The sequence below is a fragment of the Spinacia oleracea genome, chromosome 5 (assembly GCF_020520425.1).
Source record: "Spinacia oleracea cultivar Varoflay chromosome 5, BTI_SOV_V1, whole genome shotgun sequence".
NCBI classification, from domain to species: Eukaryota; Viridiplantae; Streptophyta; class Magnoliopsida; order Caryophyllales; family Amaranthaceae; genus Spinacia; species Spinacia oleracea.
This window is the reverse complement of record NC_079491.1, coordinates 87,581,774-87,643,090: the sequence shown is the minus strand read 5'-3', so window position 1 is coordinate 87,643,090 and position 61,317 is coordinate 87,581,774. Positions and strand designations below refer to the sequence as shown.

The 61,317-nt window shown below is 36.5% G+C and overlaps 2 protein-coding genes, 1 long non-coding RNA gene and 1 other non-coding gene across 10 annotated transcripts; 2 read left to right on the top strand and 2 right to left on the bottom strand.

Moving 5' to 3' along the window:
- Window positions 1–3,348: 3,348 nt before the first annotated feature.
- LOC130462246 (small nucleolar RNA R71) lies at window positions 3,349–3,451 on the bottom strand. Its single transcript, XR_008922350.1, has one exon. It is a non-coding gene; the product is annotated as a small nucleolar RNA R71 (small nucleolar RNA).
- Window positions 3,452–13,846: 10,395 nt separating this feature from the next.
- On the bottom strand, window positions 13,847–37,935 carry LOC130461248 (F-box protein CPR1-like). 2 transcript variants are annotated; one of them, XM_056829252.1, is made up of 4 exons: window positions 37,796–37,935; window positions 37,660–37,702; window positions 15,252–15,330; window positions 13,847–15,164 (listed from the first exon to the last, which is right to left on the bottom strand). In XM_056829252.1, exons 3-4 carry the CDS (start codon window positions 15,326–15,328, stop codon window positions 14,078–14,080), a joined length of 1,164 nt encoding a protein of 387 aa, XP_056685230.1. In that variant the 5' UTR covers window positions 15,329–15,330; window positions 37,660–37,702; window positions 37,796–37,935; the 3' UTR covers window positions 13,847–14,077. The 2 variants fall into 2 exon arrangements, 1 of the variants encoding a protein (XP_056685230.1); XR_008921664.1 differs by lacking the exons at window positions 13,847–15,164; window positions 15,252–15,330 and adding an exon at window positions 36,416–36,849.
- A 3,185-nt stretch (window positions 37,936–41,120) lies between these two features.
- Window positions 41,121–45,007, top strand: LOC130460956 (uncharacterized). Of its 6 annotated transcripts, none has more exons than XR_008921199.1 (4): window positions 41,121–41,446; window positions 42,017–42,123; window positions 42,849–44,374; window positions 44,545–45,007. It is a non-coding gene; the product is annotated as an uncharacterized lncRNA (long non-coding RNA). The 6 variants fall into 6 exon arrangements; XR_008921198.1 differs by having other exon boundaries at window positions 42,017–42,150; XR_008921200.1 differs by having other exon boundaries at window positions 42,017–42,941; window positions 43,611–44,374.
- A 10,323-nt stretch (window positions 45,008–55,330) lies between these two features.
- Window positions 55,331–56,254, top strand: LOC110800326 (uncharacterized). The gene has a single exon (XM_022005635.2). The coding sequence runs from the start codon at window positions 55,331–55,333 to the stop codon at window positions 56,252–56,254; it is 924 nt and encodes a 307-aa protein (XP_021861327.2).
- Window positions 56,255–61,317: the final 5,063 nt, after the last annotated feature.

The following is a 61,317-nucleotide window of genomic DNA, read 5'->3' as shown; positions in this document are numbered from 1 at the left end:
GTTTTGATATTGCCAAATAATAAACATTGTAATTAACATATTCGTTTAAGAGTTTTTTTTCATACTCCGTACTTTTTATAGGTACATGTGCAATAGCACGGACACATACTAGTATAAGGGATTATATTAATATGTGCATTGACTATTTTTATAGTCTATTACACCCCCGCAGTTGAAGCGGGAAGTTGTCGTACGCTTAGGTTGTCCCTGAAATCATCAAAAAGTACGCGCGGAAGACCTTAATTAAGTGAAAATGTCTGCAATTTTGTAACGGGATGGGACGTGAAGAACACAAACTTCCCCACGGGCCACCTTTTCACGTACGAAGTGAATGTCCATTTCAATATGTTTAGTGCGTTGATGCTGAACTGGATTCCCGAAAAGATATTTCGCACAAACATTGTCGCAAAAGACTAATGTAGCTTTCTTGATAGGACAACGCAATTCCACTAGAAGATTTCGGAGCCAACATGATTTAGAAACTGCATTAATTAGCAACCCCCATGTATTCTGCCTCTGGATTTAGATAGAGTAGGTTGGCGTTTTAAAGTAAGTTATCACCAAGAAAGACACAGTACCCGAAGGTAGATCTTCTAGTATCTGGGCAACCACCCCAATCCGCATCCGTGTAGCAGACAAGAGACGAAATAGTGGATTTATACAGATGAAGACCATAATCAATAGTGTCTTAAATATAGCGCACAATGCGCTTGAGAGCACTCTGATGAGCGACATTTATGTCGCTCCTAGGATAGGATTTCATGTTAGTTTGTTATGCTTTTTTATACTCCCTCCGTCCCAGATTAGTTGTTACACTTTCCTTTTTCGTCCATCCTAGATTAGTTGTTACACTTCTAAATTAGAAATGACCCCACAATTATTATATTGTCTCTCTCTTCCCACTCAAACATTTTTGGTCCCCACACCCTCTCTCATTCAATTAAAAAAATACCCCACTAACTCCTATCACATCTACTTTTTCAATAAAATAATAATTGATAACCAAACAACCACATATCACCTAAAACTTTGTGCAAAGGTAAGTGTAACAACTAATCTGGGACGGAGGGAGTAGTTTTTATAGCTTTTTGTGTGATTTTTATAAGTTTCTTTCCATCTTGTGCTTTATAGGTGATTATATTGAAAAGTGATGGAAAACAAGTATAATTGAGCCAAAACAGGGCTTGTGCGATCGAGTTGTTACTTGTGCGCCCGAACAGAGGAGGGCTGATGGCATCAAGGAATCTGCAGTTTTGTGCGACCGAACGTTCATTCTTGTTCGGTCGCACAAAATGGATTTTTGGAGACAGAATGCCCCAAAATTGGTAAACGACCGCACAGGTTATTGTGTTCGACCGCACAAGAGTTGTGCGGCCACACAGGTTTTTCTGTTCGACCAAATCAAAGCTCAAAGGAGACAAGGCCAAGAAAACACCATTCGACCGAACAGGATTTCTCGTTCGGTCGCACATGACGAAGGAATTGTTCTTCTCTGCGTTTTCTCGCACAGGGCTTAATGTTTGCTCGAATGGGTTTCTTATGTTCGGTCGCACAGAGGGTATGTGCGACCGAATGGCTGTGCGGGATGCTTATTTTTGAATTTCGGCTTCTATTTGGGGAAACTTATAAATAAAATTTTCGTTTTTTATTTTATTGTAGAATTATAGTTTAACATTTTAGAATCCCAAAATAGATTTTCAGCAATTTCTAGAGAGAGAAACTCTCCTCCATTGAAGCATCAAGTTGTAATTTCTTAAACTCTTCTTCTAATTTCTTGCAATTCAATTCAATTTCTTACTTCTTGCTCTTGTTATGATTGTTGATTGTTCTTGAATTCCTTTAATTCTTGAATTCTTCTTTGCCTTGACTTTAGTTACTTTGATTCTTAATTTTCTAGTTGATTGTTCAATTGGTTGTTCTACTCTTTGATTCTCTCTTTCTAATCTTTCAATTTCATGCTTGCTAGCCTAGAATTAATGGATTTCTTAATTTCTAGAATGATTAGTGAGTAGAATTAGGTTAGGGAAAGGGGAGAATCTAGGGGCTTAATTAGGGGAAATTGATGATTGATTGTTGATTGATTAATGTGATTAAATATGATTTGGTAATAGGATATCCATGCCTAATTGAGTGGTAGTTGCAAATGCTATTCGATTAGATTCAATTGGAAGCCTAGGTTAGGTTATGCAAGAGATTGTGAGCCTATCTTGTGTAAGAAAATAGTTGTGCCTATTATATGCAAGTTTGTTTAGTCTAGGATTAGGCGAAAGCTCTTCCGTAGATTGGACGCTTAGCGTACCCCATCCGAGAGGTGGCGGGTTCGTCATTTGATGCTATTTTCCTATTTGCCAAGTCGTTTCATGATCACCATTGCTAGATATTTTAGTTCATTTCCCCCGATTTCCGTAGCCTATCCCCGACTCCCTAACATTTCCCTATCTTTATTCAATTTCGCATAATTGTTAGTTTTAGTTTCTTAGTGATAATTCAAACCAATTCTTGTTTGAACTAGCTTAATATATCTCAACTCGATAACCATCGTTTCTATGGGACGATCCCTATACTTGCCGCTATAGTCCATATATATAGCCGGTTAGTTTAGTGATTTTATAAATTTTGTTTGGTGAGGCAATTTTCTTTCAACGACGGAAAAAAGCCCTATCAAAATGGCGCCATTGCCGGGGAACGGTCGTTGTTATTGAGTTTAGTTGAGACTAGTTTATCATTAGAAAATACAAAAACATTGCAATTTTGCTTAGCTTTCTTTTCCTTGGCATTACTCACGGTTTTCTTGAGTTTGTATGCTTGATAGGGGGCGTGATCGTCAAAGGACCCTCCATTCTCTTGACCTTGAATTGGAGTGAACACTAAGGAGACTAAGGCGTGTTCGGTCTAGCTCATCAACCCACAACAGATTCGAATCGTTGAGTGTAGGCCTATAGCAAGAAGAGAGTGAGCAAGCTTTTGAGACTATGGCGCTCCCGATTAAGAACTTGGGAATACCGGGGGCATTTGAAGCAACATGCGGTATTCAAGCTCCCAAAACGAGTGCCAACAACTTTGAGATCAAGCCTGCCTTGATCAACTTGGTCCAAAGCCACCCCTTTTGTGGGAAGAGTAACGAGTCACCTCACGAACACCTCAAACAATTCGAGCACTATTGTGACACAATCAAGCACAATGGTGTCACATCGGACTACATGAGGTTGACATTGTTTCGTTTCTCTCTACTTGGGCGAGCTAGTGATTGGCTTGACAAGGAGGTCAATCCCAAGTCACTTCGCACTTGGAACGAGGTGACTAGTGCGTTCTTGAGCAAGTTTTACTCGCATGGGAAGACGGCGGAATATCACCACAAAATCCAATCCTTTGAGCAAAGGCGAGACGAGTCACTTTTCGAAGCTTGGGACCGTTTTAAAGAGTACCAAAGGGAATGCCCTCATCATGGGATCCCTAAGTGGTTGTTACTTCAAACCTCCTACTTGGGGTTGAGCCCATGTTCAAAGATAAGCCTTGATGCGGGCGCGGGAGGTCCCATCATGAACAAAACCGATGATCAAATTGAGGAGATAATTGAGGACGTGGTCCAAAATTATCAAGCTTGGCACGTTGGTGAAAGGGACTATGATGGCAAGGGAAGGAATGATGATGGCAAAGGATCGGTTTATGCTATGGAGCAAGCTAGGATAATTGAGAAGCTTAGCTCGAGGTTGGAGAAACTTGAAAGCACGCCAAGCCAACTACCATCTCCATTTGCGGGAAGAGCAACAAGCCAACCACCATCACCATGTACAATTCCACCACCTTCGGCTACTCTTCTCACTAAGGGGAAGAGCAAGGTTAGTTCCTATGACACTATGCCTCCGGACACTTCTTTTTGTGATAATTGCCAAGATTATGGTCACTTCCCCAATGCATGCCCCTTGGTTCATAGTGTGTCTTTTGTGGATTATGGCCCTTCGTATGAAGGTGATTTTGATATGGAATATGCTCATGCCTTGAATGAGAGGTCTAGAAATGATAACCCCAATAATCAAAATTTTTCTAGGCAACCTAGAGGGCCCCCCATGTATGGTTCCCACCAAGGCTATGGCCAAGGAAGTGGGTATGATAGCCAAGGCCGAGGTGGCTATAGAGCGCAAGGCTATCAAGGCCAATCACCCTATGGTCAACCTCAAGGTTTTGGCAATCAAGGGCAATACAACCAAGGTAGTTATAATCCCAACCATCAAGGTGGAGGGGGTTAAAACTACTCTTATGGGCAATTTAGGGGTGCCTCTAGTGGGGGTTATCCTTTGAACTCGGGAGGTCCATATGGTGTGTCTCAATTTACACCTCCCGGATTCAATGGACCAAGGACCTTTGGTAACCAATATCAACCAAACCTTAGTGGTTATTGCAATGCACCTCCACCACTCCCGCCTCTCAAGTCTAATCTTGAGGCTCTCATGGAGTCGTTTGTGGGGGCGCAAGCCAAGAAGAATGTCGAGTTTGAGGATGGATTCAAGCAATCCAACACTCACTTGAAGATGATTGAGACCCAACTAGCACAACTAGCTAGCACCATCAAAGAGCAACAAGTGCACACTAGTCTCCCACCCCAAGGTTAAGCACCTAAACAAATGTATTCGGTTGTGACTCGGAGTGGGATGACTCTAGATGATGGTGCTAGGCTAGTTGATGCATCTTGCTCTAGGGGTGAGGATTCTACGGGGAATGAGTCTCCGGACTGTGATAAGGCGGAAGAGGAGTCTCATGTCGACAACGTGAGAGATGGTGTTAAGTCGAAGGAGAATACTCTTCCTCCTCTCCCAATTCCTCCTCCCCCCTACCCTCAAAGATTTTCCGGAAAAAGGCTTGATGATCAATTTCACAAGTTTTGGGAAACCATTAGCAAGCTTTATGTGTCATTGTCTTTCACCAAGGCACTCAAACAAATGCCTCACTATTCTAGATTCATGAGAGATATTCTTAGTGGCAAGAGAAGTTGTGAAGCGAAGGAGACCGTGCAACTCACGGAGAGTTGTAGCGCTCTAATTCAACACTCCTTTCCCCCAAAACTCAATGATCCCGGAAGTTTTTCTATCCCTTGTAGCATTCAAACGCTCAAATTTGATAATGCTCTTGGTGATTTGGGGGCAAGTGTGAGCATCGTGCCATATAAGACTTATGAGAAGCTCAATCTAGGTGATCTCTCTCCTATCACTATGTCATTGCAACTAGCCGATCGATCGGTTATGTTTCCATGAGGTAGGATCGAGGATGTTCCCCTAGTTGTTGGCAAGCTTACTTTTCTTGTGGACTTCGTCGTCTTGGACATTAATGAGGATGCCCATACCCCCATTATCTTGGGGAGGCCATTTTTGGCAACCGCGGGTGCTCTTATCGATGTGCAAGGGGGCCTAATCACCTTGAAAGCGGGGGATTCAAAAGCTAGCTTCAAGCTTCCCCTTGGTGAAGGATGTTTTGCAACAATGAAAAGTTGTATGAAGGTAGAAACTATTGCTTGTATTGAGAGCTTTAGCTCACATGCTAATCCTTCTAACTATTTTCGTGTTTTTAAGTGTGATAATGAGCTTGCTAGGTCTTCTCTTGATGACAAGATTGTCCATGGAATCCCAAAGGTGTCTGGGGATGAGTTTGATGATGTCGTGACCATCTCTGTGATATTTGAAATGCGTGATGATGGTGATAGTGGAGCTAACACCTCCGAAGTGATTCATGAATCGGCAAAGAAAGCCAAGCGACCCACGAAAGCCAACAGTCCAAAGTTTGCCAAGGAGGAGCTTGGTGGTGAATTATTTGGTTTTCGCCTCTTGAATGGTGATTTTGGTAAGGTGTTCGTGCCCAAAGGGGCAAAGCAATGCATGTTGACTAGCGATGACCCAAGGTTGGTTGTGTTCGAACCCCCTTGACTTTTGGGGGGGTCCGTCAAGCTAATGACGTTAAACGAGCGCTAACGGGAGGCAACCCGTGTATTCATTTCCTCTCTTGTCCCTCGATGAGCTTTGGGGGGATTCGTCAAGCTAATGACGTTAAACGAGCGCTACCCGGGAGGCAACCCGGTTGTCTAACTCCTAGTTTTAGATTTTTTTTGTTTGATTTTATGCATTAATTTCCATTAATTAGCTTAATTTTCGATTTAAAGGGGGAGTTTGTAAAAAAATTGCAAAATCATGTTTTGTGTGACCGAACTGCTTTGGACGTTCGATCGCACAAAACTGATTTTTGAGGCAGAATGTCCATTTTTTGGTAAACGATCGCACAGAATTTTATGTTCGATCGCACAGGTCTGTGCGAACGAACATCTTATTCTGTTCGGTCGCACACCCAGGCGGGGCTGATTCTGACTTCTTTTATTCAAAAAAATCGCAGACCTCCCCTTTTCTTCATTCATTCGACATTTTTTCTACCTCCTCAACTCCATTGCTCTCTTCTCTCATTTCATACTACTACTCCTCATCAATTTCATTCACTTCCTTTCACAAATTTCACTCCCAATACATCAAACTCACTAAATCTCATTCATCCCAACCCCTTAAATCCCCAAAATTTCAGATTTTTGCAAAACCCCCAATTTCTAGGGTTTTTGTGAATTTTGTCAAAGTTGTGTGCTTGGTGAATTGGTTCTCTAGAGGCTTCTTGGGATTGATTCTTGAAAACTTCATTTGCTTGTGGTGATGATTTCTTTCCCTTAATCTTATATTTCATTCCAATTTCACCATGTTCATGCTATTTTTGGATTTTCTGAAATTTTTGGTTTTTGAGTGTTTGTTGATGCTTGTTTGTTATGAGATTGATCTTTAATTGTCTAGAAGAGCTATGCATGTTTGATTCCTTGTTTCGTTTAAGCTCTAGACCTTTTGAGACGATTATGTGAAGTTTTCGGCTACTTTGATTATGCTTGTTTGTGGAAGTGATGGTTGATTGATTGTGGTTATTAGTGTGGAGTAATGTGGTTAGTTTATACTTGTTGAGGAGTTGGTGTAATGTTTGGAACTTGTTGAAGAGTTGATGGAGATAATTTAACCTTAGCTTTTGTAGTTGCTTGTTTGTCCTAGATTGTGAACTAACTTAGTTTTTCCTTCTTTGTGTGTCTTGGTTTGTTTTTCTTTTGCTTTTGTAGATTTTTCTTTTCTTAACCTCATCATTCCATGGCACCCAAACGCTCCAAGAAGAACCCCACCGCCTCCACATCTAACCCTACCGCCTCTACATCAAAGAGGAAGGCACCGGCTCTGCCAGGCATAGAAACCTACGGCATTGAGTTCACCGAACAAAGATCTTGGAATTTCTTTGAGCTACTTTCCAAGAGAACCATTAAGCCCACCAAGTTCTTTCATCGGTAGAGCGCTCGTAGCTTGGGGGTCGAAGCCGAGGTTGACAAGTTGATCAAGGGGCTAGGGTGGGAAATGTTCGCCGAAGTTGAGTGCCCCAACCTACAAAAGGTTGAAATTGGAGTTCCTCTCCTCGGCCCGGAAGAATATTATAGAGGATGAGGACGGTGATCGTGTGATAGAATTGAGCTTCCAAGTCTTCGGCCGCCAACACAAATTGACTAACAATCAAATCAATGCCATTTTCTCCATCGACTCGGAGTATGGGCTCATCATGAACCCAAGGTTCGAATGTGCGAACGACTATGATGAAAATAGTTGGTGGAGGGCGCTCACCGGAGACGACGGGGATTTCTTCTCCGCCTCGGCCAAATATTCTTCATTCCATCATCCGGCCATCCGCATCATGAGCCGCCTCCTCATCTACGCCCTTTTCTCTAAGGGTTCTACCGGTGCCTTGCCGGGCACGAAACTTGGTGGTTTGTGGTTGGCCACACAAGAGAAGCAAGGGGTCCTTGATTTTGGGCAATTGCTCATCTCCCGGATCATCGAAGTTCGGGATTGCCACTTGAAAAAATCCGACATCCTCCTTGGTGGTATGCTCACTCTTCTCGTTCGGTTTCTACCAAAAAAACCCTCATGCCAAGGAGATGGATGCTTTGACTCCCGTTCCCGGTGGTGAATTCTTGAACATCCGAGCGATGTACCATGCCACTTGGCTCCATTACACGGTCCATGAGGCGCAATTTATTTGGCAAGTGAAGAAAGACGATTGGTGCTATCTTCCGCACCCGTTCATTACTTTGTGGTCCTCTAGTGTCCGTTTCTTGCTTCCGCGGCATCAGAAATTTGTCACCTCCGCCACCACCACCGCCACTACCGAGACTACCGGTACCTCCACTCAAGATCCTCCTCGACCTCCTAGTCCACCTCCCCCGAATGCGGGTAATATACCTCCCTCATCTCCTTTTGACTTGACGGGTTTGCAATCCACCCTTGCGGCTATCTTGCAAGGGCAAGAGGACCAAGCTCGTACCTTGGCTTCTCTTACTCCTCAAGGGAGCCGCACGGGAGATTCTTTTCCCGATTTTGACTCGTCCTACTACGGTGTGCGGGTGTACGATTACCACGTTGACAAAGGGGACTTTGCCCCCTATGTCAACTATCCTTATCACCCTCCCCAACAAGGGCCCGTCCCTAGTTGGAATGAGGAGAGTACACCCACTTACCCGTATTGGACGCCCCCCTCCCAACCCGTTGTCACTCCCCCCTCCTTTCCTCCCTATGACTATACTATGATGGGAGGGAGTGACTACCGTGGTGATCGAATGTATCCCACTCCCCCACCGGTTGATCGGCCCGATGGTTGGCCCGAGGATTTCACCGGGTGGCCTAAGGATTATGTTGGAGGTTGGGATGGGCCCCGAGGAGAGCCTCCCCAAGGAAACTACCCCCTTAAACCCGAGTATGCTTGGCCCCCCTATACCCACGCTTCGGGTCCCGATGTGGACCCCACCTACAATTTCACCCCTTTTACGGACGAAGAGGCGCAAGCTCATCGTCTTAAAATGGATGAATATTGGAGGCTTTATGATCTTGAGCATCGTGGGGAGGGCTCAAGCACCTCTTAGGGTTCCCTCCACTTCTCCTCCATCTTATTGTGATGGTATGCTTTTATTTAGCTTGGGGGGAGAAGTGTGACGTGGGGGTTTGCTATGAGGAGTTTTTGATGCTTGTTGGTGTTGATCTTCTTGCCACTTCATGTAGTTGTATATATGATGATGAGTTTATGATGGTTTTGGTTTGTTTTGGCCATTTGGCCTTGTCTACTAACATTTTTCTTGATTGTTTTTTAGTGTTCCTTTTGGTATGGTTTCATTGCGGTGGGTTCATGCTTTCCACCGATTCCTTGTTCGTCGATATTTTGGTGAGTTTGCTCGGTTTTTACCGGTTCTTTGCGGTACTTTCTCCCACGGCATTTCCGGTAATATCCTTCTATCTCAAATGAATTCTTTGGGACGGGCATCTTGCATATGGGGCATTTGGTTGGATGGATAGTTGTGCCCCTCCTTGTTTAGTTTTAGGCCTTGAGGACATGGCCTAATTCTAGCTTGGGGGGAGTTTTGTTGTGTAGTTGCCTATTTGTGATGCTCATGTCTTGGAAACTATACCATTATGTGCACTTGTATATGTTAGTTTCTTTGTTTTTAGTTTGATTTAGTTTGATTTTACTTCCTTTTCTTTTCATTTGTTTCGTGTGTTTCTTTTTGTTTTCCTTTTGGTGAGATTTCTTATTTTATTCCTTTTTCTTTCTTTTTCTTTCTTTTTCCTTTCCTTTTGTCAAGGCAAGTTTTTCTAGGTTTTCTTAGGCAATATTCTTGATTTGGGAAAATAAAATTGGAACTTGTAGACTAGAGTGCTCTTATTCCTAATTGGTAGATGTTTACACGGTGTTTAATGTCTTGGGTCGAATTTAGGATTTAGGTGTTAAGAAAGTTGGTTGAACTTTGGGTAGCATGCGTCTTGAACCCTTGGCTTGTGGTAAGATGGTGTCAATATCTCTAGTGACTTGAAACCGGAGAGAGTGGTATTTGCTCCCATGTGAGGTTCATGTTCAAATTAGCCCAAACACATTTACATATATTGAGTGGCATGGATCCTTGGCATTGACTTTCTTATCTCCCGAGTTTGACTATTTCCTTCCCGAGACCGCGACCGAACTACTTTAGGGGACGATAGAGGCATTTTCTTTCGGTGACTATTTTTCGTTTTAGTTTAGGACTTTATTTTCTATTTCTCATATATTTTTGTTTGCATTTGCCCCCTTGCTAGCCATTTGAGCCTTTCCCCTTCATTTCTTATAAGCACATTACAAGCCTAATAGCCCTTGTTTTATTTTCACCCTTAGAAGTGATAGTGAAGCTTTGTGTTATGATGCTTGTTGGTTTTGAATGAATATGAAAAGTTGAGGAATGATTGTTATTGGTATGAATGGCAAAGTTTGGGAAAAATGTTGTATATAGTGAATAAGTGATGCATAAGCAAAAAAAATGAGAAATAAAAGTTTTGAAAAAGCCAAAAATAGAGAAAAACAAGGCAATGAGAAAAGTTTCAATTGAAACAAAAAACAAAGAGAAAATCAAATCAAGAAAAGTGCAAAAAGAGTTGTAGTTTAGAATTGTTGTTGAATAAGCTTGGGGGTACCCCAAATATGTGGTATGAGTTTGTTTTTGGTTCGATTTGCTTGAGTTGAGTTCTATCATTGCGCTTCACTTTAGGTATGAGCACCAAATCCCAAATTTGTTCCACACCTTACCCCTAGCCTACGTTACACCCTAAAAAAGTCCTCTTGACCCTTTTGAGTTGAGTCATTGTCGGTGGAGGGAGGATTTGGTCAAGTTTATGGAATGGGATTGTCATGCTAAGATGTCGGGTAGCCTATCTTGTTTTCTCCGGCGCCTTCGCGGTGTCTCGAGACGCTATTCTCAAGGGTGGAAAGGATCTAGAGATTTGACGTGGTATGCTCGGTTGAAGGGGAATTGATTAGTGCTTGCCCTTAGTTGGCTTTGCTTGATGCTTGAATCTTTCACTCGATTTAGGACATTAGTTAGCGTGTATTCATTTATTTGATTGGTAATATTAGTGTTCTTTTATACTCGTTCCATAATAAAGGCCCCTATCTTGGATTTTGTAGTTTAATTTTACTTTCTCTTCTTTTCCTTTTTCTTTCTTTTCTTTTTCTTTTCTTTCTTTCTTTTCTTGGTTTATTTCCCTTTAGGTCTTGCCTTGATTAGATTTGCTATATTTTGTTTTTTGTAGATTTTTGGAATTTGAGTAGTTGCTCATTCTTCCCTAATTGAGTTTAGTTTGCTAGAGACTAGCAAACGCTTAGCTTGGGGGAGTTTGATGAGCGACATTTATGTCGCTCCTAGGGTAGGATTTCATGTTAGTTTGTTATGCTTTTTTATAGTTTTTATAGCTTTTTGTGTGATTTTTATAAGTTTCTTTCCATCTTTTGCTTTATAGGTGATTATATTGAAAAGTGATGGAAAACAAGTAGAATTGAGCCAAAACAGGGCTTGTGCGATCGAGTTGTTACTTGTGCGCCCAAACAGAGGAGGGCTTATGGCATCAAGGAATCTGCAGTTTTGTGCGACCGAACGTTCCTTCTTGTTCGGTCGCACAAAATGGATTTTTGGAGACAGAATGCCCCAAAATTGGTAAACGACCGCACAGGTTATTATGTTCGACCGCACAAGAGTTGTGCGCCCACACAGGTTTTTCTGTTCGACCAAATCAAAGCTCAAAGGAGACAAGGCCAAGAAAACACCATTCGACCGAACAGGATTTCTCGTTCGGTCGCACATGACGAAGGAATTGTTCTTCGCTGCGTTTGCTCGCACAGGGCTTGATGTTTGCTCGAATGGGTTTCTTATGTTCGGTCGCACAGAGGGTATGTGCGACCGAATGGCTGCGCGGGCTGCTTATTTTCGAATTTCGGCTTCTATTTGGGGAAACTTATAAATAGATTTTTCATTTTTTATTTTATTGTAGAAGTTTAGTTTAACATTTTAGAATCCCAAAATAGATTTTCAGCAATTTCTAGAGAGAGAAACTCTCCTCCATTGAAGCATCAAGTTGTAATTTCCTAAACTCTTCTTCTAATTTCATGCAATTCAATTCAATTTCTTACTTCTTGCTCTTGTTATGATTGTTGATTGTTCTTGAATTCCTTTAATTCTTGAATTCTTCTTTGCCTTGACTTTAGTTACTTTGATTCTTAATTTTCTAGTTGATTGTTCAATTGGCTGTTCTACTCTTTGATTCTCTCTTTCTAATCTTTCAATTTCATGCTTGCTAGCCTAGAATTAATGGATTTCTTAATTTCTAGAATGAATAGTGAGTAGAATTAGGTTAGGGAAAGGGGAGAATCTAGGGGCTTAATTAGGGGAAATTGATGATTGATTGTTGATTGATTAATGTGATTAAATATGATTTGGTGATAGGATATCCATGCCTAATTGAGTGGTAGTTGCAAATGTTATTCGATTAGATTCAATTGGAAGCATAGGTTAGGTTTGGCTAGCCTATCCCCGACTCCCTAACGTTTCCCTATCTTGATTCAATTTCCCTTAATTGTTAGTTTGAGTTTCTTAGTGATAATTCAAACCAATTCTTGTTCGAACTAGCTTAATATCTCAACTCGATAACCACCGTTTCTATGGGACGATCCCTATACTTGCCGCTATAGTCCATATAGCCGGTTAGTTTAGTGGTTTTATAAATTTTGTTTGGTGAGGCAATTTTCTTTCAATGACGGAAAAAATCCCTATCACACTCATATGTTCAAGTTTTGGGTCGTGCATGTGTAGGAAAACTTGTTGAACATCATATGGAATGTCCGGTCTGGTGAAGGTGAGATATTGTAGGGCACTTGTAAGAGCACGATAAAGAGAAGGATCATCACAAGGTGGACCAGCGGAGGAACCAAATTTGGCTTTTTTGTTAACTGGGGTGTGGCTAGGTTTGCAGGTAGTCATGCTGGCACGCTCAATGATGTTTGCTGCATAATTTTTTTGAGACAAAAACATACCACCTTGAGTACTGGTAACGACAACACCCAAAAAGTAGCTCAAAGGACCCAGATTCTTCATAGCAAATTTTGCACTTAGCATGGACATGAAAGATAATCTGAGAGCATCTGAAGAAGCTGTTAGAATTATATCATCAACATATAACAGAATATAAGCAATATCAATGCCGTGACAATAAATGAATAGAGAATGATCGGAGCGGCTGTGACAAAAACCAATAGTGAAGACAAAATCTGCAAATCGTTGGTACCAAACCCGCGGGGCTTGCTTAAGACCAAACAAATAATTTTTCAAGAGACATACATAATCTGGATGATCTAGATCTAGAAATCTCATTGGCTGATGCATATAAACTTTTTCAAGAAGGGTGCCATGAAGAAAAGCATTTTTCACATCCAACCAATGAATGGGCCAATAATGTGATAATGCAATGCTCAAAACACTCCGGGTAGTAGTTGGTTTGACAACCGGACTAATTGTCTCACCAAAATCAATGCCAACCTGTTGGGACCTGCCATCACCTACAAAATGGGCTTTGTGCAGCTCAAAAGAACCATCAGATTCCTTTTTTTATGTCAAAAAATCCACATAAAACGAATAAGATTAACATTTTCATGACGGGGCACCAATTCCCACGTCTAATTTATTTATTCATCAACCATGGCAGCTTTCCAATTTGGATCATTTAGAGCACTTCCGTGATTTCGGAGAATGGGCGAAATTGAGGTGGTATCATCTGTATAATGTGTTGGTAAATGCGAATTTCCTCTAAGAATAACCAACCTCTTGTACAAAAAATGGACCTCTTCTTTCGCTAGGGAGAGGAATATCTCATGCTCATAACATTTTGCGTTAAAAAGATCAAAACATCTAATCACTTCATCGTTTCTACGATCCATCCAGAGCAAGGTGTTATTAGCAACAACAGTACATTACACTGATTACATCTTACAAGTCATAATAGCAAGCAGAATACACTGATTACAGATTGAAAAATCTAATTATTGGGCAGGTTATAAGCTAATAGTAGTACAGCAACAACAATAATAGTTCCAAGTTTCATAAGATACAAGACACAATACATGTACCAGCATGTCTTTTCCTTTAACATCATGCAGCTTTTCCTGTTATTTCCTTTGGTTCGTCTCACACGGGAACAAGAGACTCCACCCATGGCAGTATGACAGACAATTTATGCGAGAAACTTGAGATTTTAATCTTCCTAGCTTCTTTTGATTCTAAATTACAGCAAATAAAGTTTGGCATACCTCCAGCAAGTCCTACAAGGATTTTGCTCCCATCCTTTGAGCAAGTAAGACCGACCCCCAAATGCCAAGTAGTGAGTGTATCGAATAAATTGTTCCATTCAACAGAAGGGCAACGAAACAGTCGTGTCCAAGACTCTTGCACACCATACTCCTTCAATATCCATATATCAAGATAATATGTTACTACAGCTAATTGTCCTCTTAAAATTCCCAATGTTGGTGAATAGCCAGGACTAATTTTCCCAGGAAGGGTAATCTCATAATACCTTTTGGTGGAAAGGTTAAAACATTTTATCTCTTTATTCTCACAACCCATCCAGTGCAAGGAGTTGTTAACCAAAATACTTGGGAATAATTTAACAGTGTCCCAATTCCAAGGAGGGTTCTGAATAATCTCCCATGCATTAGTTCTCCAACTGTAGAGGAGAGTTTCATACTCAATTTTTCCAGAACTAGGCTTCATTGCAAACTGTAAAACTTTATAATCATCGGAAATGCAATCATAACCAAACCCAATTGGAGCAAATACTTCGCAATACTTTTTCGTCAAGGGGAGGTTTGGTAAGGTTTTGTAGGCTCGAGTGGCAGGATTGTGAATAATAAGATGATCGGCTTGAAATGAGAAGCATACTAGGCCGTTACACGATCCAATTAAACGTCGAGGATAACCGATGTTTTCTGGATAGTAAAAATTGCTAGCATGATAAGGGGAACCATTGAAGTCAAATGCGTGGATAGAAAAATATCCAAAACAGATGAGGTTCCCGTCAGAGTCTGCTTGGAGGGATCGATTTAAATGAAGTTTGACAAATTTTTGGCTGTTGATTAGTTCGTACAATGCCTTGGAAACACACTTGAAACGCATAAGAGGTTTAACGGGCAGACATGAGATGATCAAAATAAGTAGATCAAAAGGAAGGGATGGAAGTTGATCACCTTTCGGCATATCCATTCTAGTATCTAATCTGCAATAAAAGGATAAGAGATGAATATATGAAATCCATAGAAAAATTTAAAAAAACTCATATGTAATACTTTCGTATAAAGTGAACCTTGAGAGGATCTCAGTGAGTTGCTTTAAAGGAAGCAAAAGAGAATCATCAGCCTTCTCTGCCTCTTGGGAATCCATTCCTGGTTCAAGATGGCAATCCAAATATATGGTTATGGAAATCCAAAATGAAAATAAAAAAACAATAACTCCATCAGTCGATCAACTCTCAAACTTCACCATTCCTCTAGTAGTATTTAACACAATGTAATGATATAAAAGCATTCTTGAATTTTCACTCTCATGTTATATTGTCATTTCATAAGCTTTGAATAATGTTCGGGTAAGTCATTACTCACTCTGTTCTTAATAAATTTTCCCGTATTCTTTTTTTGGTTGTCCCTATTTGTTTGCCCTATACCATTAATTTAGCAAAAGACAATGCTACTAACCTACTTGCCTTCTCCCATAATAAATAATTAAAATGTGGTTTGGGGCAATTTTGTTAGGGACGGACAGTCGGACGGAGTATTACCTTTCATATTCCCCATGTGCTTTCAGAATCAGAATAAACACCATGTGAAATAGTGAATAGCCAGATCTATAATTTGAACAATGCAAAAGAAATTCAACACCCTTTCTCATATAAATAGCAAACTCTAGCTCCTGCTAGGGAATTAGTGATTTCCATTATACACCTGAGTGTAACTTAAAGCTAGAAACACCTTCTAGAGCTCAAAAGTGAGCAGAAAACAGAACTTAGTGTTGTCCAAAGGGTGTGTAATTGACACTATCCATTCCACTCAAAGGTAATTGAGGAATAAATAGAATTCACATTTCGTCCTGATCCACATTATTTTAGAAGGGCTTGAAGAAAGTTGACAGTTTCTATGAAATTCATAAACCTAAATCTCAGTTGTTTTTTCTCCAAACAAAGGACTTGGAATAGGTTGTTATGGACAACAATGCAGGTTCCCAAATCAAGTTCAACAGCAAGCAAACAAACAAGATCAAAATCAAACAAACAAGATCAAAATCAAGCAAACACAGAAGCATTGACAACCTAAACCTATATCTAAACCAAAATGACTTACCCAAAATTAACGAGTAAATGGAAAATCTGCGATCTTGAAACTCCAGATGAAAAACCCAGAATCTTTACATACTTTTAAATCTGAAATTTTAGATGGTCAGTTCCAGAGTGAAAGTAAGCAAATGTCTGATCTTTTAATTTTAACCATGAGCTCGTGAGCTCGTGTAGGACCCAGATGTAAAATTATTCACCCGTGTCTTTTTGACGGAGTTTCCTACTTTCCTATGGCATTCACCCATTGCAATTTTCATGTCAAACTTTATAAATTTTGATTTAGACCTTTGGCTAACTTTTCCCGCAATAAGTTTATTATGGACCGGTACTTTTTTATTTATTTTTGACAACTTTTAATCTATTTTGATTATTTTTAAATTATAAGGTTAATTTTTTTTTTCTAGATAAATATTTGATCGAATAATTTTGAAGGATTTAAGATATTTTGCTCTACAGAAGTTTCGAAGAGGTGACCTTCTTCCTCCTTCGATGTCATGGCCAGACCTCGGAAGAAGCAGAATCAATCTGTTGGAAAGCCACAATTGAAGCAGACAAGTAAGGCGGTTACTCGGGCAACCTCCAAGAACATAACCCCCGAAGAAATGGCGGCAGTCTCCGACGTCTCTGTGGTGGAGTCGCCATCATACCCAGAAGAAGAATTTGTCCTAGGAGAGCAGATTCTCACCCCAAAAATTGGCGCTTCGTGATTTGCAACATCAATCACAGGTGCTTATACCTTCAATGCGTGTATCAATGGATTAAGTCAAGGAAAACATGGACGTACCCATTTTCAATCGAACCAGAGCATTGGCGGGAATGGGTCAGCTTTTGTGCAACATCTGATTTCTGGTAATTCCACTCTTCATTCTTATACAATAGTGGATAATAATGATAATAATGCACCCACTTCCAACATTAATGCTGGCATGGTTCAAATTGATTTTGAGGATGAAATTGCGTATTGGCGGTTTGCTATATGCTATGTTTTAGGTGCGAATCCCCCATAGAATGTTATGGAAGGTTTTGTGAGGAGGGTACGGGGGGTAAACATGGTGTTGATAAGATCTCATTGGTTGGGAAAGGAATGTACATGTTTCGGTTCAAAACTATGGAAAATTGCACTAATGTCATTAAGGGCGATGCTCAATTTTTTGATTCTAAATCTGTCATCATTATACCTTGCACACCTCACATTAACATTGCTAAAGAACCAATCAAGAAACTCCCTATTTGGATCAAGCTACCTAAACTTGATGTCAGATACTGGGGTGAGGAAAGCCTATTTAAGATTGTTGGGTAGGTCGGAAAGGCCTTGAAGGTGGACCAAGCAACTCGGTATAGAGACAAACTTATGTTTGCCAAAGTCTTGGTGGGCGTTGACATTGTTCAACAATTCCCAACATGAATCCAATTCATGAATGAGAAAGGACATATTATGGATCAGTAGGTTGAGTATGAATGGCTCCTTCTTCATCATGATCGATCTGTAAGGGGTATGGTCACACTCAAGCTTCTTGTCACAACAGGAAACAAGTTAGAACAAAGAATGTATGGGTGCAAAAAAGGGTCTACAAATCCAAGGAGTAGTTCCTACCCATACTCAGGTTGTGGCTAGCCCCACTCATAGTGTAGTGAGTACAAATGGTTTCATTCAAGCTCATGGGTTCAGTAGGCAGAAATGCCGACAGCTGCAGCCTATTGTTAACAGGAATCAGTTTCAGGATATCCCTAGTGATGATAAAATGGAGAATTAGACACATATTGAGGGTGCATTAGCATTGGACAAAGGGTTGACGCTTGTGTCCAACTGATAGTGTTCTGTGTTGGAATGTTAGAGTGCTAAATAGACAAGCTAAACAACATGAGGTGAGAAGAATGATTCTTACTCACAATATTAAACTATTTATCCTTCTAGAAACAAGGGTTAAGGCTTCTAAGATGGGTTCCTTATACCTTATTGTATGTCCAAACGGGTGCTTTACTACTAACCTAAGTAGTCACATGCATGAAACAATTGTTGTTGCTTTGGATTCTGACTGATTTGAACTTGATATTCTCACCATGTGTAGTCAGATGATCCATTATTTAGTTACACATAAGGCTACTGGTCTCCAGCTTTTTTCCTCCTCCATTTATGGTCACAATGACAAGTAGGATAAGATTGCTTTGTGGAACCAGCTGCGGATCATTGCTGATACTATGAACACTCCTTGGATAATTATGGGTGATTTTAATGCTCTAATGGCCATTGACGATATAGTGGGAGCTCCTGTCAGAATTTATGATATTCAGGATATGGGGAACTGTATGTCCTATTGCAATCTCACAGAGGTTAAAACTATAGGAAGACAGTACACCTCGACAAACAAGCAGGATGGTGAAGCCAGAGTATTCTCTATAATTGATAGAGTGCTTGCAAAATCTATCTGGGAAGACATGTTTCCAACTATTGAAGCTACCTTTCTTCCATAGGGAACCTTTGATCATTGCCCTATGGTCTTTAGTGGTTACTCTTCTACCAATAAAAAAAGACCTTTTAGGTTTTATAATACGTGGATTAAATCTGCAAAGTTCGTTCCCATAGTTGAATCAAACTAGGGGAAGAGCTATTTCTAGATGCCCAATGTTCAAAGTTACTCGGAAGTTGAAACTAATTAAACAGGACCTCAAACAGTTGAATAAAGAAGGTTTTTGTTCTATTGAGGATGAGAGAAAAAGACTTCATCAAGATTTTCTTCAGGCACAAAATGGCATGCACAAGCACCCTGGTGATGAGGCACTGGCTGCTATAGAAAATGAAGCTAGTGCTTCTTATAAGTTAGCTCATGAATGCTATCTCTCTTTCCTTCAGCAAACAGCAAAAATTCGGTGGTTGGAACTAGGATATTAAAATAGTAGAGTGTTTCATCAAAGCAGCAAACAGAGAACAAAGAATAATCAAATTCACTCTATCCAAACTAGTGATGGGATTTGGTCAAGACTACAGAGGAGGTACAAAAGGCTTTTATTCAGTTCTATGACTCTATTTGGTTCCAAAATGACTAGCATGTGCTCTATAATGCATGTTGTCTTTGATCAGGGGAACATACTAACTGATAGACACAGGCAACAACTTCTTTGCTCCTTTAGTGAAGACGATTTAAAGAAAGTTATGAACTCCATTCCCAATAATAAAGACCCTGGATTGGATGGGTCCAATAGTCAATTCTTCAAGGCCACTTGATCAATTGTTCACAAGGATATATATGCAACAGTTATTGACTTTCTCAGAACTGGTAAAATTCTAAAGACGGTGAATGTTACATCAATCACTCTTGTTCTAAAAGTGAATGTCTCTTGCTTCTATAGGGAACTTCGGACCCATATCATGTTGTACAATTATTTACAAATGCATCTCAAAGCTCTTGCATAGCAAGTTGAGCTTGGTCCTTCCTGACATCATCACTCACACACAAGGTGATTTTATGTATGGCAGGGCTATTCTCCATAATGTGCTGATATGCGAGGATATCATTAAGCAATATAGTAGAGGACACACTAGCCTTGTTGTATGATGAAATTGGATCTTAAAAGAGGTTATGACACAGATGAATAGTCCTTCATTGAAGAGGCAATGAGTGAATTAGGGATTCCTGTTCACTTTACCGGGTTGATTATTACTTGTTTATCAACTACTAAATACTATCTTATTATTAATGAAGTTCCCTCTCCTCTCATTCATCCCAACAGAGGGTTGAGGATGGGTGATCCACTACCCCCCCTTGACTTTATAATCTGCATGGAATACTTTTCCAGGTCAATGAAACTAGTTGTAAAGCATCCTAATTTTCATTTCCACACTAGATGCATAACTATAGGAATTAATCAGTTGTGATTTGGTGATGATTTTCTCTTGTTATGTAGAGGAGATGCTACTTTTGTTCAGTTAATGCTGGAAGGCTTTGGCATTTTATCCAAAGCTACTAGCCTGCAGGTTAACCATTAAATCATCCATATACTGTTGTAGAATGGATTCTGCAAAAATCATCCATTTACTATTATGGAATGGATTCTGCAACAAAGGCCAACATTCAAAGTCTTTCTGGTTTCAAACTAGAGGAACTCCCTTTTAGGTACTTAGGTGTACCCATCAGTTCTAAAAAGCTGCATGCTAGTGATTGTGGTATTCTGATTGAAAAAATGGTAGCAAAGATTAAAATTTGAAGTACAAGGCACATGTCCTTTGCGGAGAGAATGCAACTTGTTAACTCTGTACTCATGAGCATATGTGTAGACTAGGGGCAAATCTTTATCCTCCCTAAAGTGGTCACTCAAAAAATCACAACCATTTGTAGATCTTATTTATGGTTTGGAGTGTATGATGATTGTAGACCTGATAGTGTAGTGTGGGATCACCTATGAAACACAAAATATCAAAGTGGTTTGGGCCTTAGGAACCTCTCCTCGTGGAACCAAGTTGTTGTGGGGAAATTAGCCAAAAGCAGGACAATCTTTCGGTGAAACGGGTCCACACTCTATATGTGAAGGATAAATGATGGCAAAAGTTTTCCCCATCCCTTTCTGCTAGCTGGCCAATTAAATATATATGCAAGGTTAAGACTACTATCTCTAGTGCCTTCCAGTCTTCCCTGTGGCTTAGGGCCACTAAAATCTCTGTTAGGGATACTTATAAAGTACTATGTGAACAACATGTAAGAGTTCCTTGGTCCAGGTTTGTTTGGAATAGGCTTACTGTTCCTAAACACAGGTTCACAGTGTGGCTAGATGTAGACACCAAAATTGTGTCTCCCCTAGAGTCCAATGACGATATCGCCAATAGGTTTAGGCGATTGATTTCCATGTACAAGCGACCAGTTGCAAAGGAAATATTTCAATTCAATTCTAAACCTTCGTTGAAAATTCAAGTACAAATCTCAAAGCAAACACAATTCCAATCCAATCAAATTCTAATTCCAAAAATCCAACTCCAATTCATAATTTCAATCCATTCAAGTTCAATTCCTAAGTTTAATTTCTATTCCAAACTTCCAATTCAAAGATACAAACCTTGGGCCCAAATCCTAACCTCGGGTTCCAATTCAAGCCCAAACACATCTCCAAAATATAATTTCAAAATCCAAGTTCAATCTCAAGAAACGGATGCCACCATATTCTTTGTGGCACTTTTCCACTCAAAATCATATAAGGAAATTCAAATTCGTGCGCCGGCCCCAAAACCGAGCATTCCGGGCGCCGACCCGTGAAACCGAACGAAACTCGTACAAATCAGCAATCTCAAGAAGCTTCCTAAAAAATATATCTTTCAAATAAATAAATATCCATTCCTTAACCTCCAAGTAAAAGGACGGAGAAGGCACAAAGAGCATATTTTGCAAACCGCCAAAATGCCCAAAAGGACAAAAGCGGCGCACTACTTGTGCCAGCTCTCCTGTGCCACGTCAGCGGCACCTGACGCAGGGCCAGCGCCTGGAGCAGCTTTTCCCTAATCCCATCAAGCTTTCCTATAAATACCCCCCTTTTTCTACGAACAAATGGGCCAAGAATCACTTAATTCCGAGTAGCGAAGCTCTGCCAACTTCAAAACTCTTCAAAATTCAATATTCAAATCCTTCAATGTTCAAGCTTAAAATCCTTCAATATTCAACATAAAATATCTTCAAAACACACTCATTCAATCATTTCAAAATACAAGTTCAATGTTCTAATGTCCTAAGAAATTTGGGAGTCCAAGCTTGGAAATCAATCAACACCTAAATCTAGGTATGTTTTCGAGGACTCTCAAATCAAAGTTTCTACCTTTCTAATTTCAAGTTTACTAATCCTATGATGTTCTTGTGTTGATTAATACACACTTGAACTAGGATATGTCAAAAAGGAGTAATCTTTGAGGGGATTTCATGCTTGAAACCCCCCTCAAATAATCATCCAAACTCCTTCTATAAGTTTCAAGTTTCAATCTTTATGCTTTGTTTTCAAAAAAAATGATTAGTAAGGTTGATACTTTTACTCTTAAAAGTGTCACTTACAACAATCATATACTTTTTCAAAATCCACACTTTATGTGATACAAATACAAAATTTCAAGATTCAATGATGTTTAAGGTTGTTTGTAATCACTTCTTTAAACTAGAATCATCTTCAAAATATGGAGTAATCAAAGGTAAGGCCTTTCTAATGTTTAAAGGTCCAAGCTTTGAGATTCAAGACTCCATTTTTCAATATACAAGTTCAAGTTTCCAAATTTTAAGATTCAATGATGTTTAGGTTTGTTTGTAATCACTTCCCTAAACTAAAATCATTTCAAAATATGGAGTAATTAAAGATGAAGCCTTTTCAATATTAAAAGGTCCAATCTTTGAGATTCAAGACTCCATTTTTCAATATACAAGTTCAACATTTCAAGTTCAAACATTTCAAGTTCAACATTTCAAGTTCTATATTTCAAGTTCAATATTTCTATATTCAAAATCCAAGACACTTTAGGTCGAGCAACTTGACCTAAAGTAGAGATTTTTGCTTTGAATCCATGCCGGACGCACTTATTCTTAAGGAGTCGTTTGGCGTTCGGATCTCATGTTCTAATGTTCAAGTTCAATATCGTACTTCAATATCGCAATTTCAATAATGCCTTTCAATTACGCACTTTCAATTATGCAATTTCAATAAAGCCTTTCAACTATGCAATTTCAATTCCGCACTTTCAATAACGCAACTTTACTTGCCTAGTCCTTCTAGGCAATGTGGTTTCACCGCCTAGTCCATTTCTAGGTGGTCTTGTACTTTACTAATTTTGCACCCATTTACTATTGTGATGTTGCTCTACTTGTTTTTTGCTTTCATCACCTCACATTCTAAATACAAAATACAAGGTTACATCACGCTTAACGAAGATAATTTCTTGGACAAACCGATCTTAGGTTCCCTGAAATTATCTTTAAAGCGAAGTGACCACGATACAGAGTAGAAATTTTATTTGTTCTAAATTCAAACCCACATAGTCTAAACTAGGGTATTTTTGAAAATGTTGTGCCACGCATTTGAATTATTTCTAAAGCTCGCGGAATAAGCATCTCCTTCCCTTGCCCGGATCTCACCCATCTGTTTCTAAGATTCAATGCCTTATCCTAATCGAGTCACTTTTTGGTCTTTCCAAACGGGACCCTTAAAAATGTTTGGTGGCAACTCCTTCAAAATCCAAAAATACAAAGGTTCTAAAACCGCCCTCGTAGGGGAATACACTACGAAACGTACGAAAAAACCCCCTACACTAGCTCTGCTTGACAGACTAAAGACTAGAGCTAGGTTATAAAAATTTGGTGTTAGAGATAGTGACTCTTGTGCTATGTGTGGAAGTGTTGTTGAAGCCAGTACTCACCTCTCTTTTTTGAACGCAAATACATCTCTGAATGTCCGCATTTTTTCCTTCACTGGTTGGGGTTCCACCAGTCCATAGTTACTCTACCCCACCTGCTTCCATGGGTGAGTAGATACTGCAAAAATGGGTTCAGAATTAGAGTTGTCCTGGGTGTTTGGGCAGGTCTTGTGTACCAGATTTAGAGAGCAAGGAATGCAGCTATCTGGGACCTCCAGGTTCCTTCTCAATAGTCCTTAAGCCAGGCTATTCAATTCAATACAAAGAATAAAATTAAGCATCTAATTTGTAGAAAACTAGTAGTACTGATGAGGGGTGGTTCAACTCTTTGCAATTCCCTTATTTTTTACTCAGTCTGATGAGCCATAACTGTTGCAGGTTGGTTCCTAAGGGGTCTCTCCCATTGGTTCTCTCCTGATAAGGGTGTATTACTTTCCAAAAAAAATTGAAATATTTTAAAGGAATATTTTTTTTTTTGCTATATAAACTTTTAAACATTATTAGTGATTATGAAAGAATTTTTTTTATTAAATCGAGAAAAACTATCATTAAAAAAATATTACACTATACTAGGGTAACTTTTAAACATCTTGGAAACATTTTACCTTAATATTTACTTCAATGTACAATATACATTGCCACCACCTTTAAATAAAAATTTGTGTTAATTTTTAGTTTAAAATTAGTATCATTTACAAATTAAAATAGATTTTTGCATTACTCACATACGTACTCCGTAAAAGATATTATAAGTAGGTAAAACCTAGTTAAATCGGTTTCAATTAATATTTTTAGAACATTATTTTTGTTGAAGTAAAATGTGTCTTTCACCCAAGGGGCATTAGTCTAACAACAAGGTTCAGATTAATTGCAGAATAGTTAATTCAGTATATCAAATAATTAATCAAAGATACTAGCTGGAGCAATGTATCCGATTAGTGAGTTCTAATCCTTAATAGTCTCAAAGTTTATGTACTCTTGACTGAACCTACAAGGTCACACCAATGACATAAAACAGAACGCCAGATTGAATGAATCGGAAATTAATTTAATGGCTATTCGGGAAGTTAGTTCGGAAAATGTAAATACTCTCTCCGTCCCTTAATAGTCGCCCTGGTTTGATCGGCATATAGGTTTAGGAAATTTAATTGACTTATTAATTTATTTGTGGTAGTTGATAGTGGAGTATTTTTTTAATATAGGTAGTGTGAAATGTGTCAAACTTTTTTGAGGGATGACTGAGGGGTTAAATTTTTTAATGTTTTTATAGAAAGTAGGAATATAAGTGAGTCCTTGATTATGTGAGAAAACTGATATAATATTAGTGAAGTATTCCATTTATAGAAATAGGGCGAGTATTAAGGGACGACTTTATAAGGAAAGTGGGGCGAGTATTAAGTAATAGAGGGAGTATACAATAAGTTGTTGGATCGTATCGCATTGCGTATATTCGTAGGCTAAACCTGACAAATAATCGTATCATACGACGTTGGATCGTCAAGTATTATACGATAAATTATGGCCTTAAGGACATAGACGCAAACACGAGAAAGGGCGAGCAACGCTGCAGCCATGAGCCCAACGCTCGTGTGATAAATTATGGCCTTAAGGACATAGGCGCACAACATTGCACATGCACGCAGAAGGCCGGCCTATAGCCTTGCGGTTGGGCATGCGCGGTAGAGCAACAACAACAACCATACAGTGCGGCCCAAGGCCCAACGCTCGTGTGATGTGCGTGTGGGCTTGCATTCGGCAGCATGCCGGTCTTGGCCTTGTGCCTTGGCCGGTTAGCATAATAACACTCAAGGGTTATTTCCACAACCCTAAGTCGTTTTCCACACAACTACAATCATACAATCTTAACCCTCGAGGAACCTAAGAACCCTAATCTCCAGTTTACCTCCAAAGTGAGATTTTGCCAAAAAGCCAAAAACCTTGTGGAAGTTCTAAGCTAAAGGAATCAAGGCAGATCTGTTGGTGGACGTTTGTGGAGGAACCACGATTGGAGTTCTTGTTCTTGTTCGTGAGGCTAATGGGAGTAAACGCTATGAAAGTATGTTTACGCTTAACTAATACTTTAACATGAGATTCTGGATTTGGTGATTTGTATTCCGCTTCTGTTCATTAGATTAGCATTAAATCCGAACCGTGGTATCATGAGATACAGGTTTAAGTACTTTTTAACGTATTATTCATTATTATTAATGTCGAATTTTCTGTCATATTTTCAAAAAAAATCGAATTATTGGATGAATCGGTGAAAATTGTTGTTTTCAAAAAGTGTTGGATTTCGATTTTTCTTGAGTGTTTTTTTTGTGGAAACGAAATTCTATGCAAGGCTCAAGGACCCCCCCAGAACTCCGAAATGCTGCATCAGTTGGAATTTTTGAGGGTTTTTCGTTTCGAAATAATTAAATCGTGAATAATGTCGACTTTAAAAATTAATTATGGTAATCAATGTATAATTAATTGTGGATTGTACTACTAGTTGTTTATAAATAATATGAAGTTATAAAATTAATTCCATTTATTAATTATAATTATGAACCCTAATTGCGAAAAGCCTAAATTATTGATTTTTATGATTAAAATTTAATTAGATTAATTGGTTAGACCTGAAATTTTGCTAAGGCGAATAGGGGAATATGTTTACATTGATAAATTTATCTTTTAAAAATTCAAGGACTAAAATTTTAATCTATCACCTAAACCAAATTTGATAAAAATCAGAAATTTAATTGTTTGGAATAGTTTAAATTGTCGGATTGGATTATCTAGATTATTCGAATATTTTCTTGATTGGATTCGTTCATTAAATTCGAAATTAGTTAGCCAAGATTTATTATTTTCATGAATTGGATTATATGAAATTATAATAGATCACCCCACTTTAATTATTTTTCGTAATAATAACGATAGGATTTGTTGGAATTATGAAATTTAAAATCGTATAACTTGTCATTTCGGAAGCAAAATTGGATTTGTGTTTTTGGTTGGAAAAGCAAACCAATCGCACAATGGTGAGGCCTGTTGTGCGAGGACCATAGTAGCGCAGCGTCGAGTGCCTCGTGCCTTGTTGTGCGCGTGCGATGAGACGAAGGAAGCAGCAGCAGGCGAGCACAAGGGCAAACGCTTGGATGTGCGGGTATGCTGTCGTGAAATATTGTGCGTATGTTTGTAGGTCGTTGGGTGAAGCCATCGATGGCGAGTGCGAGACACAAGAAAAGCATTGGGCGAGAGCTTGCACATGGGTCACGTCAACGCCCACCCATGCACACAACGCAAGCAATGGCCTTGCGGCCATGAGGCTTGTGCGGTGGGCTGCTGCACAACACAACTTTGGGCTGGGCGCAAGCCCTCGCCCACGTTGCATCGTTTGTGCATTTTCGCTTTGTTTTTAATTCAAGGCCTAAGTTTTGGGCTTATTGTTGCACGTAGGGGCTAACGAATTGGACTTTATTATTATTTTAATTTATTTCACTTGGGCTGGGCCGTGAGTTTAATATTTAAAATTAAAAGTTCAAACAATGTTGGTTTAAGTGGAAGCCTTTTAATAAAAAGTTTGAAATTAATTACTTTTAATTAAATAAATATTTCATTAGAATATAATTAAGGATTAATAATTTGGAATTGATTAATCTTTTAGAACGCGTGTACATGAACGCAATTTTAATTAATCATGTAAATTATGTGTAAGCTTGCTTGGGCCATTCGTCTTAGAGTACGAATCGGTGAATGTATATTATATTATAATGTATTGCAGGTTTGCAGGTGACTAGTATGACCCAACTAGGATAGTTAAATACGGTATACGAACCTTTTTATCTTTGAATAATTTTTAAATATGGTCTGCATACAATGGAGTATTGTTGTAATAATTAGATTATTGATTTCAAATACTTCTAGGTAGTATTTACAAATTCTTTTATAGTGTTAACTATTTTGAATTGATTTCAAGACGGTGCCAAGTTAACAAGATGGAGTTTGAAGATTGAATGCTTCAAGACCAAGTCAAGGGGCCACACTAGTTCAACAAATTACTTAGGCTTTTATATATTGGTGTGTGTATTCTATGCATGAGTATGTAGTTTTATAATTTCATTTAGGATTTAGTTCACTAAATAATCAAACCAACATAGAAACAACTAGGTCCAAATATTATTGAGTTTAAAATTGCCTTCCAAATCAAGAACTTATAAAAATCTCCGAACCTAAGATAGTAGGTTTCCGCCCAAGCGAGGTGCTATTTTAGTATTCCTAGATGGTAAGGTATCCCAAAGAAACACGTTGATTGTGGTTGTAACTCAAACAATATTGGTACATGTTGTGGCAAAGGAATAAGTTATGGCATTAACTTGTTAACCAAGAATAGTTTGGAATTAATAACAATTGGTTTTTTCTTACCTAAAATCTTAAAAGGATTAAGACAAGCCAAAGCATGCTTAAGACTTAGAGACTTTTAGGGTCTTGGATTTGTTTCATTCATTTATAGACTATGTATTAATTGAATTAATGAAATGTTTAATAGCTTTGATGATTGCATGAATGCTTTTATTTCAAGTTATCAAAGGATTTTGGATGGTCATTTAAAGCATTATGTTTTCAATTGTAGTAATCAATAGCAACAAACAATAACAACTCATTTAATTTGCGTTATATTCTCGACAAAGAGAATTTGAATGGCAACAATTTCCTTTATTGGCAAAGGAACTATCAAATAGTTCTAATGCACGAGGAGAAATAATATGTCCTTGAGGAAGAGTTACTAGAAGCGATTGGGCCGTAGGTAACTCAAGATGCCCTTAATCGTTGGATTCAGGCTAACGGGGATGTAAATTGTGTGATGCTTGCATCCATGCTCCGGAACTTTAAAAAACATCCAACTCGGATGCTTATCAGATAATATCTGAGTTGAAGAACATGTTTCAGGACCAGGCTAGAATTGAAAGATTCGAAACTCAGAGGTTGATCCTTGAGAATAAGCTCAAGAAAGGATAACTAATTAGTGATCATGTTCTTAAAATGATTGGATTGTTTTAGAGCATGAGGGATTTAGATGTTGATATCTCAAATGAGATGGCCATTGACATCATTCACCATTCACTTCATAGTGGCTATGATCAGCTCAAGTTGAACTACAACATGAACATTATGGAGAAAACTCTTATTGAGCTTCACGGTATGCTGAAAACCGCTGAAAAGATGTTCAAACAAGAGAATAATCAAGACATGCTCATGGTGCGTAAGGGAAAAAGCTTCAATAAATCAGGGAACGGAAAGGGAAATAAGGGTAAGGGCAAGGCTTCACCCTCACCCAAGTCCAATGACGCCATTCTGGTAAACAGAAGAAGGTGGATCGTACTCCAAGCGACTCTGAATGCTTTTATTGCAAGAATAAGGGGCATTGGAAGAGGGATTCCTTGAAGAGAGAGGAAGATGAGAAGAGCGGAAACGCTGCTTCTACTTCAGGTATGTATGTTATACATTGTAATCTTTCTAATTTTACTTCTTGGGTATTGGATCATGGTTGCGGATCCCACTTATGTTCCAATTCACAAGGACTAAGGAGAAGTAGAAGGCTTGATGAATGCGAGATGGATCTATGCGTGGGAAATGGAGCACGGATCGCCGCATTAGCCGTAGGATCTTATTTTATATCTTTGCCTGGTGGTTCTCTTTTAGAACTAGAAAATTGTTATTACGTTCCTAGTATCGATACATAATTTCAGTTTTAAGTTTGCATTCTAAAGGTTTTATTTTTAAGTTTAAAGACAATGGTTGTTCTTTTTCCTTGAATGGCTTGTTTTATGGTTCCGTAAAATAAGAGAGTGGTCTATACTTAACATAAATACCAAAAGGGCTAAAAGTAGTGATTCAAATCTCACATATATGTGGACTTGTCGATTAGGCCATACAAACATAAAACGCGTAGAACGACTTCAAAAGAAGGGACTTCTAGAATCATTTGACTTGGAGAAGATTGATCAATGCGAATCATGTTTGCTTGGTGTGAGGGGTCGAAAAAAGGAAGAGGATATTTTCCGAAGAAATGGCTCGAATCGACTGTCCTCGTGGATGTGGCAATCATATTAAGTAAAACGGGACCAACTTTGGGCATTAGCCTCATTTTACTAGATCGTGGAGTCGCCATTCAGTTTTCAACGACATTGAGGAAAATTGACAAAACCAGGTTATTGTGATACGCAAGTAAAGCTGAAGCCCATGCGAACGTATTTGACCATAACGGACTTACATTGCCTTGTGATCCCTGATGTGGAGATAGCTCAATGTACATCCGCGGAGTAGGGATTGAGGGTTTAGGGGACCTTTACTAATATGGGGAGTGCCCAGCATTAGCCCATGCGGCAGTCTATACCAGTTCAATGTGACGACGAAAGGGACATGCGTTATAGTACATTACTAATGAGTTAATTTTAATGCACAAATATTAACTAACAACGTCAAAATAGTGATATAGATTGATTAACGGTGCTTAATGATAACAGATTTATCCAAGAATTTTCTTATTAAACGTGATTCAATAAACAAGTTTATGTGAACAATTCTTTAGCGTGATGAAAGCAATAAAAATATGGATTTGTAGGTTACAATATAGAAAAGGCTATTTTGCAGTTCTCAGGAACACTAACCACTTGTCTTTACTGGATTTTCATTTCTGCTTTGAACTTTCCGGCAACTGACTGATTGCTTTTAATTTCTGGTACGATTTCTCCAGAGTTTCCCCTTAGATTCTTCGGTCCAAGCTTACGGATTTACTATAATTCCGGCAATAATTAGGATGGTTAAAGGGTTTATAAGAACATAGCTCTGCTTAATAAGAGTTAATACGGCAGAGCTATTACGAATATGGGATGGGCTTAAGCTTCAGTTAATACTCCACCTTTAGGCTAAGAATTAGGGAATATGTGTTTTATAATTGGTACCGATTTTCGAAGTTTAGAGGGTTATATTCATAGTGTAACCGGGCTGAATAAGATAGACTTTTGAAGAGGTTGAGTTTTATCAAAATTAAAACAACATCACCAGATATTTGTAGCGCTAGGCTGACTAGCGCAGGAAATAAATAGCGCTTTTCTGGAAACGCCAGACGTGTCAGTTGTTGAGTAAGCGACTGACCATTATGGAATTCTATCCGTGCCGTGATTGGTTGAGATAGTGCCTGAATAAAGTGGCATTGGTGTTTGTGCGCTAGAAAATAAAGGCACATGGGTGCTACATGCTGTAAAAGTCCACCGCTGGTAAATTCTATCAGCCGGTTTTTATCGATTCTTCCGGTTTGTTCCGGATTCTATATCTTTCATGATTTTATCTCTTCTATATATTAGTTGCAGTGCTACTCATATATATTTCCAAGTATTAATTGTAGTGCAATGTTATCTCTTAGAATATCTATCTTGTACGGTTGCAATATATGGTATATGTTGAGCATAGCAGTTGCTATAAATAGAAGTTACTAAAAATGGAAATGTGGGTTTCGGAATCACGTCAGTTAGTCACAGGTCCTTCGCAGCGTACTTAGTTGTGTTTGGTTTCATCATCGAACCTTTCTCAAAGTTGGGAGAAAGAGTAAGCGAACTACTAGGGCTAATACATACGGATGTATGTGGGCTTATGAGTTCGAAAGCTAGAGGTGATTTCAGTTACTTCATAACGTTCACGGACGATTTTAGTAGATATGCTATGTCTACCTAATAAAACACAAGTTTGAATCGTTTGAGAAATTCAGGGAATTTCACAATGAAGTAGAGAATCAACTTAGCAAGAAAATCAAAGCTCTACGATCGGATCGAGGAGGTGAATATCTTAGCCATGACTTTGATGACCATCTTAAAGAATGTGGAATTCTTTCAGAATTGACAACTCCGGGGATACCTCAATTGAATGGTGTGTCGGAACGGAGAAACAGGACCTTACTCGATATGGTCAGGTCAATGAAGGGTCAAGTCGAACTTCCTTTACAATTTTGGGGACATGCGTTGCAAACAGCAACACTCACACTAAATCGTGCTCCGTCAGAAGTTGTTGAAAAGACTCCATACGAATTATGGACTTGGAAACTGCCAAAGTTGTCTTTTCTCAAGATTTGGGTTTGCTAAGCATATGTCAAGTAATTATTTTCGGACAAGCTAGAACCAAAATCTGACAAATGTTTCTTCGCTGGGTATCCAAAATAAACTAAGGGGTATTACTTCTACAACAAGTCAGAGAACAAGGTCTTTGTTGCTCATGACAGTGTATTTTTGGAAAGACATCACATTTTCAAAATGACAATTGGGGAAAAAATAGACCTCAAAAAATCAAGAACTTTTTGGAAGTAGTTCAAGATGAAGAACCTCCAAGGTCTTTAGAAGAGCTAGTGGGAGTAGTTCCTCAAGACGTGGTTGTTGCCCCTGGTAGATCACATAAAACTAAGGTTCAGCCGGATAGATAAACTGGTGTCCTCTTGACTTAAAAATTATAAGTTCTCATATTAGATAGTGACGAACCTATGTACTATAAGAAAGCCATGACGAGCCCAAGCTCCAAAAAATGGTTAGAGGCCATGAATCTGAAATAGACTCCATGTCTGAAAATTAAGTATGTGATTTGGTTGATTTGTCGGATGAGTTTACATCTATTGTAAGCAAATGAGTCTTCAATTGGAAGAAAGAAAAATATGGAAATGTATATGTACACAAAGATATATTGGTAGCAAAAGGTTAAAGACAAGTTCAAGGTGTTGACTATGATGAAACCTTTTCTGCAGTTGCAATGCTTAAGTATGTTGGGATATTCCTTGCAATTGTTGCATTTCATGACTATGAAATATGGAAAATGGATGTCAAAACTGCCTTTTTGAAAAGTATTCTCAAAGATACTATGTTTATGAAACAACCGGAGGTTTTTGTTGATCCAAATAATGCAAGAAAGTTATGCAAGCTCAAGAAATCCATTTATGAATTGAGGTAAGCATCTAGGAGTTGGAACATATTATTTCATGAAGCAGTTAGTGCATTTGGCTTCATCAAGAATCTTGATGATTCTTGTGTGTACAAGAAGGTCAGGGAGAGTAAGATTGCAGTCCTAGTCTTGTATGTCGATGACATACTACTTATTTGAAATGACTTTCCTATGCTGGAGTCTGTAAAGGCTTGGCTTGGAAAGTGTTTCTCAACAAAGGACTGAGGAAAGGCATAATACATCTTGGGCATCAAGATCTATAGGGATAGATCTAAGAGGATGACTGGATTAAGCCAAAGTACTTACATTGATAAGGTGCTAGCACGGTTCAATATGATGGAAGCCAAAAGAGACCATATTCCCATGACATATGGTATATGTCTAAGCAAGACTTAGTGTCCTAAGATATCTGAAGTACAGTTGCTACATTTTATGGTCGGTCTTGGAGAGCTAATAAGTGTTGAAGTTTCCTCTTTCACTAGAGTAGTTGGTGGAGGAAGTGTAGGTCTTGGTATCATGGGGGATTTCATCTCTTTCGGGTGTGGGTTTGGAGTTTGTAGCTTCATTTTTTTGATGAGGGAATAGGAGGGGTATGTGTCCCCATGTAGGGGTTGTTCTTTTGTCTTGGAGATTAACTTAAGGTCATCATTAAGAGTGATTCTTGACGCTTTCAAAACCCAGTTATTTAAATTCTACTCCCTATTTTTTGAGGGTTTTTATCATTCTACCCGAGTAATTTTTAATGACTCAAAACGCTTGTGTTCACTTTATAAGGTATTTCACCCTTTCTCGGGATAGTCTTATCCTTTCGTTTCTTTCCCTGTCTTTAGCTCTACAGGTTCTTAAAGGACATTCCAAAGATAGCCGACCTGATTTCTACACCATCTCTCATAAAGAATTCACACCCATAAATTAAAGGATAGATGTCCTTGCTCCAAATATGCATTTAATGTACTTATACGAAGGCAAATAAATGTGGTTCAGATTAATTCACGAGTTAATTATTCAGTGAGATCAAGTGATCGAAATGTCTAGCTGAACACCGCTTCACATCAAGTGAGATCAAGTGATCGGAATGCTTGACGGATGATGGATGGATCGGGTGACGGGTGGGTCGGATATGGATGAAGGTGCATCCAACCCACCACCCGATCTATCAACCTATTACATTAGTTTTTTGGTTTAATTTATCATCATTCACTTTGATAATATATTTATTATTGTAAATAAAAGTATGCTAGACATAAGCCTAACACAAAATATGGCGTTCCCTTACTAGGATAACACGCCGATAAATCTAAAGCTTTGTAAAAGTAATGTTATGGGTTTTGAAGAAGAAAAATAGTCTTGTGTACTATATGTGTACTAATTATTCCTAATTTCAATATGGTGTCACTTTGAGATGTTTTATATATCCTCAAATATATTTCACCTGATTCACACCCGATCCACCCGAATCACAAGTGGATGATGGATGCATCGGATGTGGATGGAGTATTTTTCAGGTGATGGATGGGTTGGATGACGGATGAAATGTCATGGATCAATGCGGGTTGAGCCTCACCCGATCCAAAACCGATATGTTGCCACCCCTAAATCTTTTGCATAGATACTTACTTGAAAATATTAGTATCCGATAGACCTATACAAATTTACTGTAAAAGAGATGTGAAAAGTTTGTCATAAGTAAATTTCATAAATTTATTAGACATTATTCCTCAATACATGAGTGATTGGATATTACTTGCTTTAGAACTGCTTATTTTTAGGTTGTCAACCGTGGTGCCGTAAAGGAGACTATATGCTCCGGTAATCACCTACCAAACAAATTCTAAGCTCAAGATCGCGAGATCGTTATTGTCCTCCCAAACAATCGGGAAGAGATGTCTGAAGTTGTACAAGGCCACTCAGGGAGTTAGAAACTCTAAAATGTGTGGCCGCGCTCAGATGGATCACACCCTATGATCATCGGTTTATTTGATCAGTTGAACTATAACACCGAGAAATACCTCTACACATAGTAAGGAGGACTAGTTTACCTTATGTTCATGAGTAGAAATCAAGGGACAAAGGAATTAGGAAATGCACACTTGCCCCTAAGGAGAAGTGGGAGATCGAATGATATATGTCCTCGCTCCAATACGCATTTAATGTACTTATAAGAAATCTAATAAATTTTGTTCAGATTAATTAAAGAGTTAATTAATTATTCATTGAGATCAATTGATCGATCAGAATGTCTAACTAGAGGCCGCTTTAAATCAAGTGAAATTAATAATAATTAATTACACTTTTGACTCTTGAATCAACCCGTGAAGTCACACAAAGAGTGTGTGAACGTATCAATATTTAGGTGAATATATAATATTTAGTAAATACTCTAATAGATGGTATATATTCGGAAATGAAGGATGGTAGGCTCAGTGGGAGCGAACAATCGTCAAAAGGAAAATTCGAAAATATTGTCAGAATCAGAAATACTACCGGAAACGAAAATATTTTTCGATTCGGAAATATTGACGGAAGTGGATATATTACCCGAATCGAAAATATTGCCGGAAATGAAAATATCGTTGGAGACAAAAATATTACCAGAAATGAAAATATTGTTCGAATACAAAATATTGCCGGAATATATAAAATCCAGTACACGATGCTCAAATCATGAGCCGGAAGAGCGCACGTGGCTCATGATCGAAGCTAGAGCGCAGCTCGGCCCATGCGTGCAAGCCAAGCAGCAATTACAACAGCAGTAGCGGGCTTGCCCGCGCGTTCTGTGTGGGCTAGCAGCAAGGCCCTCGCAGCACGAGACAATCAACGACGAACAAGGCAACTGCCACACATGCTAAGAAACATGCACCAGCCAGATGGTTTGTGCTCGTGTGCGCGGCAAAGGCCCAAGGCCTGCTTGAGAGCCAATGTAACTTGTGCGACAAGTTCCTTTGGCCACAAGAAAACCAACCGGCTAGTTGCGTGTTTGGGTGGTGTTTGAGTTGTTTCCAAACATCCCCATATCTAGATTTTTTTTGGGGTAATTTTTCCTAAAGATACTTGAAACTTCCCCATATCTAGATTGGTTTTGGATAGTTTTTCATAAACCTACTTGGATCGGAATTCTAATCCTAATAAAATTATAAGATTTTCTACTCATATAAATATAGGCATAGGGCATTATATTTCGTACATGAGTTTAATTCTCTTTGCCTATCTCTAGAGTGAGATCCCGAATTCTTTTCCATACCTTTAGATTCTAAGCTAATCAAATTAAGGCAGATCCAAATGTATTATGGAATACTACGGGGGCGACACTTGGAGTCCTAAACCCGTTCTTGTTCAGTTCGGGCACAGCTAAGGGAAGACACAAATCACGTACATATTGTATGTGTCCTTTAATTATGTTAATGGAATATGTGATTTACTTGGATCCTGCCATTATAGGTTTATTCCGCAAGACGATTAGATTATCCATAACCTTGGCACAATAACACGTCGCTGGTGGTATAAACAAGACATGTTCTACAAGCACGAGATGGCACAAGAAGAGCTTCCCTCTTGTTGTTGGCGTCTATGTATTTTGTTATCTATGTAATATGTGTTATGGTCTACCTATGTAATATGTGTAATGGTCTATAAAGACCTTAGCGGTTTAGTTGTTTGTAGTATGTAGTGTGTTAAAATTTTCCTATTATGCAAATTTTAACCTATGTCAAAAAAAGATAACTGATTTTTAAGCTCATCCACAATATATGGAATACACGATATAAGGGACGTTACATCATACACTGTGTTTAGACAGATACGGCGTATAAGGCTAACCGATTATTTGAGGAACAACACAAGCCATAAACTTATATGAACTTATTAAAACTTATTTCAGTTTTAAATTTACTTGATTAAAATTTACAACTGACAAGCAACATCTTTGACGTGTTGGCACCTTTCATCTCTAATCAAGCTTGTATTCCTTAGCTATAATGAAAAAATAACATTTTACTAATGGCCCGTTTGATACATGTTAATAAAGCAATTGTAATAAATGTAGGTAATGTTAATGGTAATGAATGGTTGTACATAAGATTTGGTAATGGTAATGTGTTTATTTGGTCTATAAGAATGGTAATGAACATGAGTTTTCCATTCCTTGCATTTGGTATGTAGTAATGGGCTAATGGGAATTCTCATCTTCTAGCTTTCTCACCTCTTAATTATTTTTTGATTAAATTTGTTGGAGCTACCAATCTATTAATAAAGGTATTAAATATTAGAAAACTCTTTATAACTGGTAAGTCAATGACATAACATAACCAAATTATCAAAGTCATACATAAACGGAAAAATCAATGTCAAACATAAACGGCAAAGTAAATGTAATAAGCACTCCTCAAAGAACTTAAACAACTCAATTACAACTACTTTTTTAAATTGAGATTTGACGAACATGACTTTAACCTCATCAGGCATGCTAAAGAAAAGTTCCACCTTCTTATCATCCAAACCAATAGCATTGTAGATTCAAAAATTCCAGCAGTTGACAAATCTTGAAGTTGACTCACTGATTGTAAAAGTTGAATTTTTTTTCACCAATTATTAAACTATTCAATTTATCTTACAACACACAAGATACCATATTGGTAATTACATTGCAAAAACATCGTATCAGTAGTCCCATTAAATTACTTGACATATTTTACTACATGATTACCTTAACAAACCATTCGTCCTTCCCGCAAAACAGATTTCTAAAGATTGGCTTCAGAAAGAAGGGAAAATAAAATGGAACCCAACAAGCAGACAATCAATACAGTCAAAATCGAATTCGTAAAGAAGCACCATCAAACAAAAATCCAAAATCAAAATCAAAATCCAAAATCTAGTATAGCAGCAACAACGATTGACTATTACAATCCAAAATCAAACATCCCACATCAAAACAACAAACAAAGTTGACCCAAACAACAAATTGAGAAAACCCATCAAATCGCTAAAAATAAGCTTAGATTTAAATGCAACTGTAATATATTTGAATTCATATCATAAATAAATCAATACCTCAATCGCAAGCGTAAAGATTGCCCCAATCGCAAGAAAATCGCTAAATAGGAAAATCAAATCAAAATATTAAAAGAGAGAAACAAAATCAATAAACCAAGGATAATATTTTGAAGTAATTGAAGAAAATTCTCACCACTTTGATTTAAGTTGGCGCCGTTAGAGAGAGAAAACTAGGGTTTTCATTGTTTCTTTGCTTTAGGTAGAGAGAGAAAGAGGTAGGAAGATGAGAGATAGATGAAATAGTGTAGCAGGTTATAAACGACAAAAAATCTCTATCATTTAATGAAGGGCCACGTTTTTCAAAGAATGGAGCATTACCATCAATGTATATACTATACTAAAATAAAGTAAATCAATGTGGTGATGTCAATATCATTCTATGGTTCACCTCTTTTTTTAATATAAGTAATTAAAACAAAATAATTTCTTGGACTTTAATACTAAATATACAAAGTATATACTAATTAAAGTGTAGCTAAAAATATATTGTAACAATCATTTCCATATTAAAATATTTAATGTGCTCTAACAATAATATGAAATAAAGTACTACACCTAATATTTAATGCCTAATATCCCACTCTCAATATTCAAGCATAATATTTTAGGATACATAACATAATTTTATCTTAGTTACATAGGGGCGAATCCAGGACTAAATTCTAAAGGGGCCAGATTAATTTATTCTATTGGCTACTCTATATATGTTAATTTTTTTATGGAAACTAATGGCCAAGGTTGTCAGGATCAGGATCCTACCTCGGATTGATTAAGGGGGTAGGATCAAATCGATAGAATCGGATCGTAGGATCGTAAGGATAGTAAAAATATTTTTTATATAATTAAAATGAAATGTAAAACCATGTATTCAAGTAATCTTAATACGTAAAGATTAGTTTTTGCTCACATAAGATTAACACTTATGTAGATTCAAGTGCAATCGACAATATGTGCAGAAGGTTGGAAATTAAGATTTTAGTCATGATCAACTTCAAGTCTTAATTGATAGAATTATATCAATATAGTAACTTTTTAGTCAAAATAATACTTCTTTTACATATTAGTTCAATAAAATAAAAGTATGATGATTCTAATTATATGTGATTATGAGCTATTTAGTAATAAAAAATTATTATCGTGAAATATTGTATGTTGGATTGGATCATAGGATCGAATTGTTGGATCATATTAAGATCTTGCCACTCAAAAATTTTATCGAGCTAGGATCGTAAGATCCTACCCACATTAAGATCCTACCTAAGATCCACATCGGTGGTGTATTTTTGGATCGTTGAGTCGTAGGTTCGTAAGATCTGAATCTGGAGTTTAACAACAATGCTAATGGGTATATGTTAGTATTAATAATTTACTAATTTCAATAAACTAAATACTTCTATATAAATATTTAAATAAAATTAAGTATACAGTATTAAATTAGGATCTAAAGTGTCAAACACATACCTCGTACATAGTAATAGTACTTGTAGGAGTACTCGATCCCTTCGTCCCTGATGTTTTGCCCCATGCACCCGTACCTTAAGTGTTTTTATTAAGAATTTTTTGTTTGAAACTGAGAATAAAAAAAAGGGGTGGGACTAGAATATATTTTATGTATGTAAGAGTAAAATTGTGATTTTTATGAGCATTTATAATAACGGGATATTATTTTAGCGACGGACTAAAATTACAAATGCAACAAAAGGGGACAGAGAGAGTATATACCAATAAAGTGGAATTGGATGTTCTTTGGAATTTTAAAATGCATTCACCGGTGATTTCGGATATGTGGGTGTAAGTTATAAAAGATACTGTAACACCCCCAAATTTGTCTTTTTTATTAAAATCAAGACTTAATTGAATAAAACCAACCTTGAAAGAAACTTAGGAGTATTACTACCACATGATTCGTTAAAGGCTAATTAACTCAACTAATGCATCGGAATAACTCAAATACTTTTCTTTATTGAATAATAATAGTCGAAATAATAATAGTGTATATTCGATAGACCCTTGAAACTAAAATACTAAAATCTGAACTCACAAACGAAACCAACTTAGAAAATAAATCCTAACTAGTGCACTCTCCATTGATCCCTTATGCAAGCATGTCACAGCATCACATCAAGTTCCTGAAAACTGCTCGCCAAAAGGTGAACAGGGCCAAGCCAAAACAAATAGGAAATACGGGTTAGCAAAAGCTAAGTACGAATATATTCAAGACATGTAAAACATTTATATATAGTTGAAAATACTTTCACAAACCATTTAATTTAAACAAGATTAATTGAAATCATAGAAGATTCGTTTTCCAAAATTAGAAACTTTCCACAAATAATAACTTTCCAATTCAAACAACTTTCCAAAAATAGATTCCAATTAGAATATGGAAATCCCAAACCTCTTCCTATCTCCCCTTCCTTTCTAAATGTGCAACCCCCAAGCTAGTATTTCATCACAAATCTATATATTGGGGTAATAACCAAATAACAGCCAACAAGTGACCCTCGACTTACAAAACAAGTGACGCGTATAAACTTTAATGTTTCATGAAATCCATTCCACTTTGAGACTTTACAAAAGTACAATATATGAAAGACCATCCAATTCCAACCAATAATCCTCCTTTTATTTAATCCAACGTATTTTGAAATATATAAAGATTTAAAAATCATCAAAACCGAACCAAATATTTGGAACACCACTTGATCATCATTTGAAAATTAACCAAATTATTTACACTTTCAAAAATCTTCAAACAATTATTCACAAATCAAGAACAATTCAAATTCGTTGATTCTCAATTTCAATTTAAAAACCATTAATAATTCGAAGTTAATAATCATACATAGATTTAAATCATATAAGAATCTAGCCACATACACGTACCTTGATTAACTAGCACCTCACACAAAGATTAAATTGATCCAGCTACGGATCACTCACGAGTTCCTAACAATAAATAAATAAAACCCTGATTAATTCATTATTGAACAATTATATTAATAAAAATAAATCTAATGGCCTTAAATTTAATTCATGAGTCATACATTCTTAATAACAGTATTATTAATCATAATTTTGAACTATGGTTTAAAAATAAACTTTTAAAAATTACGACATTAATTTAAAAGAGTTTAATCGGTAAAAACTGACCGTAAAAAGAGTAGCCTTTGAAACCATTGGGGTGTGGAATTCACGACACTTAGGGATAGACATCGGCGGCAAGGAGTGCACGACGGGGCACTACAACAAAAACATTAATTAACAGCGCCTAATTATTAGCGCTTATCAAAAAACGCTATTAATTATGTCAAATAACAGCACTTTATTTTATATTGCTATTAAACAAAGCAACATTAATTTACTTCTTAATATACTGTAGCGCTTTTTTATAAACGCTGTAATATATTACTAGTAAGTTATTCCAAAAAAAAAGAACATACGGTCTTCGCCAAAAACAACAAAAAATCACTGGCCTTCTTCCACGCACCTCCTAAACATTTCCCCACTTTCTCCATCTTGCTCCCTTCCTTCCTTCTTCCACGCACCACTACTTCCACAACAGTTAATTAAGGATCGGTTTCCCTACAATCCCGATACGATTTCAAGAGTTCAATCCCAATTCACTCAAACCGAAATTTCCCAAATCCAAAATTAAAGAGTTCCCTTCAATCCATATAGCAGATTTTTTTCGTGTTTTAGCTCTTCCCGGCGAACTTTTCTCGGCGGCGACTTATTATCTGGCGATAGTACTTCCCGGTAGCGTGTGGTTGAATTATCAATTGTGAGTTTCTTCTAATTTAGAATTCAATTGAGTTTTTCAAGATTTCGTTTGTAATTTTTTATATGTGGTTTACGCAATATTGTCAGAAATTATGATTTGGATATGTGGTTAGGGTTCTTGATGTCTCACCGATTGTATTTCCGTCTTTCCTGGTGAATCTCAGGTCAATAACTATAGATTGTTTCTTTTGATTTCATTTTATTAGCTAGCATTTCGAAAATTAGGGTTACTTTTATATGAATTTTTGTGCAATTAGATGCAAAATGGTTCAAATTCATTCACGTTTGATTACCTTTTCGAAAATGGGGAACACCATATTCTCGGATTTTGGACGAATCTGTTGCCCCGACCCTTTGGTTGATGCTTTGTGCAAGGGATACAATGGAGTAGTCCTCTCTTATGGACAAGTTAGTTGTTTTATAATTGCAGCTTAATTATTGGATTTTTGGTGTTTTGGATGAAATATGTTAACTGATTGTTATGTTTAAAATTTTGCATACTTTATTGATTTTTGGTGTTGTGATAAGCTGAATGTTTAGTTGTAAGCTTGTAATGATTCTTAAATTGTAGGGAGGAAAGGGTCGGGAAAGATTGGAAAGGTAGAATTGCTGGACTGGAACCCATGAACTTCTTAACTGTTGCAACTCCACATCTGGGTTCACATAGGTCATAGACAGGTGGGTACCTCAGCTAGACTCGAATAAGTATGTTTCCTAAACTCAAACTGTTATTTTTGATATGAATGTCTCTATTTTAGAGCGACATAGATTGTAAAACTTTTGCGTGCTACTTGTTAGTTGTTACAGACAAGCTAGATATTTGTTCTGCCTCTAGAAAGTTTGATTTTCAATTTTTAGCTACAAGCACACTCAAAGATCGCCAAACTTTAATTCTAATTATCCCTCTCTGACCCTGAGTCTTTTAGTAATCATATAAAATGTCTAGAGAGTCAATTTTACTAAAGAACGATATGATGCAAATGGTGGGAGGCTGCAGCAGGGCTATAGATGTCTGGTTTGCTGGTGGTTGTCCTTATTTAAGAATGTTTAAGAAAGATAGCCATATAAAAAAGAGATGGGAAAGTATTGATATTTGACAAAAGAGCTGGGAAAGATGTTATGTCGTTACTGTAAGCTGCGTTGCGCAAGATGTTATGTTCCCAGCTTTATGACAAGGACATATACATTTCTTCATATTACTGGACTCGTTTTCATTTCTGAGAGATGAAAAGAAAGAGGCTAGCTTTTCGAGAAATCTGCTTATCATTTAGCTACTGATGGTCAAATCCAAAAGTATAAAACAGATTGTGTGGTTTTGTGACTGAGTAAAGTCGATTTCTAGAGGTAACATAAGCACTAAGGCTAAATAGGTTGCTGATAGATTTCGCGTTGATGCTCTGCAGCTTGAAAGGATCTTCCAGTACGTGTTCCTGCCACCTGAGAATAATACTAGCAGAAAGAAACATGAGCTTGTTGCCTGATTTCCCCTTCCTATGGTAATACTAATTGAATGATTGATTGCTTTTTGTGGTAATTGTTAAAAAGTGTATTTGCGAAACATTTAGCTTCTGATGATGATGAAAAGTTCTGCATGGGATTGTTAGCTTTTGCCAACAATTGTAACACCTCGATACTATCTGGCGTTGTACATGGATAATTGATATATCATGTAAAGAGTTACCATTTTTCCTGTAAAAATGATTCAGATAAGAACTTTAGTTTGCCAGTGGTTTTTATTTTCTTCCACATTTGTGTGAAAAGTTCTCCTGTCGTTCCGTGGCGCTTTAGCCATTAGGTACTTGCATAAATGAGTATAGAAAGTTGATGTACTGTGTTCAGTTGAACTGCATAATGTGTATCCTCTGCTTCGCATGCACTTCCCAAACCCAATAAATGGAATTCAGCTTTGTGCAAAATGCAGTTAAGATTCTCTTCATTTTCGATGGAAATGTGTACTTATCCAAAAAATATTTATAGTACCAGATTTTACTGCAGTTATGGATTGGATCCTCTTGTCTGAAATTAGGTTAATTGCAACAGATGTTTACTATAGTGATGAACTAGACCAAATGAGCAAATTTTAATTAACTTTTCTGGGTTGCTTATTGCTTTCCTTGCAAATTGGATTTTGGTATTCATTGTCCTTGGATTAATACCCTTAATAGGCCTTAACGGATACATCCAAATGAAATTTATCAAGGGATTTAGTGCAGATGCAAAGGTTCTATCTATCTCTCTCTCTCTCTCACTCTTCCTCATTCCTCAACAAGAGGAACATATTGTATATATCAAGCTTAACTAATTGACATATGTCTTTGTGGCCGGTGTCTTGCAGAACAAGTATGAAGAGGCAAGCCAAGTTGCTAATGATGCAGTTGAGAGTGTAAGAACAATTGCTTCTTTTTGTGCCGAGGAGAAGGTAATGCAGTTGTATGAAAAGAAATGTGAGGCTCCTGTAGAAGCTGGTATAAAGCAAGAAATAATTAGTGGGGCAGGTTTCGGAGTGTCATTTGCTTTGCTATTTTTTGTCTATGCCATCAGTTTCTATGCAGAAGCTCAACTCGCAGGGAATGGAAAAACTACCTTTACCAAGGTCTTTCGCGTAAGTATCTATTTATTTTTTAAAATTCCATATATATGAATAAAATGTTAAATGCAACTACGTACGTACTGCATGTTTTCTTCGCTCTTACCATGGCAGCGATAGGAATATCACAATCTAGCTCCTTTGCTCCTGATAGTAGTAAAGCCAAGAGTGTTGCTGCCTCTGTATTTTCAATCCTTGATCGTAAGTCTAAGATAGACCCAAGTGATGAATCTGGGATGATCTTGGATGATGTAAAAGGTGAAATTGAGCTTCGGCATCTGAGGTTTTCATATCCAACTAGACCAGATATTCAGATTTTTCGAGATCTAAGATTGAGCTTCGGTATGCTTTGTATTTCGTGCATATATATAATACTAAATTATATCCCGTGCACGCACGAATATTCTAAAATCATTATTTGATCATATTTTTTAATAAAATATTTCTCCCCTTAGAGATAATTTCACTAATAATAATCTTGAACATATTCATTTATTCATCTCTTGTGATAGTCGAACAGCAGCTAGACGAATCAACTCAACAAGCGCTTCATCCAAAACCTCCAGTGCACCGGAACTGTGTAGATTACGGTAAACAAGAGCAATCCTGTTTTCTGCAACATAAACCAAATCCCATTGAGAGAATTTAGCAGCAAGTTGGATTGCATCAATTGCCAAAACGGGTGAGTCCAAGGAAGACAGCAACAAGTTGGATTACTTCAATTGCCAAAACTGGTGAGTCCAAGGAAGACAATGATCACTCTTGAACGCACATTCTGAACATCATTAAAAAACCAGTGTGTAGTGGCCAACAAAGCTCTATGTATAGGCGTATGACATCATATAAATATACATTGTTGTAATTTTAGTTTGTCGATTTGAAATAATATGGCACATGTGGTTCTTTCTCTTTTGTTGTTATTTTTTTTTCTACCGCGTCGACAACATTGTATAGGATTTTAAGTTAAGAGATATCGAGACGTTTATTTGATATGATAGAAATTAAATTTGATGTTATATATATATATATATATATATATATATATATATATATATATATATATATATATATATATATATATATATATATATATATATATATAATTTTTTACTATTTTATATTTGTGGGGAGCAACATCTATATATTCAACTCTTACACTTATTCTAAAATGGTTGTTTTTATTTTTTTTATTACAGATATTTATTAATTAAAAATTAAAACTAAAAAGGAGCTTCGGTGCACGAAATTTTCCGCCATAATCAGAACTTTAATAGCGCTTATATATGGAATGCTATTAAACGAGAGAAAATTAACAGCGCTTTTAAAAAGCGCTGTTATTCTTTTAACAGCGTTGCTAATTAACAGCGCTTTAAAAGCGCTGTCTTTCATTGAAAAAAGCGCTATTAAAGGCTTATTTTGTTGTAGTGGGGGTGTCATGGTGGTGGTATTGGGGTTTTAGGTAAGAAGGTTTCGAGCCAAAGAGGGAGAAGAAATTTAAGAGCGGGCATGGGAAACCTCTCAACTTTTGGTGTGAGGAACGATGAATGAAGTAGGGAGTATTTATAGGTGTAGGATTAAGGTTAGAGTTATAATGAAACCCTAAGAGGTATAGTCGTAGTTGGTGTTTAAGCTATCATAGGATTCTTAACCTAGTCATGATTTTGGTAAAATTCGGTTAAGAGTAAAAATTATTTAAAACAAAAATACAAAAGATAAAATCACGAAATTTTAAACGGAGGCTTGAATCATAATTTATAATATATCCTGAAGATTTCAGAATTTATCTCCAAGATTTCGAACTTTTAGGAAATTTTGAATTGGTAAAACTCTGAAATTCCAATTTTAAATAGAATTATCTTACTTTCCCAAAATAAATCCGAAATATATTCTCATTAATGTCATATACTATAAAACTTATTTTATAAAATACTAAACTTATTTTTCGGTTTTATAAAATAATTTTAAGTTGATTAAAACCCTTTTTCTCAAAAATTGATTCCTAATAGGATTAGGAATTAATAAAATCCGAAAATAATAATTTAAATTGAGTTTTGAAAATAATATTCCCTCTAAGACATTTGAATATTTTCCCTCCAAAATATTTGAATATTTTTTCCTCCAAAATAATTTAATATCAAATATATATATATATATATATATATATATATATATATATATATATATATATATATATATTAAAGGATGCATAAAATGATTAATAAAATGTCTAAAAATATGGGGTATTACAATCTACCCCCCTTAAAAGAAGTTTCGTCCCGTAACGTAGAACATTAGCATTATATATTCCAACAATGGAAATATATCAATTCTACGGGCTTTCTAAAAGAAAAAAGATGCTAATGCACTTGCAAAAGATAGACAAAATTTGCTAAAATTGCTAAAAACATGCTAAAAATGAGTAAAAGCGCGAAACTCTATCGCATTCTACCCCCCTTAAAAAGAAATTTACAACCCTGTAACTCGCCTATCAATGAAACTTGAATTAATATAATTTATCCAAACTCTTAAAGTATGGAAGCACTTCAAAAAAATATATTATTAAGAAATAAATAAATCCATATATAACATATATAGGACCACCATTTCTACTCTTTCGAATAATTCTCTTGTAAGAGAAAATAAAAATTTCTCTATGAAATTACATAGGTTATGAGTTGATACCATAAATTCTTCGTAAAATAATTTAAATTAAGAATAAATTTGTTTCAAATTATTTTGGGAAATCTCATAGGAATTTCACTTTCTATTCATTGATTTAAAAATCATAGAGTTCAAAATAAAATATCATTAGAAACAAAGATTGTCTCCCATGATGAACTTAAATAATTTCACCAGAGAATATTGAATATAACTATATACAATAGAAAGTTAGCTAATTCATGCACTTGATCTTGCAATGAACGGTCAAGGACAACTCCAAATTGGAGAAGATTAGGATCAAGAATCTTGAATATATAGAAAGGGTCATATATTATCTAAGTACTTTGATAAAATAAAGATTAGAAGATTGAAATATATTTGATCTTAAGAAAAAAATTCAATTATAGCGTATAAAAACAGCAACAATGATTCTTGAATTCATGCAACGAGTGTAAGTGTACAAAGAAACAAATAGGTGGCTGAGTATGCTTAGTATGAGGGATATATAATTGAAAATTAGAAACAATGGTTGATGAAACTTGAATGCAAGTAGATATGACCTGAATTTTGCCAAACACCAAGTTTAGATTCCAACGAAATAAGATTCGTGAACGTGGGCAATCATGGTACGAGTAATGTACGAAAATTTCAATCAAAACACAAAATTAGTGTTGTAATAGGTAGGTGAAGTATGTGTAGACAATTTAGAAATAATAAGAGATGAAATAAGTATGAAAAATATCATGGTCAATGAAAAGGGCCAAATTTTCATTTGGTATGTAGTCGTATTGAGAAATGAGAAATTTGGAATTGAAACCAATATGAGACTTCTATAAGAGGATACTTACGATTAGAAATGTAAGAATAATTTATTGAGATATGAATTGAATATAAAGGTTATAAAGGTCTAGGAAAGATTTCCAAAAATATCATTTTGAATGATTGCGAAAACGACTCATCCTTCTAGGCAAAATTTATTTTGATTTCAATGGCTCAACACAAAAGAATGAATTTTTCTTGGTTAAAAGAAATGCTAGTATTAATGGAAATAAGCAAGAATTATGGTTTATGAAAACTATAAGACTAATTTGAATGTGTGAATTCCAGAACCTCTTCTTATCTCTCCTTCCTTTCTAAATGTGCACACCCCCAAGCTAGTATTTCATCTCAAATCTATACACTGGTGTACTAACCAAATAATAGCCAACAAGTGACCCTCGACTTATACAACAAGTGACGCGTAACAAGTTTAATTTTCCATGAAATCCATTCCACTTTGAGACTTTACAAAAGTACAATACTAGAAAGACCATCCAATTCCAACCAATAATCCTCCTTTTCTTTAATCCAACGTATTTTTGAAATATAAAGACTTAAAGCTCATCAAAACCAAACGAAATATTTTGAGCACCACTTGAACTAATCCATCATGATTTGAAAATCATCCAAATGATTTAAAATTTCAAAAATCTTCAAACAATAATTCACAAATCAAGAACAATTCTAAATCGCCGAATTACAGTTTCAATTTTAAAACCATTGATAATTGGAAGTTAATAGATAAACCATACATAGATTTCAATCATATAATAATCTAGCCACATACACGTAACTTGATTAACTAGCACCTCACACAAAGATTAATTTGTTCCAGCTACGGATCACTCACGAGTTCCTAACAATTAATAAATAAAACCCTAATTAATTCCTGATTGAACGATTAAATTATTAAAAATAAATCTAATGGCCTTAAATTTAATTCACGAGTCATGCATGCGTAATAAAAGTATTATTAATCATAATTTTGAACTATGGTTTCAAAATAAACTTTTAAATATTACTGCATTAAGTTAAAAGAGTTTAATCGGTAAAAAAGACCGTAAAAAGAGAAGGCTTTGAAACCATCGGATTATGGAAGTCACGACAACCAGGGACAGACTTTGGCGGCAAGGGGTGCATGACGGGGGTGTCGTGGTGGCGGTATTGGGGCTTTGGTGAGAAGGTTTCGGGCCAAAGAGGGAGAAATAGTTTAAGAGAGGGCTTAGGAAAGCTCTCAACTTTTGGTGTGAGGAATGATGAATGAAGTAGGGGGTATTTATAGGTGTAGTATTAGGGTTAGGGTTATAATGGAACCCTAAGAGGTATAGTCGTAGTTGGTGTTTAAGCCATGATAGGATTCTGAATCTAGTCATGATTTTTGTGAAATTCGGTTTAGAGTAAAAATTATTTAAAATAGAAATACAAAATATAAAATCACGAAATTTTGAACAGGGGCTTGAATCATAATTAATAAATATCTTGAAATTTTCAAAATTTGTAACTGAGATTTCGGATTTTTAGGAAATTTTGAATTGGTAAAACTCTTAAATTCCAATTTTAAATAGAATTATCTTATTTTCCCAAAATTAATCCGAAATATATTCTCATAAATATCTTATACTATAAAACTGATTTTATAAAATACTAATATATTTTTCGGATTTATAAAATAATTTTAAGTTGATTAAAATTCTTTTTCTCCAAAATTGATTCCTAATAGGATTAGGAATTAATAAAATCCAAAAATAATAATTTAAATTAATAAAATGATTTATCTCAGAATTTATCTCCAGGATTTCGGATTTTCGGATTTATCTCCTAATAGAATTAGGAATTAATAAAATCCGATAATAATAATTTAAATTATGTTTTTTTAAAAATATACCCTCTAAGACATTTGAATATTTTTCCTCCAAAATATTTGAATATTTTTCCCTTCAAAATAACTTAATATCAAATATATATTAAAATATGCATAAAATGATTAATAAAATGCCTAAAAATATGGGGTATTACGTTCTACCCCCATAAAAGAAGTTTCGTCCCGAAACTTAGAAAATTAGCATTATATATTCCAACAATGGAAATATAACAATTCTACGGACTTTTTAAAAGAAAAAAAATTCTAATGCACTTGAAAAAGATAGACAAAATTTGCTAAAATTGCTAAAAACATGTTAAAAATGAGTAAAAGCGCGAAACTCTATCGCATTCTACACCCCTTAAAAGATAAGTTTCAACCCCATAACTCGCCTATCAATGAAACTTGAATTAATATAATTTATCCAAACTCTTAAAGTATGGAAGCACTTCAAAAAAATATATTATCAAGAAATAAATAAATCCATATATAACATATATAGGACCACCATTTCTACTCTTTAGAATAATTCTCTTGTAAGAGAAAATAAAAATTTCTCTATGAAATTACATAGGTTATGAGTTGATACCATAAATTCTTCGTAAAATAATTTAAATTAAGAAAAAATTTATTTCAAATTATTTTGGGAAATCTCATAGGAATTTCTATTCATTGATTTAAAAATCATAGAGTACAAAATAAAATATCATTAGAAACAAAGATTGTCTCCCATGATGAACTTAAACAATTTCACCAGAGAATATTGAATATAACTATATACAATAGAAAGTTAGCTAATTCATGCACTTGATCTTGAAATGAAGGGTCAAGGATAACCCCAAATTGGAGAAGATTAGGATTAAGAATCTTGAATATATAGAAAGGGTCATATATGATCTATGTACTTTGATAAAATAAATATTAGAAGATTTAAATATATTTGATCTTAAGAAAAAGAAGCAGTTATAGCGTATAAAAAAAGCAGCAATGGTTCTTGAATTCATGCAACGAGTGTTAGTGTACAAAGAAACAAATAGGTAGGTGAGTATGCTTAGTATGAGGGATATATAATTAAAAATAAGAAACAATGGTTGATGAAACTTGAATGCAAGTAGATATGACCTGAATTTAGCCAAACAACAAGGTTAGATTCCAACGGAATAAGATTCGTGAACTGGGCAATCATGGTACGAGTAATGTATGAAAATTACAATCAAAACACAAAACTATTGTTATAATAGGTAGGTGAAGTATGTATAGACAATTTACAAATAATAAGAGATGAAATAAGAATGAAAACTATCATGGTCAATGAAAAGGGCCAAATTTTCATTTGGTATATAGTCGTATTGAGAAATGAGAAATTTGGAATTGAAACCAATATGAGACTTCTATAAGAGGATACTTACGATTAGAGATGTAAGAATAATTTATTGAGATATGAATTGAATATAAAGGTTATAAAGGTCTAGGAAAGATTTCCAAAAATATCATTTTGAATGATTGCGAAAACGACTCATCCTTCTAGGCAAAATTTATTTTGATTTCAATGGCTCAACACAAAAGAAAGAATTTTTCTTGGTTAAAAGAAATGCTAGTATTAATGGAAATAAGCAAGAATTATGGTTTATGAAAACTATAAGACTAATTTGAATGTGTGAATTCCAAAACCTCTTCTTATCTCTCTTTCCTTTCTAAATGTGCACACCCCCAAGTTAGTATTTCATCTCAAATCTATACACTGGTGTACTAACCAAATAATAGCCAACAAGTGACCCTCGACTTATACAACAAGTGATGCGTAAGAAGTTTAATTTTCCATGAAATCCATTCCACTTTGAGACTTTACAAAAGTACAATACTAGAAAGACCATCCAATTCCAACCAATAATCCTCCTTTTCTTTAATCCAACGTATTTTTAAATTATAAAGATTTAAAACTCATCAAAACCAAGCCAAATATTTTGAACACCACTTGAACCAATCCATCATCATTTGAAAATCAATCAAATTATTTAAACTTTTAAAAATCTGCAAAAAATTATTCACAAATCAGAACAATTCAAAATCACTGATTCACAATTTCAATTTGAAAACCATTAATAATTCGAAGTTAATAGTCAAACCACACATAGATTTCAATCATATAATAATCTAGCCACATACACATAACTTGATTAACTAGCACCTTACACAAAGATTAATTTGATCCAGGTATGGATCACTCACGAGTTCCTAACAATTAATAAATAAATACCTAATTAATTCTTGACTGAACAATGAAATTAATAAAAATAAATCTAATGACCTTAAATTTAATTCATGATTAATGCATGCGTAATAAAAGTATTATTAATCATAATTTCGAACTATGGTTTAAAAACAAACTTTTAAAAATTACAGCATATATTAATTTAAAAGAGTTTAATCGGTAAACACTGACCGTAAAAAGAGAAGGCTTTGAAACCATTGGGTTTTGGAAGTCACGACACCAAGGGATAGACTTCGGCGGCAAGGAGTGCACGACGGGGGTGTCGTGGTGGTGGGTATTGGAGTTTTAGGTATGAAAGTTTCGAGCCAAAGAGGGAGAAGAAGTATAAGAGCGGGCTTGGGAAACCTCTCAACTTTTGGTGTGAGGAATGATGAATGAAGTAGGGGCTATTTATAGGTGTAGGATTAGGGTTAGGTTTATAATGGAACCCTAACAGGTATAGTCGTAGTTGGTGTTTACGCTATGATAGGATTCTGAATCTAGTCATGATTTTTGTTATATTCGTTTTAGAGTAAAAATTATTTAAAATAGAAATACAAAATATAAAATCATGAAATTTTAAACAGAGGCTTGAATCATAATTTATAACATATCCTGAAACTTTCAGAATTTATCTCCAAGATTTCGGATTTTTAGGAAATTTTGAATTGGTAAAACTCTTAAATTCCAATTTTTAATAGAATTTTCTTAATTTCCCAAAATAAATCCGAAATATATTGTCATAAATATATTTTACTATAAATCTGATTTTATAAAATACTAAACATAATTTTCGGATTTATAAAATAATTTTAAGTTGATTAAAACTCTTTTTCTTCAAAATTGATTCCTAATAGAATTAGGAATTAATAAAATCCAAAAAGAATAATTAAATTTAGTTTTGAAAATAATATTCCCTCTAAGACATTTGAATATTTTTCTTCCAAAATTTTTGAATATTTTTCCCTCCAAAATAATTTAATATCAAAAATATATTAAAAATGCATAAAATGATTAATAAAATGCCTAAAAATATGGTGTATTACAAATACTCCCTCTGTCCCGAGAATGTTTTTCCATTTGACTTTTTACGATCTCCAATACATGACTTAAAACGTAAATATCTTTAATTTGACACACGTAAAATTTATAACAAAAAAAATTCGTAAGTAAAAAGATATATTTCATCCAAGAAGAAATTTACAACGAAAACCCTATAAGGATTGGGGCAAACTTTTTAGGAAGGACTCCCCATTCACCAAAGGGGTTGTACACGTACAACACTCCACCATGGTACAAACAGCCTAAAACAACCAAAGAATTCAACTAAAAAGGGCATTACAAGGTACTAAACCAAGCTTCGTCTACCATACTAACTGATTTTTTATGTGCATGTATAACTCTTTGCTTTACAGTATATTGCAAAATGTTTATATTCCGAAAATATACATTAATATAAAAACAAGATCCCAAATGACTATATTGTATGAGAATTCACTGTAAATTTTTCAAAGTTTGACCAATAATGCAGGCAATTTTAGGAACAGAAGGAGTAATTAACAAATTAGACTCAGCCTTTAGTAACATATTTGATTAGGCTTATTTGGTATAAATTCTATTTTAATAGGGGGCCATGCCCCCTAGGCCCCTTAATAACTTCGTCATTGTCTTAGCATATTTTATTTAGGAAAATTTGGTAATATTAATCCAACCTTTGGCCGATTTTCTTTTATTAAGCCCACCTACGACATATTTTTTAATAATCCCATCTTTACTACCCATCGACTTTTATTAGGCCCAACACGTCATAAACCTATTGTAGGCGGTAATATGTCCCTACGTGGCAGTACTCTATCTCGATATATTCAGTCATCATCATCAATTCATCACCATCTCGATGACTTTTTTACCGATTACCGGTCACTTAAGCCTAATAAAAGTCGTTGGGTAGTAAAGGTGGGATTATTAAAAAATATGTCGTAGGTGGGATTAATAAAAGAAAACCGGCCAAAGGTTGGATTAATATTACCAAATTTTCCTTTTATTTATATGATACTTCACCCATTCGTAGAATATTTTAGTATTCCCGCATACCCACTAACCTGCCTTGGATTCTTGAATAATTTATTGTTCATATTAAGTACTTCCTCCGTCTCTTTTTGTTCTTTACGTTTGATGTTGTTCACGCGAGTTAACGATGATTTAATGTGCATTGAGATTCATCTACTTTTTTTATTTAAACAAGAAAAATTACGTTTATTTATAATGTTTTCACCTTTATCAAAAATATGACATTGGGAAAATGAGAAATATTTAATGTCCAATGAATTTAATTGGTTAAAATAATATTTGGACACAAATTTTGATAGAATATTAATGCATTATGTGATAATATAAAAGGAAATGTAAAGAACAAAATGAGACACCCGAAATGGAATACGTAAAAAACAAAAAGAGACGGAGGGAGTATGTTCTTGATATTATAACATGTCTAATATAAACAAAATTATGTCAAAATGCTCAAAACTAGATTACGTATTAATCTTTAATTAGTGTCACATTTTGATATTTAACTTTGACTATTCATATCAATATATTTAGAGAAAAAGTATAAAAAACTTACGGGGTAATATTTTATAAAGTTATTTCTTAATGTGAAACATCTGATATATGTTACTATTTTTACTGAAAGGGATGTAAATCAATTGGAGTTGACAAATATCGTTCTCTGATTTATTTATCTATTAATATAAATAATTAAAGCAACGTAATATCTTTGAATTTATTACTAAATATACAACCAAGAATGTAACAAACAAACTCATAATTGATAATTGTTACCCTGTATATTTTGGTCAGTAAAATCAATCAGAATGTGCATATTTGCATGATCATATTCTCGACTTTCAACGACATAATACATTACTCATACCTTGAATATTCAAACTTTTTGCTGTATAGAAAATGGTCAAATTTTATAGGAGTAACGAAAACAAGAGTGTAGCGCACGATAAGGTACTCTGCTATCGTACACCCACCATTGAAAATGGCGAGGAAGAAGAAGAATCAGAAACAAGAAGTTCGTGAGATCAATGAGGAGGCATCAGCGCTTCTTCATACTGCCTCTTTGCGCCCAATGAACCAGCATCAGTTGAGAAACACCATACCCAGCAATGGAGATGAAGTCCGAATGCCGCCGATAATCAGAACGCCATTCCCGTCGCATCCTTCTGCTGGACCACCTTCACCACACACTCAGGAAGCTATTGCAGCGTACCATGCTGCCATCAACTACTCTCCTTCGTACCAATTGGAAACCAGGGGTATTCACTCCGAGATTGTGGGAGGTATGGAGGAAGGGCAGGGGGGTGGGAGATTGGGTGGCTCTGCTCTGGAAAGGGTGAAGGAGATGGTGAGAAATGTTAATGTTGTACTGGGTTTGACAAATGGTACGGAAACCCTCGCAAGCAAAGGGGATCTTGAATCCTCTGAAACAGAGCATGGTGGTAACTCTGGAGACCTTGGAGAAGAAGGAACTAGACCTCCATTAGAACAACAGCACACCAGTGTTGACCCAAAATCACCTTGGGTGAACTTATTTTGAGGACCTCAACTCACTGGCAAAGGTAACTCCCTCTCCTTTATTGCTCCCACAATTTTGGAAGGTACTCCTGTTGCTATGCTTGACAAGGTTGATATGAGTAAAATGGCTGCTATTTGGGATTGTGCTTTGATCATGTATGTTGTTGGTGATAAACCCTCCATTGGGGCAGTAATTAGGTATATTGATAAAGAATGGGGTCATGTTGGTAAGCCTAATGTGTTTCTACATGATGAGGGCTATTTTGTGGTTAAATTCTGCTCAAAAAGGGATAGAGATAAGGTACTGGTTGCTAGACCTCACACATTCTTTGGTAGACCTATGATCACTAAGCCATGGTCATCAGATTTTAATTTCCAAGAGGAAATTCTCAGGGTAATTCCAGTTTGGGTGAAGTTCCCTAACTTGCCTCTGTGTTGTTGGGGCATGGATTCTCTCAGTAGGATTGGGAGCCTTGTTGGGGTTCCTTTATTTGCTGATGAGTGTACCTCTAAGCAGTTGAGGATTTCTTTTGCTAGACTCTTAATTGAAGTTGATGTTACTAAAAGTGTCACCAAGGTTGTTCAAATACAAGACTCTTGTGGTAGAACTTTTAATCAGAAAGTGGAGTATGAATGGCTTCCACCTTTTTGTAAGGAATGTAAAATAATTGGGCATGATTGTTCAGTTAAAAAGGGTCAAACAAGATATCAACCTGTTACTCATGTTCAACTAGTGCAGAAAAAGGTGACTAAGGTCTGGAAACCAAAGAAGGTGGTGAATGCTGTTGTTTCTGTACCTGAACCTGCTGTTTCTGAAGAGATCAATCCAAGTTTGATTGCTACTACCCCTTTGCACCAGGCACAGGTGAGTGAGGTTCAAGATGATGGATGGAGAGTAGTATCCAGGAGAAGGAGAGAGTCTAAACATTATGATCATCCTTTGGGATTGGCTCAGGTTCCAAAAGTAGTTGATGTAGTGGAGGGATTTTCTATAGAGGAGGAGGGTGAGGATGCAGAGGTTGAGGAAGGAGATAGGTATCCACCATGATTGTTTGCACTTGGAATGTTAGGGGTCTAAATGATCCTAATAAAGTGGTGGAGGTTAGGAGATTGCTGGAAACCAATAAGATCAGTGTTATTGCTCTGTTAGAAACTAGAGTGAGGGAAAATAAAGCTAGCAAGATTCAGAATAAGCTAGGTAGTTGCTGGAAGTGGGAAATGAATTATTCCTATTCTCCTAAGGGTAGAATCTGGATTGGGTGGAGGCATAGTGAGGTTACCTTTACTATGGGCTTAAAAACTGACCAAGTTATTCATGGTGATTTAGCTGCAAAGGATGGGAATTTTACTGCTCAGTTCACTGCTGTGTATGGCTTGCATACAATTGATCATAGGAGACCACTTTGGACCACCTTGACTCAAATTGGACCAAGTGTGATATACCCTTGGTTTGTCATGGGTGATTTCAATTCAGTGCTGCATGTAGGTGATAGAATCTATGGTAGCCAAGTTTCTGATGCAGAAACAAGAGATTTTGATGCTTGTATTGATGCAACAGGGCTGATAGAGCTCAAGAGTTGTGGAAATTTCTTCTCCTGGAACAATAAAGGGCAAGGTGATTTGAGAATACATTCCAGAATTGATTGGGCCTTTGGGTGTGGTAACTGGCATACTAGTTATCCAGATGTATGTGTGGACTATCTGAACCCAGGTTTATCAGACCACTCCCCTCTTCTGCTGGATTGTAAAGTGGTGAGACAGAGGGGAAGTAGACCATTTGAGTTCTTCAATTACATGGCTGAGCACCCTAAGTTCCATCAGATTATGCAAGAAGGATGGGGATCTGTTGTAAATGGAACTGCTATGTTTCAAGTGTGGCACAAACTGAAAGTCATCAAGCAGGGTCTGAAAACTTTGCATAGAGAAGAATTTGCTAGGCTGGAGGAGAGAATTGATGGTATTAGGTGGGAGCTGGATGACACTCAATCTCAGTTAGCTGCTTCCCCTAGTGATATTGACCTTCAACTGACTGAAAAAGAGTGCACTGGTAAGCTTAAAAAGTTTCTGAGTATTCATAAAAGAGCTCTCAAACAGAAATCAAGAATCCAGTGGTTGAAAACTGGTGATTCAAATATAAAGTTCTTCTTCACAGCAGTAAAGGAGAGATATTCTAGGAACAGTATTGATGTTCTTTATGATGCTAATGGGAGGAAGCTTACCACTGCTGCAGAGATTAAAGATGAGATCAAAGCTTTCTATCATGGTCTTATTGGTTCTGCTGCAGACACTTTGGAGGGTATTGATGTTACAGTTGTGAGACAAGGTAAACAACTTTCTGCAGCTTCAGCTCAATCTTTAGTTCTTCCTGTCTCAACTGCTGAGATTGATATGGCACTGAAAGGGATTGACAGCAATAAAGCTCCGGGTTTAGATGGGTTTAACCGTTTCTTTTTCAAAGAAGCTTGGAGCATCATTAAAGATGACATTTATGTGGCTGTTCAGGATTTCTTCTCCACAGGGAAACTTCTGAAACAAACAAACAACACTACTGTTACTCTAATCCCAAAAATTCACAATGCTACCAGTATCAAAGACTTCAGGCCTATAGCATGTTGCTCCATTGTTTACAAGTTGATTTCAAAAATCTTAACTCACAGAATGCAGTCAATAATTGGTGAAGTGGTGAATGATTCACAGGCTGGCTTCATTCCTGGTAGGAATATTGCTGATAATATCCTACTGGCTTCTGAGCTGGTGAAATGTTATTCAAGGAAATACATCTCCCCTAGGTGTATGATAAAAGTTGACCTCAAGAAGGCTTATGACTCTTTGGAATGGCCCTTCCTGAAGTCAATGATGCATGAATTAGGATTCCCTGACATTTTTATTAGGTGGGTTATGGAATGTTTAGGAACTGTCTCCTACTCTATTCTTGTCAATGGATTTCCTACCCTTCCTATTCCTGCAAAAAAGGGATTGAGGCAAGGGGATCCAATGTCATCCTATCTCTTTGCACTGGGTATGGAGTATTTGTCAAGATGTTTGGCTGCCATGAGTTCACAAAAGGAGTTTAACTATCATCCAAGATGTAAGAAATTGAAGATTACTCACATGATGTTTGCAGATGATCTACTCATGTTTGCCAGGGCAGATTTGCCTTCTATCACTGCTCTTTTTGGAGCTTTTACCAAGTTTTCAAAGGCTTCTGGTCTCAGTGCTAATCTCCATAAGAGTGAAGTCTATACAGCTGGTGTTTATGATGTTGTTTCTAACCAGATTGCTACCACAATTGGCGTTCAGAAAGGTGTTTTCCCCTTTAAATATTTAGGGGTACCCTTGACAACTAGAAAGTTGAGCTTCTCTGATTGTAAACCTCTTATTGAGAGAACAACTGCTAGAATTAAGAGTTGGTCTGCAAGATTCTTGTCCTATGCAGGCAGAGTACAGCTGGTCAAGTCAGTTCTGTTTGGAATGCAGCTCTACTGGTGTCAAATATTTGTAATTCCCAAGAAAGTTATGAAGGCAATCCAAAGCATTTGCAGGTGCTTTCTGTGGACAGGGTCAGATATTGGCTCAAAAAAGGCTCCAGTTTCTTGGGATCACTTGTGCCTCCCAAAGAGTTGTGGTGGGTGGAATCTAAAGGACTTAACAATATGGAATAAAGCTGCTGTTCTCAAACACTGTTGGGCTTTATCTATGAAACAAGACAGACTGTGGGTGAAGTGGATCCACACTTACTATGTGAAGCAGATGGATTTTTGGACCATGCCCATCCCATCTGGGCTAACTTGGTCATTAAGGAAGATCTTGCAGTATAGAGATGTTCTAATGCAAGCAGGAGGAGTGACTCAGTTTGTCCATAATGACAAGTTCAAAATCAGTAAAATGTATAGGCATCTTCAGAGTGGTGCCAGTCATGTGCATTGGAAAAGAATCACTTGTAACAGCAAGGCTAGTCCTAAAGGGACCTTCATTACTTGGTTGGCCTTACAAAACAGGCTACCTACCAAAGACAGATTGATCAGTTGGGATATAGACATTAGTGGTGAATGTGAATTTTGTCTGGTACATGAAGAGAAACTGACACACTTGTTCTTTGAGTGTCAATATTCAAAGGAGATTTGGAGTAGAGTTCTTACTCAAATGGGGATACAGAGAACAATTCAGACCTGGGATGATGAGGTTAGATGGGCAGCTGTATAGAGCAGGAGCACCAAAGAAAGAGCCAAACTGTGTAGTATTGCCTTCATTGAGACACTCTATGCTGTGTGGATTCAGAGGAATTCTAGTGTGTTTAGTGATCACTATGATCCTATAGAGACAGTTGTAAGTAGAATTCTGCTTTGTGTGGCTTGTAGAGTTTAGCTTGTGCCTGTTGGCTTTGTGTTTAGTCGTTGTGTTCTCAGGTTGTTGGGAACTTAGTGTTGGTCTTTGTGACTAGGTGTTATCCTTACTTTGGTAATATAATCAACTTTATTTGCCAAAAAAAAAAAAAAACGAAAACAAGAGTTATGAACAGATGAGTGAGTGTGGAATAAATTGTTTTAAAACCGCAAGAATTTAGATAAATAGTATGTAAAACGAAAATTCAATCTAACTAATTTAACTTTCTAGGTAGTTTAACCTAATGTACGCAGAGTATGTTTGGTTAATTTAAAGCATTGTAATTTATTATTTAGAGGAAGTTATTATTCCTAGAGTTTAGAGTTCTAAAAACTCGACTAATTAGTTGAAACTTTTCTTTAGTTTTTTCTTCCTTACTAAATATCTCAAAATTGAAAATCGAATGACGTTATTCAATAAGTAAGGAAAATCATGGATTTAACTTTATTTCAAGAGTTGACTTATATAATAAAGATAATTATGTATGGTTATAAAACGAAAATCCTGACTAGGAAAATGTTTTGTATGCAAGAAAACGTTTTTTTTTACAGGAAGAAACGGTTCTTAATATAAACATATTCATGTTCTTTTAATAACATATAGAGAATGTATTAACTTTGTTTTGTGTACTTTTTTAAAAAGAGAACATATTAGTAAACAAAATCCTTAATTTCAACTTGAAATTAAATAAATAGATATCTACATTAAATACACAACGATTATGAAAAAAGTTCTCTATTATAAGTTGGTGGTGTTAGGTTATGATACATATGAATAAACATAAATCATGCGGAAAAACCATAAAGCCAGGAAACATATTATTAACACATAATCATTTAGCATAATTCAGATGCATACACTTTGTAGCGTGCCCTCCCTAGCTGCGCCCGAACCGAACAAGAACAAGTCTTTAGGACTCCAAGTGTCGTCCCTCCGTAGATAGTCCACAGCACGTCCGGATCCGCCTTAAGCTTGACCAACTAGAATCGCCCTTAAGGTACTATAAATTTCGGCTAATAGGGCAAGAGTGTATGACTGATTTTTGCGAAAATCTTACCTTTGAATACTTGAATCTTACGTGTATAAATTTGTGACCCTAGGCACATATTTATAGAGTTATGGAAAAGGACTTAGAATCCTATTAGAATACCTATTTAGTTTAATTAGAATCCTATTAGGACTCTTATTAAATAAAATCTATCTACTAGGTTTAGGATTTAATCATAAAACAAATTCTAATAGCTTTAGGATTTGTATTGCACACAACCGTACACGAGCACGAGCATGAGCACCACCCGCGCAAGCCTTGCGGCCCACGCGAGCTGCACTCGCTCGCAGCCCTAATGTCGCAGCCCAGATTTGCTCCGCGCGCGCCAAGGCCTTGCTGGGCCTGGCCTTGCGCTGGGCCTGGCTAGGCTTGGTTGTGTGTGATGCGTGTGGCTTTGCTGGGCGATGGCCCGGCTTCGTGCTGGGCCTTCGTCTGGCAGGCCTTGTCCGATGCTAATTCGTACGATACGCTTCCGATTAAATTCTCGATTCCGGAATTCATTTCCGATACGAACAATATTTAATATTTCCGATTCCGGAATTAATTTCCGTTTCGAACAAATATTTAATATTTCCGTTTCTGGAATTATTTTCCGATTTCGATAATATTTCCTATTCTGACCATATTTCCGTTTCCGGCAATATTTCCGATTCCGGCAATATTTCCATTTCCGATAATAT

What these genes read in the sequence shown, in the direction of transcription:
- LOC130461248 (XM_056829252.1), bottom strand. Translation starts at nt 15,328, where the DNA reads ATGGATTCCCAAGAGGCAGAGAAGGCTGATGATTCTCTTTTGCTTCCT. An exon ending in CTCACTGAGATCCTCTCAAG is followed by an intron (nt 15,165 to 15,251) that starts GTTCACTTTATA and finishes CTTTTATTGCAG; the next exon opens with ATTAGATACTAGAATGGATA.
- LOC110800326 (XM_022005635.2), top strand. Translation starts at nt 55,331, where the DNA reads ATGGCTGCTATTTGGGATTGTGCTTTGATCATGTATGTTGTTGGTGAT.